Here is a 67,232-nt window from a genome sequence, read left to right as displayed (position 1 = left end):
ATGAACTTAGATTAATTTCGAAACTCGAAATTGACTAAAGACGAACATGTCAAAAATGACTAAGACGTCGTTCAAATCTTTAGACTTATGTCACAGTGATCTTTGTGACACAAAGATGGTTCAAACTTGAGTTGGCAAAAGGTACTTCATCACCTTTATCAATGACGCCACTTGGTTCTGTTATGTTACTTACTAAAGAGTAAGGGCGAAGCAATCGAAAAGTTTGAGCTTTATAAAACCAAAGTAGAAACTCGACTTTATAAAAAGATTGGGACTTTGAGAAACGATTCAGGAGGAGAGTGTGAATCTCCTTTCGCCGAGATATGCGCTACAAATGGTAGGCGACTCTCTTGGTAAAGCACAGCAAAATAACAGAACGTTAAATGGGATAAAAATCTATCAGTGGAGATTGAAAACGATGATTCATCTCATCTCGCGGGGTTTTGTGAAGTATTTCACTTAAGTCTCTTACTAGCCATGGCAGAAATAAGGTTCAACACATGGTGACCATGAATTTTGACTTAGTTGATGACTCTTAAAATATCTTCTCGATAATCGAGACATCGAAAAGCTAAGCGACACCTTGACCACCAAGTATCGACATAAACACTGGGTGTGAAACCGGCTATCGAGAATACAGTGAGGCATCAATGATGTTGGCACAAGTCTTGAAAATTTGATCCTAAAGGTTCAATTCAATGACGAGTCGAAGAAGACAACCGCATAAGTGAGCGGAGAAGTGTGTCAAGACAAATGTCAAAACCTAAATGGTTAGACAAGGTCGACGACAGAATGTTCTCGTTATACAAAGAGTTACAAGACGATGAACTGTTCAAAAGAACTCATCGGTCTGAGATAATGAAAATTCCGTGAAACAGTCTCGAATACAAAGTTGACGGAGAATGCAAAATTATGAAATTAAACTTGTCTTTGAGAAAGTAACTTATTTCGCATAACGTATTTAGACAGTAAATTAGTATAATTCTCTAGAAGGTCCCTAGACCTATCTAAGAGTTACAAAAGGATCCTCAGATATGTTAAAAGGAAGGACCTTTGGTGAAAGATCTCGAGATCAGGAGTTATTACACATAAACCCTTAAGTCTTTGTATGTAGGTCCTTAGTTCTGTATAATTACAGAATAGTCCCTCACAAATCCTCATGGGCAACCTAATCTTATTGGATAGATAAGGGAATTAAGGTTGATAAGACATAAAGTTGAATATTACATCATTCGGTCTAAACGTGACTCGAATAGTAAATTCAAGGGTCTTGGTAAGATTTTCGATTCAAGAGTGTGAACGAAATCTAGAGACGATGAAGAACAAACTAGGGAATGATAACTTTGATGATCATGCGATAGTTTTAAATCTATCAACGGAGTATATATGTTAAGACATATAACTTAAGAAAAAGTTAAGAGAGAAACTCACCTTATGTTGTATTTCAAGGTCCTAATGATCATGAACTATCATGTTATGGAACAAAATTAGAAACGCTACACTAAAGAAATTGTGTACGAACATAGTTTTGTCAAAGAGGAGAATGCAATGGTTACCGTACAACTGTGGGGGCTTATATTGTTACATATCTGAACAGTACCCTATATGGAATATTATAAAATTCCACACAAGTTGACGAATAAGAGAAAATACTCTTGAAATGTGGGGGGAACCGAGAAGGAACCAAAAAGCCAATTATAAAGAAACATATGGCATATAGAACTCTAAATTCTCCTGAAGATATAACGTCATAACGACGTGAGAAGAGGGAAATTATGGAGTATCTCGGAAACCAGATTTAACCAAAAAGAATGTTTGGTCGATAAGGTTTCATTGAGCTAAGAACTGTAGTTATATTCACTAAGTTGTGACAAGATTGAGAAATCAAGTGTGTGAATATAAGTGATGACGTGAATGTCTAATTCAATCAACAAATCTGGAAAAACACAAACGGAAAGAACCTCTCTTTCTAATCCTAAACTGAGTAACGAGATTCAACCGTGAATCATTTGTTCAAAATAACAAAAGATACTAGTTAGAAATAAGAAAGTGTTTGAGAAGAATTGATTCGATATTTTTTCGGATTGAATCGTTACTCATGATTGATAATCTATGTGCATGGTTAGACGGAGAATGGTAGAATAACCACTCAAGAACCACGATAAGCATAAATACATGAATTTGAACAAATTCAAGAAAGAGTTATCTGAGTAACAAGTAGTTCTTAGGTATCTGAGCAGACTCGTATTATTTGGTTGTACATATCATAGAGGAAAATGAAGATATGTGGACAACACTCGAATCTCAGATACAAAGTCTAACAGTGGATTTGAAAAACCACTAAGGGCTACGATATCACAAAATCCTTTGAGGCAGACGTGCATAGCTGGATCAACAATGTAATCCTAAAGGCCTTGATGGATACATTGCTCTGGAGAAAGCAAAGGAAGTAGGTGAACTTCCTGGACGATATTTGTTTGTGATTGAAGCTAGTGAACGCAATAAACCTAAGTAGTTGTTGCGTAGGCACTAATACGGTAAGTCTAGAGAATTCAAAGTAAATAGACTAGCACCGTAAAGCAATTGCTCTCAAGGAATGCATAAATTAAAATTATGCTCAATCCTAAGTTACCTGGCGGATCCGTAAAGAACAAAGGTGGACAAGAGAGTTGAAATTGCATCATCAAGGGGAATGTGGCAAAAACGCCTAAAGTAAATGAGTAAAGGCATGGTGAAACCCTACCTAGATGACTAGAGATCCCACGATCTAGGTTCAAAGGGCAACTGAAGCTATATCCTGACTCGACAGTAACACTGTTAGAGACTTTTATCTCTTACCCATTCCTAAGATGAAAGCAGTGTTGCCTGCAGTGAGAGGCTAAGCATTAAGCTTTTAATGAATCCGAAAACTTAGAACTTGATTCTAACGTGAGGTATAGTAGGATACCTTATTACGAATAACCTATATGTGTGTGAATTGATGCTGATTCCATGGGAAGGTCGTCTAGGCCGACTTCTTTAAAGCACACATGAAATCGGGATTGTTCAGGGCCGAAATGAATACAACCGAGAACCTAAGTAGGTAAGGGATTAGCTATGTGATAGCTATTCAGGTTTACAATTTCCAGGACTCAGTTCAAGGCGATAAGTTCACTACCGTCCTTGTAGACCTTGTAGTTATTCACTAGGAAAGGTTCAAAGTCGAAAGAAGTCTTTCGATGCAGCGAAGTTCCGCATATGAGCTTTTCTAGTGTCAGTATGTCAGAATAGTATGTTTGTATATAGTAAACCTCGAATTTTCATTCATGTGGGGGATTGTTGGAATCGGAGTCGATTTTGGTTCGACCCGACCCGTCAAACTCAGTAATGGAATGCGCCATTACGTTGTCTCGTCGAGCTCTTCAACTTAGAGCCAAGAATCACTCGAATCCGATTCCGGATGAATGAGAAATTCAAGTTTAAAGTTGGACGAAGATCGGTTGAAATAGGGACTAAAGCGTCAAGTTGGATAAGTCACTTTAGGGGGCGTTTGAGCGAAGCACGCGGATCCAAATCTGGACGGATGGCGTTCGTTCCGCGGGATTGCGAAAGATCTGATGGTCGCGCGTTTGGGATCTCGGGAATACTTCGGTATGTCTCTAGAAGCGTTGATCCACGAGATCCAACGACCCGCATAACTTCCGCGTCGGGCACCTGGTGGGATTTCGTCCGTTCCTTCATCTAACGGTCGGATGTGTCATCTGTTGGGTAGAATTCGGGACAACACCATCTTCATCCAACAGTGGGCGTTCGACCCAAGATTTTGAGAAAAATCTGATGGTCTAAATTATAACTGACTATAGTACTCAGTTATATTTCACCTTTGGCCCTAGTTCCGAGCAGATGTGTCCCTTTAACCCCAACAGACACTATATACCTATTCAATTCCTATATAAACCATCCAAATCCATTCCAAATCAATCAATTCATTCTCTTCTTCTCTTCTCTTCTAACAATTAGAGGTTCTGGTTTGCCTAGAATATCTGATTGAGAAGTAATTCTAGAGGTTCTGGTTTGCCTAGAATATCTAGAAAAAGGAAGAAAGAAGTTTTGAGTGAAGTGATAATCATAGGTCGTCTAGGACATCAAATTCATTTTCTTCTTCTCTTCTCTTCTAACAATTAGAGGTTCTGGTCTGCCTAGAATATCTGATTGAGAAGAAACTCTATAGGTTCTGGTTTGCCTTGAATATCTATAAGAAAAAGGAAGAAAGAAGTTTCGAGTGAATTTTAAAGCGTCTAGAAGATCATTCGCATAAATCCAAGAGCTCATAATACTTACGAAGGTTCTTCCGCTTTCAGAATATAGAAGTACCATCTTAAAATTCTGAAAGGAAAGTCGTTGTATCCCGAAGGCATACACCTCATGAGACATGAAAATATCCCATCTGAATCTCTTAACTCGGGTTAGTTAGTCCATTTCGAGCGGTTACTCTGATGATTTGCTTGTTTTTCTTTCTCAGGTGTCTACCGGATTCAGTGTGAAAAACGGTTAAAATCGGGAGATTGACACCTTAGGGGCAGTTCGATCATTTGGTGGTAATGGTTCTCTGGTTGTTTGGTCTATGTTGATACTGGGATGAGAAGTAGAGTCCAGGATGAACCCAACGGCGAAAACAGAAGTCGAATCGGAGTTCGGATGAGGAAACTAGAGCGATCAAAGTCCGAGTCAAATTAGTTTACTAAAAGTCAACATATATTATTAGTGACACGTGGCGCGCAAGACGGGACTGAATCGCACGGCAGAAAAGCTTCATGGGATATATTCGGGCACATAAGGAGGGCTCTCAGGCTTTTATTTGAGAATGATTCGGTACTTTGGAGTACAAGTTTCAACACACCTCTGCTCTTATCTATCGAACTCGGTAGTCTTCTTTCGGATCTGACGGCTCCTGGTTTCTACATGCATATTAATATAATAAGTCATGCTACACTGTATCTTCACTCCTTGCTGCCACCTACTATTCACGGGATTTAAAGGGTCCTCTAAGGTGCATGAAGACGTAAGTTCCTACGATGAAACAATGTGATCTACCCCTCCGTCTTCATGCTCTCTTTGATCTAACGGTTTGTATCATCCCCACGGAAGGTGGCAGTTTCTAAAGTGCGTCTCACCCTCTTAAGCTGCCTCGCGACTCACCAAATTTCTCCATTTCACACGCAACAACCAGCAAGCACGTTTCCAAATTTGTGGGATTCTCTCCTTCTATTTTCAAACAAAAATAGCTTATTCTATAGAGAGGGAAGTTTATTTCTCTAAACCGAAACATGAGATTGATTGACAGAGATCATTGGAGATTCGGTGGTAGAAAAAGATTAGCCGCAGATTTCATATGGTAGAGTATATTTTCAACCGAGAGAGGAAGCCGGAGATTGGGTGATCTTGTATGATCAATAGAGAGATGGAGATAAACAAATTAAGAGGATGAAGATAGAGAATTTTCTCAAAGATAGAAAGTTTTTGAAAAGGGAGAATGAGATGAGAAGAAAACAGAGAGGATGGTGTTGATGGATTTTGTAGAGAGAGAGAAAGAAAATATCAGCAAAGAGAAAGAAATCTGAGTTGGATAGAGAGGTGTTTGAACACCAATGAAAGAAGGAAGAGAAAAAAGAAGAGAAGAAATTTGTTTCTGTATATTATTTCTATTGAGACATTACACTTCTTATATAGGATAGTTATATCCTTATTGAGAAAAATATATCTAGTAACAAATAATGTGGTAATATATTGGTGATTTGTGAGCAAGGATATCAAGAATATATGGTAATCAAGAATATACGGTAATTAATCCATTACCATATATTCTTGATTTTAGTAACAAATGTCAACACTCCCCCTCAAGTTGGCGCATATATATCACCATGCCCAACTTGTCCACAAACTTTTTAAGCACTTGGTTAGATACGCTTTTGGTGAGTATATGATGAGTTTGTTAAAACTCAATTATATATTGTCAATTTACGTTTGTTAATTTCCAAAGTTGATAAAATTAATGGAGTTAATTGATTTTTCAGGAATAGCTCAAAGATGCAAAGAAGCCAATATTATGGGAAATTGATGTCTAATTTGATATGCAAATGAGTCGGTTCAAGTAAAGTTAATTTGGGGATGATTTTGTAAATGAGTTAGTTTATAGGGGTTATTACTAAAGGAACCTAAAATTAATTATCAAAGACCCTTTAAATGGACCCCACGTGAACCACAGGAATAGGTTTTTAGACTGGAATTGGGTGGTGATGTCATCCAATTGATTTGGTTCAAATGGGTCCCACGTGAGAATGATGAGATAAAAAAGGAAGACCCCGACTTTTGTTATGTAATGGGCAGCCAGGATGCTTTCCAAATTTGGTCCTTGGTAACCGAAAATTTGAGGGAAACATTCTCTTCCCTGCTGAATGGTTACAGTAGAGAATATAGAAAGAGAAAGTGTGATCAAGGAATCCTAAATCAATTTTTGGAATACATTTTCATAAAAACAGAAAGAGGAAGATTTGTATAGAAACACTAAGAAGATTGAAAGGAGGAGATTTGGTCTGAGATTTCTGAAGATTGGATTCAATGGATGTTCTTAGAGAGAGAAAGACTCCGGATATTTTATATGGAGAAAAAAAGAAATCAAAGAGATTTCCAGGGTGGCTAATTTGAAGGAGTTGATTGAAATCAATAAGGGAGATTGGAACAGAGAAGGATTTGTTGCTGGTTTTAGTGAGAGAAAGAGCTGGAACAGGATTTTCGAATTTTCTCTTTCTTTTCGGCTATATAACAGAGTTAAGAAAAGAGGGAGGGGGATCTCATTTTTGGGGGTCAAAAGCTCAACTAAAGATAGAAAAATCAGAGAAAGAGAGAGAAGGAAAAACAGATTTTTGGTTCATCATCATCTTAATCTTCTTCTTCTGTTATTTACTTTGTATTTTATTCCTTTTTGTGAGAGAAAGGAGTGATTGTATAGAGAGAAAGAAACAGAGAGAGTGAGGACAGATTCAAACAAAGAGAAACAGAAACAGAGAGAGATTGTTAGAGAGAGAGATTATTTCTAATTTAATGAAGTCTTCCTCTTTTAATGTGTTTATGTTAGTTGATTTCTGGATTGAAAAGTAAAGAAAAGAGATATTTTACAGAAACAGAAAGAGTAAGAAGAGAAAGAAAGAGTAAGAAGAGAAAGAGAGTTGGAGAAGACGAGAAAACCATTTTCCCACAGAGAATCCATTTCCGGGAAGACGAGAAAATCGTTTTCCCTTAGGGCCTGTTTGGCTGCGACAGGGAAAATCAGTAAGAAAGTTTCATTCTTCTTCCATTTTCTCTCTCATTTGTCATATTTGATTTAATCTTTTATTATGGGTAGCTAATTCTCCATCTAGGGCTAGGATGAAACCCATTTTTAAGCTTTTAGAGATCAATTTTTGTGCGATTAATTCTCTTGATTGTGTTTAAAAGTTCAAGTTGTTTTAGTTAGTTAAACTTGTTTTCTTTTCATTGTCTATATTTTTAGTTTGATACACCATGCTTAGATTAAATTCTTTGATGGTGTATGCTTATCGATTAATAGTCAATAGTTTAGAGATTTGTTTTTCTAAATACAACAATTACAAGTTTGTGATTATCAATCGGGTTTTAACGAAAACATCTCCCGGAATTAGGATAGTTCATTATCCGAAATTCTGAGTTATAAAAAAGAGAGTTGATTAGATAATTATTGGGTCTGAATGTGATTTTATGTGGTGGAATCCTAAACCCTAGACTCCTCTCCCCCATTTGAGTTCAACTTTTTAATCGTTTTAATATTTTATTTATTTTATTTTAAAATCAAAACCATTTTCAAAATCTTAATATTTCCTAATTTTAGAATAGATTTCACTTAGTCTCTGAGGAACGAACCGGTCTTACCGGAATTTATTACAACTTGACACCCGTGCACTTGCGGGTGTAGACCTATTTAGGGTAACCTTCTAGGCCCATCAAGTTTTTGGCGCCGCTGCCGGGGACTATGTTTTAAATTTGTTCTAATCTTGGAAAGTTGTTATTTTTGGCCACTTTGACTTGCTTCTCTATTTTTGGTGTGTAGGGCATTAAGGAGCGAAAGAGAAGACGCAAACAAGGAGGAGGAGTCGAAAAGAAGAAATTTACAGTTTTATTTTTTTTATTTATTTTTGGTGAGAGAGAGACTTTAGACTTTCTAGTTTTTATTTTTGGATTAAAGTTTTGACCCTAAATTAAAGGGCTAAATTGTAACCGAAAAACCAAAACGAAGCCTCGGGTTCGAACACTCGCGGGGAGAGTGGCCCGGGTCGTCTGCAAAGGTCGTCGCCCGTCTCGAACGGGAGGTAACTTTCTCTAATCACCCACGAATCCCCTGTTAGTGGGTACTTTTCATAAGATCTTCGTAGTGCTTCCTCGGTTTTCGTGTTAAAAAAAAAAAAAAAAAAAAATTGAAAGAGAGATGGATAGATCGTGGTCCCAACATGGAGAGGTTGTTGCTTTGAAGTCGCCTGACTCGCTTAAGGACGATGAATCATGGTTGACCAATTTGTTAAATGAGTGTAATGACCCGTCTGACTTAGACGATGATCTAGAATTTTTAGAGGACCCCGATTACATCGTGATAAAAGAGATTACAGAATGTCTATCCGACCCGACTTCTAGGGACTTTGAGTCTGATAGTAGGGTTTCTCCATTGAAGGAACCCGAAGTACCTGTTTTAGAGAACCCTAGTTTAAATCCGGGTATCATTGATAGTCCTCTATATAATTGTGCATTTTGTCTTTCAGATACATGTGTAGATTTTGAAACACTCTCTCCCGATGTCTATCATCAATATAATGACCCCTTCTATCCGGTTTTTGATCTCTCTAGTGCGGTGCCAAACTTAACGACCTTATTGTCGTCTAAGTTTGGGGATTGCCCTTCTTTCTTGATAGTCTCACTTACACTATCACCAAGTTACGAAAATGTGAGACTATCGTTCACTGAAAACTTTGTGTTTTGGGTGGACCCACAAATGTATCGACTATTGGTTTACAGTTGATCACATATTTGTAATCCAGTAGGTATAATTTTTTTCTATTTTTCGAACCATCTGTTTCGTCTGGCTGAAGACGTTAAACTTAGCGCTTTCTGGGAGGCAACCCATGCAGAGGACGCTGAACCGGGTAATATCTTTCCCTTCACCCTGTTATTTTTTTTTGCATAGTCTTCAGAACATTGAGGACAATGTTCGGTTTAAGTTTGGGGATAGGGGACTGAAATTTTTGCTAAGTCCTTATTTCAAAAATTCAAAAGGGTTTAAAATTTTTTCAAAATTTTTAAAGTTTTGGATTGAAAATGCGAGCCTAGTTGTTTTTACTTGTTAATAGTTATAGAGTCTAGTTGGTCTTACTATCCATTTGCTAAAGGTTTTTCCATGAATTTCGAGTCTTGAAGTTGTCTGTGCACTAGCCATGTGAGTGTTAGATAGGTGAAGAGTTGACTTTTCTGAGAGAACTTAATCGATCATTAGTGGAGACTTAACCTATGTGAGATTCTGAGCCTTTCTTGTTGTTTTGAGTGATCTCTTCTGAGCTAATTCTGAGTAGAATGAAGAGCTACTCAACCTCGCAATATTGAAAGAAGAACTCATTTGATCTCTTGAGTTCAAATTTTACAACCACTAGGGATGTCATCAGGAAGTAAACCTTTCTCTTGTAGTCCGAGAAACTTGAAAACAATGTCAACTAGAGGAAGATAGGAACCTCATCATTTAGAACCCTGAGAATAAGGCATGAAGCAAAATGGAGAGAATTTTACCCAAGGAAAGTGTTAAGAAAGTATGTTGTGAGTTTTATTACCAGAAGCGTATTGAAAGAAAAAAAAAAAAGGAAAAAAAAGAGGAAAAAAAAATGAAAGAAAAAAAAAAGAAAGAGAAAAAGTGTGTGTTTGTTTAGTTTAAGTATTTATCCCTTGAATTAGTTCTTGAAGATTTGAAGACGTCGAGTTCTCAGGAGTTTTAGTCATATCCTCATTAGTGTCTATCGACCTCTAGGAAGCATGGTTAGATAGTAGATCAGGTGAGAAGAGTTGGTTAGCTTCCCCATTCCGTATTAGTGGTTGTTTCCTTTCTATGAGATCGATCGTTTAAGAAAATTTTAGTCCGTCTTTTGTAATGTCGAGTTTTCTTTCATACTCATACTCGCACATTGAGTGAGCCATTTCTGAGTGACTTTAATTTTTGAGTGTATGACCGTAAGGCAGTAGTCGAGGCGAAATGTATTGAGAAGGTAATCAAGGTCTTGTCTTTTCAAAACTGAAATGATACTTATATTGGCTGGTCACGTGCACTTTGAGTTTAGATTACTAGTGAAGGAATTTTTAGCATTTGTATGGTTTGGTCGATTTGGATTTCATTTCTATTAACTTTCGAAAATCTACCGGATAAACATTTTTAGTCCTTATCATATTTAGACCCTTCTGCAATTTTTGAGATTTTAGAATTTTGTGGGTATATTCACTGCAAACCCTCACGAGACAAAACTCGTCCTCTTGGGTAACCTAGAGGTTTAACGGCTTGTTGCACGTGCTAAGTGCAATCGTGGTTCCCTACGAAAGTGGTGAGTTAGGTTTGGTTTTATTTTTCTGTTTTGCTCGAGGACTAGCAAAATGTAAGTTTGGGGATGTTTGATGAGTTTGTTAAAACTCAATTATATATTGTCAATTTACGTTTGTTAATTTCCAAAGTTGATAAAATTAATGGAGTTAATTGATTTTTCAGGAATAGCTCAAAGATGCAAAGAAGCCAATATTATGGGAAATTGATGTCTAATTTGATATGCAAATGAGTCGGTTCAAGTAAAGTTAATTTGGGGATGATTTTGTAAATGAGTTAGTTTATAGGGGTTATTACTAAAGGAACCTAAAATTAATTATCAAAGACCCTTTAAATGGACCCCACGTGAACCACAGGAATAGGTTTTTAGACTGGAATTGGGTGGTGATGTCATCCAATTGATTTGGTTCAAATGGGTCCCACGTGAGAATGATGAGATAAAAAAGGAAGACCCCGACTTTTGTTATGTAATGGGCAGCCAGGATGCTTTCCAAATTTGGTCCTTGGTAACCGAAAATTTGAGGGAAACATTCTCTTCCCTGCTGAATGGTTACAGTAGAGAATATAGAAAGAGAAAGTGTGATCAAGGAATCCTAAATCAATTTTTGGAATACATTTTCATAAAAACAGAAAGAGGAAGATTTGTATAGAAACACTAAGAAGATTGAAAGGAGGAGATTTGGTCTGAGATTTCTGAAGATTGGATTCAATGGATGTTCTTAGAGAGAGAAAGACTCCGGATATTTTATATGGAGAAAAAAAGAAATCAAAGAGATTTCCAGGGTGGCTAATTTGAAGGAGTTGATTGAAATCAATAAGGGAGATTGGAACAGAGAAGGATTTGTTGCTGGTTTTAGTGAGAGAAAGAGCTGGAACAGGATTTTCGAATTTTCTCTTTCTTTTCGGCTATATAACAGAGTTAAGAAAAGAGGGAGGGGGATCTCATTTTTGGGGGTCAAAAGCTCAACTAAAGATAGAAAAATCAGAGAAAGAGAGAGAAGGAAAAACAGATTTTTGGTTCATCATCATCTTAATCTTCTTCTTCTGTTATTTACTTTGTATTTTATTCCTTTTTGTGAGAGAAAGGAGTGATTGTATAGAGAGAAAGAAACAGAGAGAGTGAGGACAGATTCAAACAAAGAGAAACAGAAACAGAGAGAGATTGTTAGAGAGAGAGATTATTTCTAATTTAATGAAGTCTTCCTCTTTTAATGTGTTTATGTTAGTTGATTTCTGGATTGAAAAGTAAAGAAAAGAGATATTTTACAGAAACAGAAAGAGTAAGAAGAGAAAGAAAGAGTAAGAAGAGAAAGAGAGTTGGAGAAGACGAGAAAACCATTTTCCCACAGAGAATCCATTTCCGGGAAGACGAGAAAATCGTTTTCCCTTAGGGCCTGTTTGGCTGCGACAGGGAAAATCAGTAAGAAAGTTTCATTCTTCTTCCATTTTCTCTCTCATTTGTCATATTTGATTTAATCTTTTATTATGGGTAGCTAATTCTCCATCTAGGGCTAGGATGAAACCCATTTTTAAGCTTTTAGAGATCAATTTTTGTGCGATTAATTCTCTTGATTGTGTTTAAAAGTTCAAGTTGTTTTAGTTAGTTAAACTTGTTTTCTTTTCATTGTCTATATTTTTAGTTTGATACACCATGCTTAGATTAAATTCTTTGATGGTGTATGCTTATCGATTAATAGTCAATAGTTTAGAGATTTGTTTTTCTAAATACAACAATTACAAGTTTGTGATTATCAATCGGGTTTTAACGAAAACATCTCCCGGAATTAGGATAGTTCATTATCCGAAATTCTGAGTTATAAAAAAGAGAGTTGATTAGATAATTATTGGGTCTGAATGTGATTTTATGTGGTGGAATCCTAAACCCTAGACTCCTCTCCCCCATTTGAGTTCAACTTTTTAATCGTTTTAATATTTTATTTATTTTATTTTAAAATCAAAACCATTTTCAAAATCTTAATATTTCCTAATTTTAGAATAGATTTCACTTAGTCTCTGAGGAACGAACCGGTCTTACCGGAATTTATTACAACTTGACACCCGTGCACTTGCGGGTGTAGACCTATTTAGGGTAACCTTCTAGGCCCATCAGTATATCAGTTAGTTGGTCTTCAGATCGAATCTTTGGAAGTTCTACTGTCTTTTCGTCAAGTTTTTCTTTAATGAAGAACCTATCAACCTCGACATGTTTGGTCCTATCATGTTGAACCGGATTATGAGCTATATCACATGCTGCTTTGTTGTCACAATAAAGTTGGATAGGATCTTCTAGGGGGTACCCTAAATCCTGTAAGAGATTTTTCAGCCATAGTGCTTCGCAAATACCTAAAGCCATTCCTCTATATTCTGATTCCGCACTAGAACGTGCAACAACATTTTGTTTCTTGCTTCTCCATGTCACTAAGTTTCCCCCTACGAAAGAAAAATATCCTGAAGTTGATCTTCTATCATCAACTGCTCCTGCCCAGTCAGCATTAGTATAAATTTTGATATCTCTTTTATTTGTATTTTTGGAGAATAAAATTCCTTTTCCCGGAGCAGATTTAAGATACCTCAAAATTCGCATAACAGCATTCATATGATGTTCTCCTGGATTATGCATGAATTGACTGACGACACTTAGAGCATATGCAAGATCAGGTCTTGTGTGGCCGAGATACATTAATCTTCCAACAAGTCTTTGGTATCTCCCCCTGTCGACAGGCACTTGATTTGTCTCAATACACAATTTTTTATTTTCTTCTAATGGAGTGTCCACTGGCTGGCTGGCAGTCATACCTGTTTCTTGTAATAAATCTAATGCATACTTTCTTTGGGATAAAAATATTCCTTTATCACAACGAGAGACTTCAATTCCCTGAAAGTATTTCAAAGGACCTAAGTCTTTCATTTCGAATCCCTGGATAAGTATTCTTGCAAAGCCTTCATTTCTTTTGGATCGTTGCCAGTTATTATCATGTCATCTACATAAACAATAAGTGCAGTAATCTTTCTGTGTTGCCTTTTTAGAAATAGTGTGTGATCTGAGTTGCTCTGTCTGTATCCAAATGTTGTCATAGATTTAGTGAATCTTCCGAACCAAGCTCTAGGCGATTGTTTTAGTCCATATAACGATTTCTTTAGTCTGCACACCTTCTGTTTTTGCTTTTCAGTTATCATGCATCCAGGTGGAAGATCCATATATACTTCTTCAGATAGCTCACCGTGAAGAAATGCATTTTTTACATCGAATTGTTGTAATGGCCAATCAAAATTTGCAGCTAAGGATAATAAAACTCGGACAGTGTTGATTTTCGCTACAAGTGCAAATGTTTCAGTGTAGTCAATCCCATATGTTTGTGTATATCCTTTTGCAACTAATCTGGCTTTAAAACGTTCCACTGTACCATCTGCTTTATATTTTACGGTGAAGATCCACCGACATCCAACTGTCTTCTTCCCGGTAGGAAGATCTACTAATTCCCAGGTTTTATTCTTTTGTAAAGATGTCATTTCTTCATTCATTGCTGCTTTCCATTTAGGATCAGTTAATGCTTCCTGCACATTGTTAGGTATAGCTACAACAGATAACTGATTGACAAATGATTGATTATTTTTTGATAAATGATGAGTAGATACATAGTGACTCATGGGATATTTTACTTTACTAGACAATTGAGGTTCATATAAAGTTTTTGGCATACCTCTATTGACACGTTCTGGCAACTGTCTCCGGAATGGCTCAGGTGTCGAAGAATTTACCTCCTCTCGCAATGATTGACTTTGTGTATTGGTAGAAAAAATCTCGGACTCGCTTTCTGGAACTGTTTGTCTTTCTGGATGCCCATTATCATAATGATTCAAGACTTGATCATTTTGTTCTGGTTCATTTTCTTCTGTATTCACTGTGTCTAGCAAGTCGTCACCATTCACATCTGAATTTTGATTATGTTGATCCAAATGACCTACTAACTGGTCAGTAACTTCTACTTCATTGTTCTCAAGGTCACAAGTATCTTGACCACTTAATTCTAAATTGCCTACCATTTGGTCAGAAATTCCTACCTCATTATTCTCAAGATTATATTCTAAAGTCTGAATTTCCTCAAAACACTCCCCCTGAGATTCAGACTTAGCAAAATACATAGTTTCTTCATTAAAGACGACATCTAAAATAACAAACATGTGTTTGGTGAGAGGATGGTAACACCGGTAACCCTTTTGATGAAGGGCATATCCCACAAAGACACATTTTAGAGCGCGTGGCATTAACTTACTTTCTGCTCGGGTGTGAACATAAACAACACAACCGAAGACATGAGGAGGTAAATTAGATACCGTTGGAGCAATAACTGCATTAGAAAGTGTCTCAAATGGTGTGCTGAAATTAAGAGATCGTGATGGTACACGGTTGATGAGATATGCAGCAGAAAGAAGAGCTTCTCCCCAGTAACATAAAGGCATGTGAGCCTCAATCAAGGAAGCACGAACAACCTCTAATAAGTGGCGATTTTTGCGTTCAGCTACACCATTTTGTTGTGGTGTTCTGGACAGGTGGTTTGATGAATGACGCCATTAGAATCCAAAAAATTCTGAAGTTGGGCGTCACGATATTCACCACAGTTGTCACTACGTAACACCTGAACTCGAGCATTATATTGTGTTTCAATGGTTTTATAGAATTTTTGAAACAACATGTTAACCTCAGATTTAGACTTCATCAAACATAACCAAGTCATCCTAGTACAATCATATATGAAAGTAACAAACCAACGTGTCCCTCCTAGGCTGGGGAATTTTTGGGGTCCCCAAACATCAGAATGAATTACCATAAAAGGAAGAGGACTTTTATTCAAAACCAAAGGGTATGAAGTGCGATGACTTTTCGCAAGTTCACACACATCACATTTAAAAGAAGAATCATCTAAATTTGTAAATAAATTAGGAAATAACTTTCTTAAATAACCAAATGAGGCATGACCGAGTCGTCGATGCCATAGCTTTATTTCAGTTAGTCTCTTATGGGAATTAGTGGTCTCAATAGCCAATGCATGTTGTAGTCGATTAGAATGCTCTGACTCCAAATCCAAATAGTAGAGCTTCCCCTTCTTAACACCATAACCAATCGTCTGTCGAGTCTGAATATCCTTAAACACATAATGATTAGGCCAAAAAATAACAATACATGATAAAGTAGAAGTAATTTGAGAGACAGAAAATAAATTATAATCTAAAGAAGGAACAACTAAGATAGAATCAAGATGTAAAGTATTAGTCAGAAGGGATGATCCTTCCCCAAGTACTGAGGTGGTATGCCCATTGGCTGTGGAGACAGATTTTTGCGAGGAAGATCGAAAGTTTGTGACTTGTCCGACATCAAATGTCATATGATCAGTTGCTCCGGAATCAATTATCCATGCATTATTAGAAACATGTGAAGAGGTGTTTAAAACCGTACCTTCAGTTGTAGTAGTGGTGATTAATGCGGAAGACGTTGAAGGTGTGTGATCCTGTTTTGTTTGAGCAATAGCAGTAGTAGAAGGCCTTTTGGCGTTCCGGTGCTTTGTAGGATCCCACCAGTCAGGATAGCCTATAAGTTCAAAACAACGATTCTTCAAATGCCCTGTTTGATGACAATGAGTACATTTTAAGTTAGATTTTTCAGAATTATGAGAATTTTTGTAGTTGACGGATTTTGACCGATCTTGAGATGATTGTGGTGGTCGATGTTGTGAAAGCATAGCAGAAGCATCAGAAATGTCACTATCTATATTTAGAGTTGTAGCTCGAACCGATTCACGACGAACTAATGAATAACATGCCTCCAAGCTCAGAGGAGGATCATGTCGTAGAATTTCACGGCGAAGCTGATCTAAGCTTTTATCTAGTCCTGCAAGAAAAATATGAACCCGGATCCGTTCAATGGATTTGTGGTATATTGTCACATCATCTGGATCTTTCATGACCACTTTATCACGGTGATCCAGTTCTCTAAAGATTTCTGTGACTTCGCCATAATAGATAGAGAGAGATCTAGACCCTTGTTTAGCAGAGAATGCCTGTTGATGAAGTGAATAGACCCGTATTTCATCATTACCATCAAAAAATGCAGTAGAGAGGGCTTTCCAAATTTCTCGCGCAGTAGGTATACGAAGGTAACGTTTCATGATATCAGGAGACATAGACATCAAAAGCCAGCGTTTCACTTTTTGATTTTCAGCATACCACTTATCATAACCTTTATCAGATTCAGTAGGTTGTGTAGTGGTACCCATGATGTAAGCCAATTTTTCTCATTCAGCAATATGCATTTCCATTAGTTGTGACCAGATATCATAATTTGTTTCAGTAAGTAGAACACCAATATTAAAAGCACCTTCTGACTGAATAACAACTGGGATATGGGAGTCACTCATTTTTGTTTTTCTTTTACTTTTTTTTCTCCCTTTTTCTTTTTCCTTTTTTTTTCCTTATATATGGTGGATATACTTATTAAATCAAGGATAGAAAGAGAAAAAAAAAATTACTAAAGAAAATACAATCGAGAAAGAAAAAACCCTAACTCGTTGCGCCAAGCCGGCAGAAACCTCCTCTCGTCAGAGAAAATGGCCAAGTCGAAGAATCACACAGCTCATAACCAGTCACACAAAGCCCATAGAAATGGGATCAAGAAACCAAAGAGGCACAGACACACTTCCACCAAAGGGATGGACCAAAAGTTCTTGAGGAACCAGAGGTACGCAAAGAAGCACAACAAGAAGGAAGGTGGATCTGTAACTGAGGAAGAACAGTAAATCAGATAAGAATGAATTAGGTTTTTTTTTAATTTCTTACTTTTGTTGTTTTAGATTCTTCATGTTTTTAGACACCCATCCAAGATATCATATGTTTTGCTATTGAATATCAACTAGTAATGGTGATTATGTCTTCATATTCGACTAAAAAAAAAATTACTAAAGAAAATACAATCGAGAAAGAAAAAAAAAACAAACTATTGGTTGAACTCTGAAGATGCTAAGGGATAACTCTGCAACAAGTTGAACAATATCTTCTGAGGTCCTTTTGTATCTTCTTCTTTATGTCTCCTTTTTTTTTTAATCTCTAAGGGATTTGATTGATATTATGGTCTTCGAAAGAAAGAAAAGAATCTAGTTTTGGTTTTGATATAGAAAAGGGTTAGGATTTGAGTTTTTTTTTCTTTTCTTTGAATAATACTATGGATCTATGATTTGGAGGGTTTTTTTTTCTTCTTTTTTTCTCATAGTAAACTTGGCTCGGATACCATGTTTGAACACCAATGAAAGAAGGAAGAGAAAAAAGAAGAGAAGAAATTTGTTTCTGTATATTATTTCTATTGAGACATTACACTTCTTATATAGGATAGTTATATCCTTATTGAGAAAAATATATCTAGTAACAAATAATGTGGTAATATATTGGTGATTTGTGAGCAAGGATATCAAGAATATATGGTAATCAAGAATATACGGTAATTAATCCATTACCATATATTCTTGATTTTAGTAACAAATGTCAACAAGAGGTATTTCAAGAGATTATAGAGATTGATAGAGAAATGGAATGAAGGGAGATTGAAGGTACATGTTAGAGAGAGAGAGAGAGAGAATTGAGTCTTTATATAGAAGGCTGGAAATTGAATCTTTCTCTTTCTTTCTTCTCAATCTTTAGGAGAAAGTTTACTGAAGTGTGAGTTGGGAACCGAGAGATGGAGAAGGAAAGAAATCTCTTTCTCTTCTGGAAACCGAGAGATGGAGAAGGTCGGCTAGGGGTGATCAGCTCTCACATAAAACAGAGAGCAAAGGAGGAGTAAAGGGTATCTCGGTTATGGGAGACATCTTCTCTTTAGCTCAACCAGAAAAGAAAGATTAGAGAGAGAGAGAGAGAGAGAGAAATAGAGAGAGTTGTTGAAGAGAGAGAGAGAGAGAGAAACAGTGAGAAGTTTATGTTATAAAACTTGTTTTATTTTGATTGATTTCATTAATATAGTTTTATTCTTTTCATTTATATTGGATAAAAAGAGAGAAAGAAAGGGTTATAAGAGAAAGAGAGAGATTAAAGAAAGTTAGAGAAGGAATTCAAGTGGGGAAGACAAGAAAACGGTTGGGAAAATAATTTTCCCACAGAGAAAATATTTCCGAGAGGACGAGAAAACCGGTTTCCCTAAGGGTCTGTTTGTCTGCAAACAGTAAAAACAAAAGGAAATTTTCTCCCTTAGGGGTGCGTTTGGCTGCAGACAGGAAATCATTTCCAGCGAAAGTTTAGTTTTCTCCCTATTTCTCTTTTACTCTTTATATGTACTTTAATCTCGTATTATGATTAACTAATTCTCTATCTAGGGTTGATGATGAAACCAAATATTCGATCTTTTAGAACATATTTTGAATTGATTAATTCTCTGACTGTGCTTCAATATTTAAGTTCTTTTGTTAAATCAATTTTCTTTTCACTGTCTATGCTTTCAGATTTGATGAATCGTGCTTAGGTTAAATCATTTGACGGTGCATACTTATTAATTGATAGATTGTAGTTTAGAGATTTATTTTTCAAAATGAGACAATTACAATTTTATGAGTAAAGAAATCGATTTTATCGAAAACATCTCCCGGAATCAGGATAGTTCATTATCCGAAATTCTGAGTTATAAAACGAGAGTGTTAGTCAGTTGATTTCGTGTGTTTAAAAGTGAGTTGTTCGGTGGATTCCAGAAACCCTAGATCCTCTCCTCCATTGAGTTCATTGTATCATTTGTATTTATTTTTCTTTTGTTTTCGTATTTTATTCTTTAATCACCAAAAACCAATTTTGAAAAGAAAATCTTATTACTTCCTAGTTTTAGAATTAGTTTAACTAGTCTCTTAGAAACGAACCGGTCTTACCGGAACTATTACTTGACGCCTGTATACTTGCGGGTGGTGACCTATTTAGGAAACTTTTTAGGCCCATCAACACCCTAACGTTTGGTACTGTTACGGGGGTGTAAAATGTCTTAAGGAAAGAGAATTTATTCTCGCCTCGACTACATTCACGTTTGTCTAACTCGGTTAATCCGAAAGAAGGAATACTGATAAATCATTATTCTCTTACAGTCTATCTCTCTACAAATTAGAGAAAGGAAACTCTATCTTAACCAAGACAAAACAGAGACAAATCAACTTATCGATTGATAACCAGAGGAACAACAGACCTATCCTCATTTGAAGATGCACAAAACATTCTCTTTTATGCATTATACATTTGCGTTTATGTATTGTGTTTCCTCTTTTAGAAGTTGTGTATCAACTTTCATACAATGTGCATCCACTTTTATGCACAACTGAAGTGTTCTAACAAACAAAATCTGAAGTTAGACACAATGTAAAATGCATAATATGGATCCACAATGCATTTAACAATATGTTCAATAAGAAAAATATACTGCACACAACGGGTTATATGTTACATTCAATCAAATTTATGTACTAAAATGGACAACTCTTCGCTTACACAAAAGTGTGATTTTTGGCCACTCTGAAACTTTTAGGCACTCTCCAAACTTGAGTTTTAGACTCTCTTCTCCTCATTTTTGTTTGGCAGGGGATCCTTAGGCCTATGTACATAGTTTATATATGGACCCTTTGCTCTCATCCTTTTCAAAACTACTAGTTACTTTGTATTAAAAACATAATAGTAGCTCCTTTTTTAACCACTTTGCTCTGCATAACCGTTTCCTAGAGAGTGAAAGAGAGTTTGAGATCTAATTTTTCCTGCGAAGGGGTTTTCTTTCGCCGGATTTTCCTCTTTTATGCTTCTTTTTTTCTGTTTTTTACTACTTTCTTTCCCAATTCAAGTCGTGGGTTTTGGTCCTCGTGATTCTTACTCTTATAGCGGTTTCTCTCCTTCAGATTTCAACAAATTCAAGTTTTCTAATATGGGTTGTTTTCGATTCAAAATCAAGTTTTCCGCCCGACCCACAGAGTTGTTCTTTGTTTTTCAGGGAACAACCATGAAGAAAGATGGTGGTTATGTCGATTACTGATTTTGGAGGGATTTGAGATGGGTATAGTTCAAATACAGAAGTTTTTAGAAAAGCTATAGAGTATTTGAAAAGATAGGAAGATATAGGAGGATCACAACTTTTTGTTCCAAAAAAGGAAAATGGGTTACTGGTAGTAATTTTACCCTTTTTTTGGAATCTGGTGTTGTTATTCTAGGTTCCCAAATTCCAGAGGAGTGCCCTCCAATTGTTCCATTACCATCTTATGGTAGAGGTAGAGAGAGATTAGGAAGAAGACATAGAAGCCTCATTCATGGTGATTCTCTCTCTAATGTTGTCATTATAGAATAGGATCAAGGCCTTTGATTTAGAAAACTAGATCTAGGTGTTCACGGTAATTCTCTCTCTAATGTTTGGTGGTGGTGGCACCTGCCTTTTGGTGGTGACGTTGATTTTTTGGGGAGATAGTCGGATTCTAGTGGTGGCGCCGGTGATGCTCTCGGTGAAAGTTTTTCTTTATTACAGAGTGACAACTGGTTCATTCATATGGTGGTATTATGGAATCAAAGATTGATCCAGTGAGTAATGCGAAGCAAGGGAGAAGAGAGAGTTACTAGTTTTCTATTTACTTAGTACAATAAAGGTTATGTTTCTTTGTTGTTCTTTAGGGCCTGTTTTGTTGGTCTTTTGGACCTTTTGTTATTTTCGTTTTTATTCAGGACCGAGTGTTTTAATCATAGACCACTATTGGGAGTTTCTTCATCAACTTACAACTCTCTCTACCGATGTACCGGAATCAGAGGCGCTAACCGGAGATCTGCATGCCACGGTTGACGGCGAGAAGAGAAGAAGGTGAAAGAAGCATCGATTATAAAACTACCCTAAGATAGTTAGTGGTGGTGTACCAGAAGTAGCCCACCAGTTAGATGAGGCAGCTCTAGAGGCACCCCAAGTGGGCATAACTTGTCTTGTTTGTCAAATTTTGGTTGTGTCTTTGTTATTTTAAACTTCATGATGTAATTCTCATTAGCCTTTTGGCCTTTCAATGAAGTTTGATTTCCAAAAAAGAAAAACAGAATAGTAGAAGAGATGAAGATCTTCTGCTTCAGTCTTTTTCTTCACCCTAGCTTTTCTTCAAACTAAAACAACATCCACCAGCATCACATTAATCCCGCCGGAATCTGACCCACAACCACCACCTCCCTATACTCCTAATGTTTCACCATCAATGGTATGCTCAATTACTTTCCCTCTGCCTCTTCTTTCTCTATTTTATTGATCAAGAAAAAATTTCAGTTCTTAATTATCTTTATCTGATTTTCTTAAATGGTGGTTGATTTTAAGAAGAACGAAAGGGAAGTAATAGTAGTGATATCAAATATGAATGCCGAAGCTTAAAAATATCAGTGAAGAGAGATGAATGTTTGATGATGAGGAAATCTATTATATTGGATCATACTGATTATATCTATACTCAAGATGTCAAAAGATGGTCCATGAATGATTAATTATTCTTTTTTTGATGGAATATCTTATTTTCATCATTTTTCTTCTTTATATAATCTTAATATAAATTTGTTGCTTAATCCCCTTTTGGTGCCTAATCTGTATTTTGAAAATCTTTATCTGCTCAATTCACTAATTTGAGAGTTTATTTTGGTTAAACGAAGAAATGTTAAAAATTAAAACAAAATACAAAAGTCAAGGTTGGGAGTTTCTTGCCGAAGATAATCGCTAGGGAAAAGAGCACGAAAAAAAAATCTTATGTTGTTACAACCCAAAATAAATGGATACTTTCAGCCATAATTTTGTGGCAGCATCAGGCTCTTATTCAACAAAAATGCAATAATATTTAACAAATCTATTTGTGTTTCACTAAAGCCCACAACATTGCCAATAATAGCTAGGTTTTCAGCCTCATGTACATTTGTGCACTTACCCATGATATATCAATGGAGGTCATGTTGCTCGAGATTCTAGGTTTATGCCATTAAGCCCACAATATTGCCATTAACAACAAGCTCACGAGTTTATCACTGACGGTCCGCTTAAGGGCCAATAGTTCAAAGTGCTCATGAAGTCGGCGTGTACCAGGGATGTTGTCAACATCTAACATTGGGTCCCTTCAGTAATAACATGCTTAGAGCATCTCCAACTGACACTAAGAAAACTCTAAAAATCTTAGGTGCCAAGTATCAATTGAGACTCACTATCGAACGTGGCCATATATATAAGGACCTGAAAACCCATGGGTTGCCCTACCTCCAATAGACCCGTGCCCTAGCTCCAATAAACCCATCAATCACTCCAGTTCTGCCAGTTTCAATCGACGTATACTAGTTATTATACGGTTCGCAAATAACTATACTTTACTTTTATTTGTATTTCCATTTTCCAATAACAATATCTAAAAACTTTAAATACAGGTCACTTCTAAGTTTAATAGAAGAAAATAGTTACCAAATATGGTTTTCTAATGGTATAAATCTATATTTTGATTAGGACATTCTTAGAGCATATATGATGTTACACTCAATTTTAGAAACTTTGAGTCCCATGTACACGATTTTGATTTTTCTTACACAAATTGGTAATATTGGAAAAGTTAACTCAAATTATATCTATAAGATGATGTGGCAGTAGTTAGCCTATATATATATATATAGGCATATATATATATATATATATATATAGGAATATAGGATACTCTATTTTTCCACTAGTAATGCTCCCTGTTCTTTTTTTCTTTTGAAAGGAAATATTAGTTAATAGCGAAGAGTACGATTACAACATAACTGTGAAATGAAATTAGAAATGTATTTCGAAAATTTATTGTCTTGTTTCTTCCTGGCCCATTCTGCTAGCTTGTCTGTTGGGTTATTCTCTGATCTATTGATGTGAGAGAACTTGATGCTGCTGAACTGCGGAATGAGATTCTTGACTTGTTGAATATGATTTGTCGACTGTCATTGTATCTTATTTTCGATTTATGCAAGTGTTGGATCAAATTTTTATTATCACTTACTATAATTGTATGCTTGTAGTCATTAGCCGCCGCCCATCAGACTCTGAATAAAATAGTTTTTGCTTCACCAACTTCACTGGTTCAAGCTTTGAGTGTTGTTGCTTTGGCTTCTATGAATTAAGCCTGACGATTATGGATGATAAAGCTTATACCAATACAACTCTTAATGTCAGTAAATGATGCATCTGTATTAATTTTGAGATGCGGATCGTTAGGAGGGGCCCATTTGATCATCCGTAACTGCTTGGTTATGGTGTTGGGGTTACCTTGAATGTGTGGGAAAGCAAGTATCCGATTAATCAGCTGTGAAGGAAGATTAATAGTGTTTTGAAAGCAATGATCACATCGAGCTTTCCAGATGTACCTTAATATAGTAGCAAAATGTATATCATTAGCAGTGCATGAAATATTAACTAAATCTTTCCATTAAGTAATCCATTCTGGGATAGAAATAATATTGGTAGAAAAAACATTGAAACAAAACCATATATGTCTGGCAAATTGACAATGAAGCAGCGCATGTTCAGGAGTTTCAGTAGCCTCACATCTAGGGCAGTTAGTCTGATTACTAATTTTTGGGTTTATAGTCCAAAAATCTACACTTAAACCCACTTTTAGTCCACCCTAACCCTAATATGGGAGTTTAAGCCAAAATTTTAATTAAAATGAAAATCTAGTCCAAATAGGTCCATCTTTATAGAAAACGCACATATCTAGGTTTCATATTTAATCATAATACCCATTATGACCTTATATATAAGATATTATCCTCTTTTGAATATCAATTCCCAAAATTCTATTTTCTTTTTTATCTCCCATTTTCTCTCTCCAATCTCCTCACCATAACCGAAACTCTTTATTTTCTCTCTAAAACCGAAATCTATTTCATAATAACATAAACCGTTATCGTTTCTCCATTTCTGAAGTTCCGAATCTTCTTCCACTCTATTCCACCATCTTTTATCCATATTTGATTCTCCATCATCAAATCGTCAGTTTTGTATCCATGAGAAGAACTTAATTCAGCTGCTTAGAATAGTTGAATCCCAAATCAATGTAATGTTGTTCTTCATCATCATCTTCAAACATCTTCATTCTTTCATCTGAACCGGTATCATCTCCTTCCTTTTACGATTTTAATCAGTATCATCTTTAAACATCTTCATTCTTTCATTATTATAAGTTTTCTCTCTCTAAGATGCATCATATGTGTATTCGTCATTTACAAATCGATTTTTCCTTTCATCTCTTAGATTATGTTTTCATCATCTCCCTCTTTTTAGTTCATTTTTATTATCTATCAGTTTTAAGTTTTAGATAAAACCTATGTTTTCATCATTGTTATCTTCATCTTCCGATCCAAACTAGATTTCCTACCATTCTATTCTAACAGATTCTGGAATACAATATATTGACAAAACATTACTTGTTTTTTATTAAACAAAACACATATTTGTTGTCTGGTTATTATGTAGTTGTAGTACACTATTTTTTTACTAATTCTTGTTTTGTTTCCTAAATAATGCTTTATTTATTGTTCATGTTTAATATTTCATTACATAATAAAAAAAACGTCTTTTCAAAAATTAAATATTTTATTTACTGAAAACATAACAAATTTTACAAAATATTATACAAAATGTACCATACTTGTTTTGTTTTCCTTTATATATTATACATTTTGTTGACTATTTTTTTCATTTTTGTCTTTGTAGTTTAGGATTTAGTTATGAAATTTCTAATAGAATCATCCAAAGTAGTGAAAAGATCATACTAAAATCAGACGGTTGGGATAAAATTTTCACTCAATTTGGTCAGTTGTTTCCTGGTGGTGCTAAAGCATTTCGATTCGCCCTTCGTCAATAAAGTATAAGCACAGGTTACAATTTTGATTTGACAATTACCCAAATCATAGAGATGGGTGGGTCAAAAGTTGTCAATTTCTTTCAATCCCTAGACCCAACATCATGGGCAGACTCATTCTTTCCCGGTTAAAGATAATCAACTCTCAACAATTTTTATATTTCAGCATATAATTATCGTTCTTACGTTTACAAAACAAAACATGTTTTCCCATAGTGAATTGTTCATAAATTATACATTATTTATTAATAAGGAAACATTATTTCTAGTGTGCATATCATAATTTATCGACTTGTGCACATTTCAGATAAATCCTAAACAACTTCTTAATCTATTATTGTTACATAAGTACACTGTTATATCTTCATAACTATCAGAGTCATTCGACAACCAAATTCGACATGCTAGGATACTTCTAATTACAACGATGTTTGATGCAATTCGTATGAATATAATGGAGACAATGAACTTCAATCGCGAGTTAAATCAAGAACCACCTACTTCAACAAATTTATTTCTTGATCACTTTCTTCATCAACAACTCTCTCACTTACCTGTATCAAATGAATAACATTAATGAATATATTCAATGTAAGATGTAAAATATCTAATAAATAACATATTATTTATATACTGTTTTAAACAAAAACAGTACCAACATGTATTTTGTATTAAACAATATACATTATTTGCAATGGACAACATATATAGGTGAAAAAATTTCAATCAATATGCGTTGTTTCTAATAGAAACATGTATTGATTCCATCAATATGTACCTTTTCTGGTTTAAGACCAGCTAGATCTTTCTCCATCCCATCGATGAAATCAAAACAGAAATCATAGATCCAAAACCCCTAAAAGTAATTGTCATCATACATAACACGGTTTTGTTTACAAAAAAAAACAAAAAATCAGTGGACCAACATAAACCCTAAACCCAGAAAGAGAAAAAAATAAATAAAAAATCTTCTAAAAACTCACCAAAGTCTTGAAGAGAACCTGACCGTTTCAAAAAGAAACAAGGTTGAAGAGAACTGGTCGGTTTTTTCACCTGGATCTTTTTAGTTTGACGATTGATGAGAAGGGACAATTGAAGAGAGCGAGCTAGCTTTTCGATTTCTAGGGTTTCAGGGGTTTGACTCTTTCGTTTTTTTGAAGAGAGAGAAACAGAGATTTGTTTTCTAATATTGAAAGTAAGAGAGAAAGTAATAAAACTGTTTCCTTATTTAAAACCTAAATCACGGTAATTTTGGTGTTGCAAAATATATGGTCTGTAATCTAGGAAAAAATTGGCGGGAATTGATCTGGGATATTGACGGAAATTGTTTTATCTATAAGAAGGTATTAGGGTCCAAAATGAAAAAGGACTAAAATCCCTTATTCTGGGAAGATTGGATCCTATTCCCTTTTTGAATATCATTTTGGGTCTAAAATCCATGGACCATTTTCTTAAATTCAACTCATCAATAGTTGAATTAAAAAAAAAATTATGTTTTCACATTTCTTTAAAATAATTAATTATTTCTTTATGAATATAATCATGTCACATAAATAAACAAAACAACTTTAAAAATTGTAGTAGAGACAAAAAAATAATGAGAATCTCTATTTATGTCATCTAGAAGTGAGTATCACAATTAAGACTTGACAAAAGACTAACAAATATTTTTAGAGTTTTGCACTCGATATGCTCTAAATTTCAAATCCCTCATAAGAATATCTAAATAACTACTTTTATGTCATTATAGAGTTCCAAATATAGTGTTGTGTTGGAGATAGGTTTTTGACAGAAATTAAGTCTTACCATCTGACACAATCTTATAGCATAAATACACTTATTCGTAATTGCATGTGAGAAGCCCGTGTGTAAACATATAGTCAGTTCTAAATCTTGACTGATTTTTCGGTAAATTCAATTAGACGTATAATGAGATATTTGAAAGGCCACGACTTTGGGGCATCCTAAACAGTCTCTATGGAATAAAAACTAAGTTAACTAAAATTGACTTAGGGCATCCTGATTTTTAGTTCAAAACTTTATTTGATTGAAATTTGCCCTTAATCTTCATCTTCCCTCGCCTCCACCACAACACACTTCCGATCACCAACACCATTTCCGACCAATGACCACAACTTACCACCATACATTTTCTTATTCTCCTCCTCCTCCCCCTCTCTTTCTACCCATTTCTTAATCTCTTTTCTTCCCCTCTCTAGAGATCTAACTAGGGGTGTACACGAGCCGAGCTCTTAACGAGCTGCTCGAGCTCGGCTCGACTATTGCTCGTGCTCGACTCGAATATTAACGAGCCCGAGCTTAACACGAGCTCAAAATCAAGCTCGTTTGCATAAACGAGCCGAGCTTGAACATTCTTTAGTGTATCACGAGCTACTCGTGAACAACTCGTTTAACATACTCTTATCATAGTATAGTACATAATTACGTATTAGTATTGAAACTTGTACATGAAATATCAACCATTAAAAAATTATCGGAATATGAATCATTAATCATTATTATTGTATGTGACAAATGATCATTGAAGTATTTTGATGATTTAGAATGTTTTAATTTGAAGTATTTTGATAAACGAGCTTAAAAATAACGCGAGCTCGAGTTCGAGCTCTTTCAAACTTATACGAACCGCGCTTGAACAAATGGACAATTACTCGAACGAGCTCGAGCTCGAGCTCGAGCTCGACAATCAAATACACGAACCGAGCTTGAACATCTTACTACTCGGCTCGGCTCGACTCGAGTACACCCCTAGATCTAACGTACATAATGAAGGCGATGGTGGACACACCTTCATCTTTATTATTTCCACGAGTCAACACTGTTATTGCTGCTCTTAATTAAGATGAAGGGAAAACTCCTCTCACTTTTTACTTTAGACCCTAGATCGAGGGTTCGGGTATGGCCGTCCACGAAGCATATTCTCTATATATCGTGGTCGACCGATCAGGAAACCGTCATCAAAGATCCTTTCGTTTCAGATGAAAGAGTTTCGACGAAAGAAATCTTATTTTTCGCGGGAAGAATGATAGAAAGACAAAAAGAAAATAAAGAACACGAGAGGGAACAAGGACAAGAGACAGAGAGAAAGAGAAAGAGATACAAAAAGAGAAAAGGCAAGAGAGAAGAAAAAAAGAGAGAGAATAAGAGAGAAAAAAAAGAAAGAGAAATGACAATAGTGGTCAGAGTTGAGTGTGGTTGGAATTAGTGGTGCTAAGATGAGGAAGTGGTACTCAAATGTGAGAGATGAAAGATTAAGAGGTAAATGATAAACAATTAGACAATACTAAGGATGCCCAAATAGGTACCCATTTAAAATTGCATATTCAAGGACAAGTTGTAAAGTTAAATTTCCAAAACCTTGAAATTAGAAAAAAATCAGGTACACCTAAATTTCCTAAACTAAATACAAATATGTGGAGAGAGAGAGAAATGCATAATGAAAGCACCCACCCCACAAACTGATATGATTATAGTTTTGGGTTTTAAACCCAAATAGCGTAGTTGTCCAATTTAGGTCTATAATCACACCACTCCTCTTCTCTTGTTTTTTATAGATTTTCTGTCCTTGGAAATTGGGACCACTTATAAATTACTTCATCATCCGCTCGAGCTGACAATCATAAATTTTTTGTTACTTAACTTAGATCTCATTTCATTATTCCTATCTTTTATAAATAATAATCATGAACTACTTCCAAAAAAAAAAAAAACTTCCAAAAAAAAAAATCATGAACTAAATCTAACGGTCCATAATCAAATACAAAGTCAGCTATGTGTAGATAATTGCTGTTATAAATAAATCTAAACCGTCCGATGAATCCGGACTAAAAGTTTACAGATACGTTGAATTAGGAAGGACAATTCCGGAATAAAGAAAAATTCTCTCCTTCTCCGGCTCTCCCAGTCAGTAGCTCTCGAGATTTCTCTCTTTGAGGTAGAGAGAGAAAGTGAGTTAGAGAGAGAAAGATAAGAAGAGAGAGAGAGAGAGAGAGAGAGAGTGGGTTCTTGTTTATTGAAGTCAAATTTTACAGGACTGTTTGTTGATTAATTAACCAATGTGGATCTCAGTTGAATCTGTGAAGAATTTTTGACTTTGTGATTGATTTAGAAGTATGGGTATGATGGAATCCATTGATTTCATCTCTTGGGAGATGGAATCTTACCCACAGTATGAAGATTTTGTTGTTCTTCCTTTCTTTGCTCTTTTCTTCCCTTCTATTCGATTCTTCCTTGACAGATTCATATTTGAGGTATTCAATCTCTCTCTCTCTCTATAATTTTATTTACTTATACTTGATTCATTTGTCTTCATGATTTTGTGATCTTTCCCTCTCTAGAATACAAATAATGGATCATCAAAGTACATTCATGGTCTTATGATGAATAATAATAGTTGTTAGATTCCATTTTATGAAAACCCAAATATATTTTTGATAGTTGATTCCATGATTTATCTCTTAAATTAGACATAAAACTAGTTTAACTTTCATTTAAGGGGAAATTAAACAAATATTTTACATTTATTTTGAAGTTAAAAGATAATTTAATTGAGATTATATGCAGATTTCATTAGGAATTTATGATGTAGCCAACTTCTTTTTGATTTTTAGGTACATTTTGTTTTCTAATTGGGTGTATATACAATGGTAGAGCTCTTTTAGGTTTTAATGTTGGGGTCTACTATGTTCTGTTACATTGTTTTTGCCCTTCAACTTAAAACACGAAAAGTTATCGAATTTGAAGAAGATAAAGGAATTCAGTGGGAAAAGTAATCTTATAAGCTAAGTAGATGGGATCCGCTAATTCACCCGCAAAATGGTCGACCGAATAGGACTTTTGGGTAGACATACCGATTCCATGGCGACCCCATGAGTCACGGATTTCTAGCGTAAGAAACATATGGTTAAGTGTACGTAAAAGTTCAATTAGACAACAACTTTAAAGTAGCTCGGAAGCTAATTTTTTATCAATAATGTATGTATCACATACTCGGGAAGGGCGACCGATCTTGAGGCGATTCAAGACTCGGTGATTGCGGTCGTTGGATAGACGATCTTGAGTAGTATTTTCGTACTCTTGGTAGCTATTGATTGATCACTTGATCTATCTTTTTATAGTGCAATAACAAATATTTTGTATATGTCAAATTATTGGAAATGATTGTCCATTTGAAGATTGATTGTCTAGTGGATATGGTAGTTTTTCTGTGTTAGTTTAACCTACGACGAGATGTTTCAGAAAACATTGCTGTGATATGAAATTAGTATATCCTTCCCCTGAGTTTCCGAACTTCACCAGTCATATTATTAGTTAAATCATGTCTGGAAGTGAATACATATAGTTTAGCTCATTAACCGAATCTTGAGACAGTTCAACTACACTAAGGGAAACAAATACTAATTATTCTATCAAAAACATTTTTGACTCATATGGGAATCACGACCAGAGTCACTAACTAGAATTTTAATATGCTAATTCTCAACTCCGATATTTTCTCAAAATCTTGTTAAAATTAAAAATTTACGTGCTTGTTGCAGAAAGTGGCAAGAAGACTAATTCTTGGAGTGGGTCATCAGAAACTGGATATGGAGATAGATGACAGAAGAAAAAGGGTCAATAAGTTCAAGGAGTCTGCATGGAAATGCATATATTTTCTTTCAGCTGAGCTTCTCGCTCTCTCTGTTACTTACAACGAGCCATGGTTCACTAAAACCAAGTCTTTTTGGGTAGGACCTGGAGATCAGGTCTGGCCTGATCAAATGATGAAGTAAGATACTTTAACTAATGATAATTGAGAAGTCATTATCTAATAGGTAGTTAACATTTGAATATCGAAATTCTCTAACCATTCTCCTATTGGCAGATTGAAACTGAAAGGATTATATATGTATGCTGCTGGCTTCTACACATACTCGATATTTGCTCTAGTCTTTTGGGAAACAAGGCGTTCGGACTTCGGTGTGTCAATGGGCCATCATGTGGCAACTGTAATTCTCATTGTATTGTCTTACATATTGAGGTATTTACAGAAATAGTTTATATATCTTGTTATGTGTAAATGAAACGAAAGAGAAGAATAAAAAACCACCTCTAAACACTAATAAGTGAACTTTGCTTTTCTTAGTTCAACTTTATGGAGTTTTGAGAGATCATAATTTGTCAAGAAGCTCTTATAGCTTCTTCTGCATCCTAAAATATGGATGTCTTTTTGGCAGGTTTGCTCGTGTTGGTTCAGTTGTTTTAGCTCTTCATGATGCAAGTGACATTTTCCTGGAAATTGGGAAGATGTCCAAATACAGTGGTTGTGAAGGGCTTGCTAGCTTTTCCTTCATTCTGTTCGTTTTATCGTGGATCATACTTCGTCTTATATACTACCCATTTTGGGTCCTTTGGAGTACAAGGTGAGCATAACTAGCTGCATAACATACAAAGTAATACACCTTATAAGTATGTAAAATTGAGCAGCATAGTTCAAGATCCAAACATGTTAAAGTAATGGCATCTGAAACCCAACCAAGAAAAATCCGTATCCTGGTCATTTTCCACATAGGTGTACCTAATATAGGTGAGAGCGAAAATGTATAATTGAAATTATGATCGTTATATTAGCGCCAACTTTGGTTCTTATCTATTGCGATGCATGTGTCGTTGGTATGGGTACTGGTGTTGGGGATCTGACGCGTCCAGAGTTGCCTGACATTGTGACGAAAAAAGGTCAAAATGCGGACATGGTGGCACACTTATTTTCTTGTTTTGTTATTAGGTCATTTATTGTCATTTACAGTTTTGTTATTTTACTCTGGAACCAAATATTGTTACAATATACACCAAAGAGACGAACTCCGAGTGGCATTTAATGGTCTTAAGACTCTTTAACACACTCTTGTGAAGTACACAAGATGTGCATCAAAATCTCAAATTGGAATGTGGAAGGTGTCACACGGTAAAAGTACTTAAAATGAGTACCCATTTTACACATATTTCAACAGATTTAAATCTAATGCACGGTTTACGTGGCTCTAATTGGTGGTTCCAACTAGACATAATGGCATACTTGCAGGCGTCAGTTGTTTAAGGATCACAAATTTATATCGTTTCAGAGTGAATTTCAATAAATTTTATGAAGACAGTGAGCCATTAAAAGACTCTTTGTTTTGTTGACATATTTTGCTATGCTTCCCTTCCCATCCTAACTGTTTTTCTTTTCTTACGACAGCTATGAAGTAGTCTTGACGCTGGATCGAGAGAAACACCCAGTAGATGGTCCAATCTGCTATTATGTATTCAATACTCTTCTGTTCTGCTTGCTTGTTCTTCATATTTATTGGTGGGTGTTGATCTTTCGCATGCTTGTAAAACAAATCCAAGCGAGAGGCCAGCTTAGTGATGATGTTCGATCTGGTAAGGAATACTCCTTTCGGTTGTTCTTTTAGATACTTGCGTAATCATACACCTGAAACACCTATTTTAACCTTGATAGTTGCAATGGTAATCTACCCAACTGTCTAAATATCCGAAGAGAGTTAACGTTTTTTTACCATATATCTGTAGTAGTAGTACACTAGTACTAATATGCTTAAACTCTTATGCCATGTTTGGTGCGTAGGCAAAGAATGGGATCACTAGGAATAGTAATCCGTAATATGATTCCCAATAATCGCATAACTTACTGTACTGTTTGGCTTGGCCCGAAATATGGTTGACAAAGATTGATTGTTTTCCTTAGATTATATGATTGACGATTCCAAGGCAGACGGAATCGCGTACCTAGTCTCTCCTTGGGTTTAGGACTCCCTCTTTAGGTGAAAGGAAATTCCTCTTCGGATATCCTTCCTGACAATGTTTTAAAAAAGTTCCGAGGTGTACTGTCACGCTCACGCCCATAAAATTTTGGCTAAGCAATGTGCCGGGCCATGGGCATATGTGACATCCCCTTCCTTGGTGAGAGCCTTTAAAATTGGCTAAAGAACTCAAGAAAACATCATATTGAGCCTCTTGGGCAATGTTTTACACACTAATGGGCTGCCAAGGGAGGAATTCTCTAGAGAATTATGGAGCAACTAGGAGCACTCTAAAAGGTTTCTGGAGACACTTCCTAGCCATTAGATTGGGGACATGTGTTTTAATCTTAACCATACATTGTATGGGTCTTGTAGTATAAATAGGGGTGGACCACCTCATTTGTAACCATCCAAGAAGTGATCCAAGATTCCAAGTGAGAGCTATAAGAGTTAGAGTGACTTGAGAATTGTGCCAAACATACTTGTAACCTTTGAGTTCACTCCAAGAGAGTTTGAGTGTCCAAAGAGTTAGAGTGTTCTTTGCATACTTTAAGCCTATCTCTCTGGGAGCATACTCGGTGTAGGGAATAGCCAAGCTAGTCAAGGTTACACTAGGCATATAAGGGAAAGGCTGACTTGTGCTTAGGAGGGAAGCTAAGACAAGTGCCGCACAGTGTTAAAGTACTAGGCCAAACTTTGACTCCGTGACAGTACGCCTTAAGGCACGCCTCAAGGCGAGGCAGTCAGTTGGTGCCTTGAAGCCTACGCAATTGAACCCGAGAGAAAAATGTGCGCATTTGAAGTGTTTGATTTGTTGGACAACATAAAAAACATTAGTATTTTTTTGCCTATTAAACACTTGAGAATTTCTATTATGGTAGTAAAGTAGAAAAACTGTGTTATGTTATATCTTTATATATTTATGTCATTTTCCTTGCAAAGAAATAGTTTACGCCTTTTACCCATTAGTATTTTTTGTCTATTAAACACTTGTGACAGCAGAAGGCCTTGAGGCATAAAAACGTATTTTAAAACATTGCTCCAGGACTCATTCCCATGCACTAAACATCATTTCAGAATACAATTGCTGGTACTTGCGTTCCGTTCCTGCGCGCCAAACATAGCTTTAGTCTTTGGTGATGCTTCTTGAAATGCTTTTCTCTATTTGGATTTGCAGATTCAGAAGGCGAAGATGAACACGAGGATTGACCTTTGTACAATATTCGTATAAACAATATGTTGCGCAACAGATTGTGATTGCATCATTCGTTGACATTTTTCCTTAAACAATTCTTATGCTTGGACCGAAAGCTCGTTAGACTGAAGAAAATAGATCAAGTCATTCTTCTTACAAGTTCAACTTTGCATCCAAAACTACTTCATTTCAATGTGTAAGTTGGAATGCAACAAATATGAGAAAATTCCTTCGAGTAGCGGAGGAAAAATGGATAGCAACTGTAGGGAACTTGAAAATGGATATTGCAACTGTAGGGAAATCGCCCGTGGTTACAAATTGAAGTTTTAGTCTCAAACCCTGTTCTGAAAATTGTACGAAAATTCCGCAACCACGTTGGTTTTGTTCTCTATTGATTAATTGGCTTTCTGCACTTCCTTTTCGTACGAGTAGAACTTGTAATTGAATTTTTTAGCACAAAAGTTGTCTTTATGGTGGTTGGGCTTTGACTTTTGTAGTTTCTTTAGCTAATTATTATTAGTTTGGAGATCTGAGTAGTTTTTAGCTGCACTTTGTCTCATGAATGTTGGTCTTGTTTATGAAGTGGCTTCTTAAACTATTTAGGTGGTTTCAGTTTTAAACCAAATACAGATTAAAAGAGTCACCCTCCCCCATATTCAAAGCTTAGTCTTGCTTCAACAAGAATATTGAATTTCTAAGGTGATAAAATCTGTTCATTTCCAAAAAAAATGTATTAGAGCTACTTAGATTTTTTTTTTAGCATGACTACTACCTCTACTTAAACCTTCGAAAGGGCTATTTCACTAACCACTCCAGCATTTGATATCCGCCATTCGGATACCACAGTGTTGATCACTCACTCTTCTTTTCGGATATTACTTCCTAGTCTCCGGGAACGAAAATGGCTCTCCGAGCTAAAGACAAACTTGGTTTGTCAATGGATCTATTCCAAAGCCAACTACTCCTGTTGAGTTACACCCATAAGAATGGTGTAATGATCCTGAATAGCTCAACTTGATTTTATAGAACTAATCACAACCATACAGATTGATCGGTTGGGACAAGATTTCAATTGTTTAGGGTTTCCATCTTCATCAATTTATAATGGACGGGAACTTGAGGTGGGCGAGACAGAGAGGGTTGCCATCTTCATCATGTCACACTTTTAGCCATACCAAACAACAGAAAAAACGACTTTCTTGCGAAAACAACTTTCCCACGTAACAAACGGACCCTAAGTCTCTTCAGGATGAATTACAGTCCTTAATGGTCATTGAACCCTAGATCTGTGGTCACGGTAATTCCGTTATTGATCGCTCCAATCAAGAAAAGGTGATGGAATTCGTGTAATGTCTTTAATGACCGTTTCTCTGCAATTTGAAACTTGGAAGTGGCAGCCTTAGCGGTAAACATAGGGGTGGGAAAGAGATATGACAGGCAGTCCACGATCACTTACTTTTTCGGTCTGGACAGACCGAGCAAATTTTCGATTTGTCAACTCGGACATCCATACAAATCGAGCGGGCACTTGAGGAAATTTGGTTGTTCGGTGCCCATTCGAATCTGCTTAAATTACCACGCAATCTGGGTATCGAACCATTCGGACTCGGGCACCATGTATATCCAATCCTAGTGTTGACTCATACCAAATAAGGTCAAAAGCCTTTTGCAAGCAATCATGGAACATTCTCTTTGGAAGAAATATAGATGCTAGCATGACCGGCCATTAAGACAAACTGAGAAGAAGTTCCTGTACAAGTCATTAATGTAAGGCAATCTGAAGGTTATCTTGAGTAAGAACTGAAAGGTTTTCATATTTCCGATATGACTTGTTTGTTCGAAGACTTTGAAACGACTCAGACTTCCCTCAATAAGAGATGACAACAGAGTTCATCTATCACCCAGTTCAATACCAATTGAACCAAGATAGACAAGACCTTAGATGAGTCACTCAGATTGTTGTGAACAATTGAACAGAACACACGGGAACATCGAATCTAAGAAAAGTTATTGAGATTCTAAAGACAAAGGGTCAGTCAAGAGAGACAAACAATTGATCAAAAAAGGCAAATCGATTGTCGAGCTCATGATCAAGATTGTTCCTCACTGCTGTAAATGTTTCTAAAAATAATGCCTATGTCATTTAAAAGAAAACTATCCTTAGTACCAGGAGGACAAAAGGAATGGAATTGCGAATTCTGATTCCAGTATAGTTGTTATCGAAGTTAATCTATCAAGTATCGTAGATTCCCTTCATCAAGTGTTTAAAACCGGATATGCTGCTCAGTGGGAGCACAATGGAATTACATACTTGACTAAAAGGAAAAAAGATCCAAGAGGGAGCAGGAAAAATATTGCTACGGATGCTGAAAGGGATCAAAGTATTCTTTTAGACATTGATCTAGTTTAAAACTTAATAGTGGAGATCACTTTCTTCTAGAAACATCAAATGTTCTAAACCAGTGATGAATTAACTGAAGGTTCATGGAGAATCGAAATTGTTAACATTGATAATGGTTAAAATCAAAAGATTCAAACTCGTTAAAACCAGCATTGTCACTTAAGTTGACAAAGTCCCCATTTTTCAGAAAGGCATAAGAGTAGTAATCTATTAGGACTCATACTTAGATTATGCAGACCTATAAGTTTACTTGCAGAAACTAACGAAAGCTTCTTCAATACATACTCTGACAACTTCATGAAGTACGGAAACGTACAAGTCATAAAGTAAGTCGGAATATTTGAAAAATTGAAACAAAGTACAAACCGAAGTAAAGAATCACCTTAACAAGAAAATATACGTCATCCAATTCGAATGGTGAAAATTTGAGTCAAGAATTTGATAACCATCAAAGAGTTGAGAAATGACTTCTCAACTCAATCCATGGAACACATCTGATGGATGACGGGTCCACTTGGAGTAATCAAACACTCCTATACATGATTCGATCGATTATGGGTTTAAGTCAGTCTTCCGAATATTTTGGATATGTTCTAGAAACGATCGGTTTCTCACTTAACCAAATCCATCTAAAAGCTAAGCCTACGTAAAAAGTTTACAAGGGACAAAATTATCAAGTCTGACGCAATTTCTTTAGAAGAATTTTGGGACTTTTCCACGACTGATCATAGAACAAAGTTGTTGTTGCTCGTGATGGTTTCCTTCCAATAATTAGTCTGACCAAACACTAATTGTTAGAAGGATAACTGGGAGAAAGTACAAGTCGAATAAGTTCGACCATTAGAAAAGTCATGAGAAAAGTATATGTCGAATAAGTTCAACCAAGAGCAACAAAACTGCTGATAATAGTTAATCGCGGTTCCTAAAGGAAGAGGAATAAAAGGTAAAGTTAGATTAACTTTAAATACCTAAGGCACAAAACAAATTAGATTCGTAAGAGAACTCTCAAAAGTTGAAAGTATCTGAAACGAAAATATCTCAAGGAGTTGAGAATATTCCACTTGTTGTTCACAACCCCTTAAGGTCAATAGCTTATCTATCTAGTTCAGAAGATTGAAATCTTACTGTTAAAAGATAAAAGCCATAGACCTATGCGGAGACGGAAACTAACTCTGAAAATTGACTTAGAGTCAAAAGATCAAAATGGAATCCATATCTCATCAAGTTTTGGAACTTGATAATTTGGTCAATGGAGTAAAACCCATTGGACGCATAATTAGTTTTCAAAAGGAGAAAACTCGACAAGGAGATAAAGATTACAAATTCATATCATGAACAAGATCTTTACCTCAGACCAAGTTTAAGTCCATACTAGCATAATAAAAGTCAGAAACCGTCTCCCCTAATAAATTTATGGAAGTAAAAGGTTACCGACTTTAGAAGTTAGTTAAACACGCATGCTTCGGAAATCTATTAGTAGATTGAAGCATGCAAGAGTTGGAATCTTCGATTCAACGAGGTTATCAAAATATTTGATCTTGAACCTCGGGATTTCAAGAAGGTAAGTGGGAGTAACGCGTTTTCCAGGTTTGGTATGCAGTGTACATACTAAGATTGAAAACAACATTAAGATATTGGAAACAGTTAAGTACTGACTCAATAAGGAACCATAAAGGATGATATGCTTTTTGGGCATCAAAGATATATGAGAGTAGATCGAAAGGATGATAGAACCAAGTTAAGAAGCTTGCTATGCTAAAACTCTTAAAATCCGAACTCGAAAGACTCTATGAGAGAAATTCGATCCAAGTCTCATGACATAGAGCTCAGCAAGATTCAGAGTCTGGGATGCCCCGATGAGCAACCACGCAAAGAAAGATATTTATGCCTCGAACATAAAATCGGTCATGTGGGACATGATTAGCAATTAGACATCTCGAATATTGGAGTATAAAGATACGTCGACATCCAAATTCAGATAAGATTATCTGAACCACAACTAAAGAACGTCCTAAAGAGCTTGAGAAGTAATTAGGGTGAGTTCTTAGTACAAAAGTGAAAAAGTTGGACATGTCACACAATGACTTACGAGGACTAGCACATGAGGTCGACAAAGTAGTGCGGTTTCATGGACAATCTGAATAGGGTATTCAGGTCGACTACGTGGGTGTATTATTGGGAATATACATTTGATAACCCACAAATGAGAGAACATCAAGAATGATGAACGTCAAAACCTCTCATTGACAAAGTTGGAGAAAATCCTCAAAACACGAGTACTTCACTCATCTTATGTAAAGAATGTCTGACTTTAGTTCCGCTAAATGCCGCGCCGTAAAAGGAGGTTATAAAGACGGACACTAGGTCATCCATGATAGACATGAAGCTGAGTGGGAGTACAAGAATGGATTGTGTCATCCTAATTAAATTAGGAAAAGTATCTTAAGGCCACTTGATGAGTAGCAATTGAAAAATGCGTGGTCACGCTCAAATAGATTAAGTGATTAATCATTTGGATTGACAGCTGTGTTTGGGATTAAGAAAGTCTGAAATATGTGGCGTATCAGATCGTATACCAATTGACACCGGAATCGAGCATTGCACTTGTTCTAAGTAAAAGTGAGAGACTGAAGGAGATGCCCTTCGACCAAAGATGCAACGCGAGCAATTTATCAGATAGAACAATTGATGAAGAAGATCATCAAGTCCGGACGATTTAGGGGTCGTAGTGTTTAGTTAGAAATCAACTACGATCGTCGAATCACGGGGTGATTCGCGGCTAACTTCGACCAGTTCCTACATCGGGTTACACCAAAGAATGTCGATTTGATCGGATGATATGATTAGGGGGATGAGACATATATTCATGGGTGGGACCCATAAATATGTCCAAAAGGCCTAAAAGAAGTTTGGACAAAGATAGTGTAAAAGGCCCAAATAAGGGTTATTTGGGTCGGGCACTGATGTGACACGAAAATGTCACATTTGGAGCGCCTAACTTAGACTAATTAGTCATTTTCTAGTGTTATCAATAATATTTTATGTGTTTTTCATGTTAGGTACCTATTTTGGAGTTAAACATGTAATTTGAAATAAAGAGAGCGAATTATCACTATCATTTCATGTGCCGAAAATGAGAGAAAAAAACTTCAAGCAAATCAAATGACAAGTATAGTCAATGACGAGTCCGACGGTGAAAACGGTATTCAATTCGGAGTTCGGACGGTGAAGATATGAAAGAAAGAAGTCCGAGGATATTCTAGTCCTCTGTGAGAATTTGAAGATGTAGAGACAAGGATGGAGGCACTCTCTTGGTCTCTAATTCAAAGCCCAACATCTAAGCCCAAGTTCAAGAATACCCAAAAAAGAAGGGAGGTGTAGAGATTTTATGAGCACCCACTTTTGGACCCAAGTCTAAGTAATCTAAAGACTTAGGGGGGGTAGTGGTTCAGGACATTGGAGGACACTCAGAGACAAAATGTTCCAGAGACATTTCAAGACATTTCGGGACATTTGTCCGTAGACAAAATGTCTTTATGGACATTTCAGGACATTTGATTCATAGATAAAATGTCTCAGAGACATTTCAAGACATTTGGTTCATGGACAAAATGTCTTGGGGACATTTCAACATATTGAATCCATGGACAAAATGTGTAGTGGATATTATTATTATTATTATTATTATTATTATTATTATTATTATTATTATTATTATTATTATTATTATTATTATTATCTCATCATTGAAGGATAATTAGTAGACATTTATTATTTTAATATTATCATTAGTGTCAAACCATATGAAATAATAATTGTACTCATGTTTCAATAATATATTTTTCGACTTTTGTGGACATCTGTGGATATCTGAGGACATTGATGGCAGTTGGTACACATTTATTATTTTAATGTAATCATTATTGTCTAATCATACGAAATAAATTTGCCCTACTACTTTGAAAATATATTTTTCGACTTTCGTAGACATCCGTGAATATCTGTGGACATTGATAGATATTTAGTTGATATTTATTATTTTTAATATTATTACTGTCTTACCATATGAAACAAAAAAAATTAATTAATATTTTCAAATATATATTTTTCGACTTTCGTAGACATCTGTAGATATCTGTGGACATTGATGGACAATTGGTAAATATTTATTATTTAATATAGTTAGATATTAATATAATAATAATAATATAATATAATATAATATAATATAATATAATATTATATTATATTATATAATATTATATTATATAATATAATATAATATAATATTATATTATATAATATAATGTAATATATATAATATAATGTAATATAATATAATAAAATATAATATAATATAATAATAATACAATAATATAGTAATATAATAATAAGATAATATTATAATAATATGATTTGATAATAATAATTATTTTTATTACCTTCCTTACTCAAATGTATAATAATAATAATAATAATAATAATAATAATAATAATAATAATAATAATAATAATAATAATAATAATAATAATAATAATAATAAGAAGAAGAATAATAATAGTAATAATAATAATACAATAATGTAGTAATATAATAATAAGATAATATTATTATAATATGATTTGATAACAATAATTATTTTTATTATCTTCCTTACTCAAATGTCCCCAAGTGTCTTCCATATTTTGAGAGACATTTTCTCTCCAAAAGCTCTCCAAATTTACACTAAAATGTCTCCAAATGTCCCCAAAAACAATTTGTCTTGAAATGTCCCTAATTTCGTGTCCCGAACGAATAACACAGACATTTGGGGACATTTGAAATGTCTCCAACCAATAACACGGACATTTGGGGACATTTGGAGACATTTGAAATGTCCCCAACCAATAACACGGACATTTGGGGACATTTCAAATGTCCCCAACCAATAACACGGACATTGGGGGACATGAAAATGTCCCCCAATGTCCCCAACCACTACCCCCCCTTTAGTCAAGTTGACTAAGTCTAGGGTTTTAATCAAGTTATCTACTATTCATCATCTTCTAGGTTGAAAAGGAGGCAAAGAGGAGAGAGAGAGAAAAGGAGGCTACAACTTAGGGTTTTTGGGTGTTCTTGAGTTAGGATTTGAAAGAGAGCAAGAGATAAGAAGAAGGAGCCGGCCAAGCTAGGCCGGCCTAAGCTTGGCCAGAACAAGAGCTTCTCGGGACGGACGGAAGCTTCTCAAGCTCGGGCTGCTTTCAAGGGGCGTGCACAGGAGCACGGTTGCTGGTACGGGACGCCTTCACGGGAGCAGCAGACCGGCAGCAACAACACACAAAAGCAACCAGCAACAGCTTCCCGGAAGCGACTCGACAGCAGCTTCCTCTCGGCCGGACGCGCACACGGGAGGCACCTGCAGCTCGGACCTGCAGCTCGGCCAGCAACCCTTGGCTCGGGACAGCAGCTCTCTTGGCCGAATTTATTGCTTCTTTGGCCGGACTTTCATGGTGTTCCGGCTACTTTCTTGGCCGGAAACCTTAGGGCTTTTGTTCCCCTCATCCTTGGCTAGCTTTCCATGTGGTTTGATTTGATTTTGAGTTAAAATTTCTAGAGAGAGAAAGCTAGGGTTTAGCTTTAATGGAGGTTGTGTTCTAAATGGAGAAGATGATGGTGGTCGCTATGGGGAACCCAGAAAATTGCTAAGGGGAGATCGGCTGCAACTAAAAACTCGTATTTTCCGACGATCTTAGCCTCGAACCACATCGAAAAAGGGGGATTCTCTTATCATTTTCTTTCCATTTCTTATTCAATCACCATATTTAGCTAACTTTAATGTGTCGATTATATGAGATGAAATGTGATGAATTCGTGATTATGTTTAATATGATTTGATGTTTTGATTATAAATTTATGTTTATAAATTGATGTTTATTAATTTCGATTATCGTTTCGATCGTATTTTCATGTGTCTTGTCAAGCACTTCGCATAGTTAATAGACGAAACGAAGTATTCGATATCGATCGTAGTCTAAGTCATAATTTCATGTGTCTTGTCATGCACTTCACATAGTTAGGCGACTAGACAACACTTTCGTTGACTCAGGATAAACTGATTTAGACGTTTGTTTGACTAAGTATGATCTCCGGATATACGTAGTACTTAGAGACATCTACTTTAGGAGTCGAACATCGATTATACTTTGAAATATTAGATCGGACTACATATATGCGTAAGTTTATCATTATGGAATTCCGGACTTCGACACCTCGCTCACTTATTTGTCTCCCGACTCTTGTTACTTCCCGACTCATGTTCCTTCGACTCTTCTCTCGAATCTCTCTCGCCCGTTTACATTGATAATTTAGTTTGTTTTACTTGCTTTCTTCTTTGTTGCTTATTTCATTATAAAGCCCCCCATTTGTCTTTGTTTCCTTTTTAGTCTAAGTTAGCATTTGATATCTAGACCCGGAGATAAGACCCTTCGACATCCAAACTACCTTCCTATCCTTGGATCGATCCGGCTTTGCCGGATTACTACTTGATACCTCCGCTTGGGTAAGCAACCTTTTCGGGTGCATCAGGCACCTAAAGGGACTTTTGGGCCCATTATAGGGGCCGGCCATGCTTGGCTGACCAACCTATAGGGGTCGGTCAGATCCGCCCTATTAGGGCTTACTCTGGTCGGCCATAATAAGAGAAGATGGAAATTTTTTATTTTTGCCTATTTCCTAAGTCCTTATTCAAAAGGAACTTTTAGGAAACCTAATTAGGGCTACACTCTTAGAGTTCTATATAACGTCTCTTAAGACTTGAATAAGGTGTGAAAAATTCTCAAAAAGCTTTCTATCTCTACAACATCAAGTAGAGAAAGAAAAAGATATAATTTCCAAATATCTATCTAGTCAAAGAAGAAGTGTTCTTCAATCAAACCACCATTGGAGTTCTAACTAACGACAAAAGTGGGAGATCCAGTTGATCATTCGGGTGTCTCTAGTAGAGGAGCTACAATTGGAGTTATTGGTTTTCTCATTCGATTGGAAAGGTTCGAGGAAAATTTAGCGATTAAGGTAATATCTAAACTAACTTATTTACATTTTTAGTTTATGCATGAGCTCTTGGGGATACTTGTGTTAGGCCTATTAGATGTCTAAGATTCCGCTAACCACAGTAGGAGACACCATAACCCAACACGAGCCACATGTAGGCTCCACGGACGGTCGATTGGGCTTCACTCGACTCTTCTTGCAGGCTTTGTATAGCCCGACATCTCTAAGGCCCCTCAAACACCAACACCTTCTTTACCCTGGACCATTACTCTTATCTTGTCACCCTCCTGGACCATCAACATCAGTCTGGGTACCCATATTTCACCGTAGTATGCTACCACTACCTCCACTAACAACGCCTCTACTAGAGGCTTTTCTGAGCCTTCCGTCAACCTTAAGGGTATGTGTTTCTCATCTATCCCTTAAGTTATTGACTCCGAGGCTGCAATGCAGATATGTTCGAATCTTTGAGGTACCCGTGTCCGAGGTTTACATATTGGCTCCATCTCTTTCATTAAAGAGTTCTCTCATCTTGATGCCCTTCACATTCGTCCTTTTAAGTTAGCCTTACCAAGGTCTCTCAAATAATCAACTCTATGTTATAATTACCGGTTTCCTGCCTAGCCCCCAACTTTGTGACCGGTTTCCCTAATAGCCCCCAACTTTGTGACCGGTTTCCTGCCTGCCCAGCCCCCTACTTTATCAAAAATACCCAGATGGCCCCCTTTTTTAGATTCTGTTATAACACCGTTACCTAGTCATCATTTCTTTCTCCTCCATCTCATTACCTCTCTCTACCACCTCACCTTATCGCCACCTCATCGTCTTCACCAGCGAAGGTCGCCGACCGGCTAATTTTCCGGCCGACGACCTTAGTTAAAAAAAATTCATCTCTCCTCTCTCTCTCTAAAATTTTTTTTTTCTCTCTCTAGATCTGGTTCATAGATCTGTGCAAAGACCTTGAAGGTCCGATCTTTTAAGAGAAGTAATCGAGTTTTTTTTAGTCTTGAGAGAAACAAGAATCGTTTCAATTGGCTCTTTACTCTGCTTTTTGCTTTAGTGGAGTTGTTTCAAACCCTAGAATTTCAAAGAATCAATGTTTCAGTTTGAGAAGAAAAGCTATGAATATGCAGAGTTTTAGTTCTTCGTCATCAAAGCCTAGTTTATATCGTCGGTGTAGATTTCAAGGTATTTGATTTTGTCTCTTCATTTTACTTCTCTACTAAAAATGGTGAAATACAGCTTCTCTCTTTAACATACGATCTCCCGCTGCAATCTACTAATTAAGTTTGGTTGACGTATTTTCCGATCAATTGATGATCACGGAATGGTTCGAAGCAACTTGAGTTTGTTTGTTTATTTGAATGGAAATTTGTGATAAGTTCTTGAACTTAGTTTTTGATTTTAATCATCAATTTGCTATTCATAATCTTTGTGTAGAAATTCATTAATTATTCTTACTTATATGTAAGGTTCAAGTGTGATGATCCACACTTAAAATGTCTCAGGTAGATTTATCTAGTTTATACCATTTTGATCTGCCAAAACAAATTTATGGTGAATACCTCATAAGCATTTCTGATACCAGTTTTGTAGATTTATTCGGAGTGAAGGTCTTTGCACAAATCTGGTTCCCAGATCTAGAGATAGAATTTTTTTTTTTTTTTTTTTTTTAAGAGAGGGGAAAAAATAAACGTTTTTATTTTAATGAAGGTCACCGGTGAAGACGACGAGGTGGCGATAAGGTGAGGTAGCAGAGAGAGGTAATGAGATGGAGGAGAAAGAAATGATGACTAGGTAACGGTGTTATAACGGAATCTAAAAAAGAGGGCCATCTGGATATTTCTGATAAAGTAGGGGGCTAGGCAGGAAACCAGTCACAAAATTGGGGGCCATAGGGGAAATAACCCTAATTTAAGTTAATAATATTTTGACCTTTAAGTTAGCCTTATCTAGGTCTCTCAAATTATCAACTCTTGTTTTTTTTTTTTTGTTGAACTCTTGTTGTAATGTAACTTTTAGACTTGCTGATCCTCAGAATACACTCACCTGTCTTCCTACAGATTTTTGGGAATGTTACAATCTTTTTTTTTTAGGTGGTAGTTCTAGTTTTGATGCATGGCTCTAGAAATGTTACAAATTTTTGTTTTGATGTATGGCAGTATCATTTAGACCATCCATCTTTTGTTCGTTTTAACCTTTTAACGGATGAAAATCCGTTCATTTACTCTTCTTTTACTTATGGGGGAGTCTTCCAACTCCAGAAATGCTAAAAGTTGAAACCAAGAGTGAACAGTGAACTTAAAGGAAACGGGTCTAACAAAAACAATACTTTAAGAACAGTAACATAACTGCATGGCAGAGTCATCAGCTTTGTACACATAAGACAGAGCCGAATTACTAAACGAAACAAAAGCAACACTTGCTATAAGACTCAGAAAACAACCAAACACAACTAAGTAAAACATAAGTGAAAAAGCACACGACAACTTACGACTTAATGACCCCAACCGAATATTGATTACCTACTCCTCTCCAGAATCTTCTTCCTTCCATCCACCTTTCAGAATTGATCTCGGAGAGAAACAGCTACTATCTTCCGTCTTCAAGAAGCTCTGATAAACAACAGACCCACCACCATTTTCCATCACTTGTTGGCTCCTCTTTCCACAGCTATAGCCTTTTAGATCAAGCTTACAGTCAAAGTTACTACCAATATCAGCATGTATAGCAATTGAAAACTCGGAGGGCTCAAAACAGACCAACACCCTCTTAACAAGCTGTTTCAGGTCAACAGCTTTCAAATCGTAACCTGCAGCTTCGAAGCTGGCATAGCTGAAACCATCTTCTGGTGTTACATGAATTGTAGAAATTGCAGCTTCTTCAATACCATTCATTGAGTAACCACATGGATCAAACTCGAAATCACATATTTCGGAATCAGGTAATATCTTCCTTATCCCAGAGTCTATAGTCATTTCAGCAGCTGAGTTTGAATTAGTCTTGAAGAAAACAGAAGCTCGTTCTTTGTCTAAGCCAGTCATGCACATTTCCAGAGTGTAGGTTGTGTCAATCTGGTCAGATGACTCTGCAAATGCAGAGTAGACATGCCAATTCTGTGACTCGACCAGGCTTCCCATTACGTAAGCTTTGCTGTTCAATCCAAGGTCAAGGAAATGGCTGTCCAAAAGAGTTACTTCCTCCGAGAAACTTCGATGAGGGAAAGTCTGAGCTCCTGGAAATATGAAGCTGCCACGAGTGTAATTCACAGCTCTAACAGAGAGAGATAAAGAGTTGGCTAGCTCAAGAATGGCTGGGATTGAAAGCAAAAGCTTTGTGGTTCCACAAGTTTTGATAATGACTTTGTAAGGATAGACAAAGAAGCTTGATTCAGAGAGAACATAAGAGTCAAGGTGGTCATTTGACAAGGATGAGACGATGGTGCATTCAGCAGGTTTTAGAATCTCATCCAACTGTGCCTTAGATAAAGATCTAAGGCCTTTTCCGCCAGGGTCAGCAAATACCCCAGGCTCAAAGAAAGAGATTTCGAGTCTCTTCTCGAAACCTTCAAATCCAATTGCAGATGTTGGGAAGGCCATTTGTTTAGACAGAAGTGTAGAACAAGGTTATAAAGACAGGAATGAAGATGATCGCAGGTATTGGGAAAACTAGAAAGAAACTAAAAACGAAAGCAAATAAATGAACCACAGGAAGTGGCTAAAACTCGATCACGGGAATATCAGGATGGCTTCCTTGCGCACTGCACATAAAGAAGAAACAAAAGAATGAACTCAGAATTAGCTTCCATTTTTCAGGAAAAAAATTATGTCAATTAATATCATTCATGGAACTTACGTTGGAGTAAGCAGCAGATCTGAATTTCTTGATTCCCCCGCTTGGTCGAACGTCTTCAATGCTGTATCCTAGAGGTGCTTCGTAACATAAAGATTTACTACTACTACTACTAGACTTTTTCCCACCTTTGCTCTCCATTAGAACATTCAGTATTGCCTGGAAGAAGTACATGTTATAACAACAATCAGAATCCCAACAATATAATCAAACCAAGATAAATAACAACAACTAAGACTTGAATCGCAAGATATTCATGTCAAAAGACTTGAATCGATCTTTCATAATTCAAAAAACAAAGTAATCTTTGTTAGCAAACCTCCCTAAGTACAACAATATTTGCAAAAGAACACAAAAGGTTCATGAAACTGATCTACAACAAAATTCATAACACTGGTATCTTAGATCAAATCTCTGAAGTCAGATCAAATAGACTTCATAACAGATCATGAAGATCTTTAATACATGCACCTATAAACACAAATCGAATCTCAGACACACAAAAAAGAACTTTAGATCAAAACTACAACCAAAATAACCTAAAGATCAAAAACCCTAATACAATATCACAATAAAAATCACTGTCGGAACCAAAATCAAGACCCAATTAAAACTCTATACATATAGACAATGAAATCAAAAGCTATCATGTTCATAAAATGAAATCATAAACATCATGACGATGTAATGAAATAAAAAGCAACATGATGATGATAATAACGATATGGTAAAAGGCGAAACAAACAATAAAGTAGGAAGAGAGGGGAATAAGAAAAGGTATACTTACAATGATGATGATTTAGATTCTTGATGAGAAAAGAAGATCTTCACAAATCCTATGAATTGTAGAAGGAACCCTAGAAATTTTTGAGGAACAGATTATGATCGAAACCAAAAGAGACAACTTCGCAAACCCTAGAAAATATGGGAATAGTAAAAGGAGGCTTTTTTTCTTTTGCTTAGAAGAGTGGGGTTAGATGATGAGTTTATATAGGCCACGGAAGAGAAACGCGGAGAATAACTACAATCCTTTATGCCAAATTTATATGATGGCCAATCATATCCTTATGGACTATTCTACCCTTATACTAGAAAAGTCAAAGATAAATTCTTGACTGTTTAAGCACACATTCCAAGAAGGTTGAAGGAAGGAACCGTGGATGGGAGATTTTATAGGCTACACGTTTAACCAATAAAAATGACATTGATACCTTTCAAAGGAATGCATCCAGCCTAAACGCAAAGACGGGCCTATAGGCAGAAGCGGTTAACTTATCCGACTTGTAGAAAGGGTGAGGAGGAAGACTTCGATTGGGCCCACTCAATTTGACTTCTTCTCTTTCTTTTCTGAGCTCGAACCAAGTCGTAGAACTGGATTTCTCTGATGAAGTTGATCTAATAAGACATCTTGGTGGTTGCAAATCAAATTCCAAACGAAATCTTAAATTGTAAGTACACATCATGATTATAATATGAAATACATTATGAAGTTGGATGAGCACTATAACTGTCAAATAACACATCTTGGACCCTAAAGACCACAAAAAGACCCTTAGGGTCATCTTAGGAGCCTGAAAACCTATCTGAACCGAAAGAAAACATCTTGGCTAAACAAAATCTGAACCAATGAAGCAACTAAAAGGATGAAGATCAGACATTAATCAACAACTTTCTTTCCCTCTTTAGAACGGATTATCATGTCTCATTTCAATTTTGAAGAGGGGAATATGAAAGATAAGGTAGAAGACTAACACGATGGTCGATATCTAAAGAAAAAGATCGAAATCTAAATAAGAAGATTGACATCTGAAGAAGAAGATCGATATCCGAAGAAGAAGATCGTTATCTATACCTTACTGTGAGAGGTTTGTCAAGCAAGTTATCTTGGAACCGGAGCCGATTTCGGATCGGTTCAAATCGTCAAAACTTAGAAATGGAGCATTCCATTGTGTTCTCTCGTCGAGCTCTTAAGTTTAGAGCCAAGAATCACAAAAAATCCGATTCCAGATAAATGAAGAGATAATTTATATGTGGACATATGTATATGTATATGTGATGAGACATGAAAATGTCTCATTTGAATCTCTTAACTCGGGTTAGTTAGTCCAGTTCGAGCGGTTACTCTGATGATTTGTTTGATTTTCTTTCTCAGGTCTCATTTACGGAGTTCGATTTGAAAGCATCGTGATAAAGACATACTTGAGGGGAATTTTGGTCATTTTAATGACAAGGGTATTCTGGTCAATATTAGTACTCATGTGAAAGTAGAGTCCAATACGAATCCATCGGCGAAAGCGGAAGTGGAATCGGAGTCCGGATGCGAAAATTATAGCTAGTCAAGTGCGGGTCTTAATCTGTTGACCAAAGGTCAACCAGGATCCCTCTAGAGACACGTGGCGCAAGAGATGGAATCAGATCCAATGGTGCCGATAAGTCTCGAGATACTTTCGGGCGTAACGGGTGTGTTTCGGGCTCTTTTCAGACGCACTAGACAGATCGACGGGTGTGTTTCTGTGGTGATGGTGGTTCTATGGTGGTGGTGGTTCTATGGTGATAATTTTTCTTTATCACAGGGGTATTAATGTCATTTCATACTTTTCATAAATGGGGCCTTGGTTTCAGACTTGTTTTAAAGTCTGAAAAAAGTAGGTTCTTTTTCAGCCCATTCAGACAAAGACCAAATTCATTAAAGTTTTCAGATTTTTTTAAAATAAAAACAAACATCTAGAATCTGAATTGACATCCAATTCAGATTTCAGATATGAAAAAAAAAAACAGCACCGAAGATTGATAATGGAAGACAAATAAGATAGATTTGGGGCAGTCCGGCTAAGAGATAGAGAAAAGATGAGAAGGGATTACGACCTCAAGTCTCAGGAGCGAATCAGTTACAATTTGAGAAAGGCCCCCACTCTTTAACAAATAAAGAAATGGGGCCACCATTGCGTTCTCTTTCTAATTAGTGGTTGCCTTTTATTATTTTTTCATGTGTTACTCAACTACGGGGTCTCTAATTTGAGCTAAAACTAAACGAACTCTACAGACGCCTCACCAAAATTGAGGCCCTTGAATTTGGTGGTCCAACGCAACGCTTTGCTTGCTCTGGGACAAGGCCGGTCCTGGATTTGCTAAGTCAGCGTATAATCCATTGGTATAGATTGACTAACTCTAAAGTTTATGAAAAAAATGTGAGGTTTTATCCTTTTCATAATATCGTGTTGAAAATTAAGAATTTGGATTAAGTTACAAAGTTATTTTTGGGCTAAAACAAAGGATTGTGCCATGCAGTCCATTAAGCAATTATGGGTTAGTTAGAGTGCTAGTCTAAACATTCCAACTATACAGAAGTTGTAGATAAGGATGTTAGATTTATGAAAAGAAACCATATAAGTAACTTGGATTTCGGAGGTGGAAGTTGTGAGCATTATAGCATGCAACACACGGTGAGAAAATTTGAAGCACGGTTGGACACTTTTGATTTTAGGAGAATATTTTTAAAACAAAATACGATAAATATAAATAGGAAAATTGGGCCAAACCCCCCTATAAACTTTTGTTTTGGTGAAAAATGATCATTTCATTTTTTTTTTTTTAGCTTTCAGCTGCCTAGGTATTTTCGTAATTTGTAATATTTTACAAAATATCTACAACAATATTGCAATAGGTTTGCAACAGCTTGCAAAGATGCTGCAAACGACACTTGGTTTTTAACTAAACAAAAAACAAATTATGGGTTTTAACAAAAAAAATACTGATTTTGGAGTTTGAAACAAACAAAATTTAACTTGTCTTTTTAACTTAAAAAAACTTAATTTGATCTTTATTCAATTTCTTAATATAAATATCCTTCCAACAGTGTTAGAAGGGACATAAACAAATTAAAGACGGGAGAGTTTTGCCAAGTTTTCTAAAAGGCATTCGAAGAGTATGTGAGCAATGTGGAGAAGTTCAGTCTTATGTCGTGGCCAAGGGGCTTGTTGAAGCTACCAATAATTTGATGATAAGAATGAGCTTGCAATAGTTTCTGATCACCATCACTAGTCTTCCGATCTCCAAATATTTCATCAAAAACCAACTCATCTGTCTGCTTCTTGTTCTCCATTTGACCAAGATAATATCCTTTAAAAGTCTTGAACTCTCTACCAACAACAACTTCAATCTCCAAATATTCTATAAGAAAACTTTCAATCATCACGGTTGGGAAATCAGTCACACCAACCTTTTTACCACCTCTCATAAAACTTTAAAAGCTTCAACCCAACATCTTAGAAGAAAAACTTAGGCAGTACTACTCTTCCAACTCTAGAACTTTCCCTTCTAATCCCAAAGAAGCAATTCATAACCATAATTTCAAGAGAGGAAATAGAAAATTACCTTTAAACTTAGAGGGCAACTCGGTTGATTCTTGGATTTCAGTTTTTTTTTAGAGAGAGAGGGAGAGAGCGATCAGTCGAGATAGAGAGAGAGGGCGAGATTCAAGTTTTTGGGTGTGCATGGGTTTGTTTCGGTTATGATCTCGACCTTTGAAAGGATCAACGATCCATATTACTTTTTGTCGGAAGGACTAAGACCTAAACACGCGAGAATTTAGGACTGAAGTGTGCACTTTCAAAAGGCTGAGAGAAACCCACGTGATTTCTAAATTCCGGACAGGTGTAAGCAGGTTATTGGATCACTACAGGGTAGGTTAGGGGCTTTCACCCCAAACATCATTTGTGTATTTCTGATTGTCCAACTCATCATTTTTAATATCTAAACTGCGAGAATAGTCCTGCATGGGAGAAAGGTAACTAGCAACCAAGAATATAATGTATAGGTCCTCTCCACTCATTGCCAATTGGTTTTGAGTTGGATGACCACAAACTTAACATGATATCAGAGCTAGGCCCACACGTCACCTGAAACAAAAAAAATACGTGTTAGGTTAACCACGCCATAGGTGAGGGGGTGTGTGAGAATAGTCTCTCATGGGAAAAGGGGTAACTAGCAACCAAGAATATAATGTATAGGTCTTCTCCACTCATTGCCAATTCGTTTTGAGTTGGATGACCATAAACTTAACATAAACCAATAAAATCAAATCTTCATATATATTCGAAATAACTAATTATTTACTTACAAAAATAATCATGCTAAGAGCATCAATGCAAAACTCAAAAAATCTCTATTCATCCTATGTGTCAAGTTTTAATTGAGATTCTCACTCTTAGTTGGCGAATATAGAGATCCTCAATTTTTGTGTGTCTCTGATGCAAAACTCTAAACTTATCTTATTTACTTATGCGACGTAGTTATTTTTTTAATAAATAATTTAGTTATTTAGAAAATATAGAAGGCTCTATTTCTATTGATTGAAAATCAAATATTGATGAGTTGGACGATTAGAGATATCTCAAGATAACACTTTAGAAATCAAATGTCCTCTTGAGATATCTGTATTCCACCCTTAACACGTCATCTTAGAGATCCAAAGAAAGTGTTGCATTGGAGAGACTTTTTAAGAGAAAACTTTAAAAATCATACGTGGCACTCAGAGTTTCTAAGATTGAGTGTTGCATTGGAGATACTCTAAACAAAAGAAATTTAGAGTTTTATATTGGAGAGACAAAAGAATTAAAGATCTCTACTTCCGTCACTTTTGAATGAGAATCTCAATTGAAATTTGACACGCAAGACTCTTACAGATTTTTTTGAGTTTTACACTGGAGATGCTATAAGTTTATCAACGATTGACTAAAGATAGGCCAGGCCGGCCCACGTTGGGCCGGAGTCCGGCCCATTCCGTACCATCCCGACCCGTATGGAAAACAGGCAAGGTCAACTTGGGTCTTATCCCGATCCCGGGTCGAGCCTATGTTTTGGACCCGACCTGTCAAAAGCCTGTTTTGTTTCCTTCCTTATTTTTTAAAATTTCATAGAGAGAAATTGAATGAAAACTTCTTTCGTAAAGATCTTTCCAACAAAATCATTCCAAAAAGATTCATTTCCTTAAAATCTTTTTAAAAAATCTTTCCTAAACTTATTAAGTAATTTATGTAAATCATCCTCTATTGTTTATTTCCAAAATCACTCCCACAAAATCTTTCCAACAAATCTTTCTAAAGTTATTAACTTATTTGTGTAAGTCATCCTCTATTAATTATTTACTGAAAGTAATTTATAAAACCACAACAAAAAAAATCTTTTCTAGACTTATTTATGTAAATCATATCCTATTAACCAATAACCATTCCCAAAATTTTTCCAATGTCATTTCTAAATCATGTCATATTTTTTATTCTTTTAAAATCATCCTAAATTCCTTCCAAAAAAATTTGAAGAAAATCATATCTAAACTATGGATTTATATATTTCAAAATAAACTATAGATTTATTTTTTATTTTAAAATTTTGTTTTTTTTTAATATTATATAACACCGGGCTGACACAGCTCGACCCGGCCTGGGCAGGGGTGGCAAATTGGTCCGAACCGGCGGTTTTTTTTTTTCAAATCCGCCCCTAATGGAACGGGTTTTACCGACCCGTTTATTAAACGGTTCAGGTTTGGTATGAAATTTAAAAAAATAATCGGGTTCGGGGCGGGTTTGGTGTTAGATAGCAAACTCCGCCCCGAACCGATTAGTACGATATATATTAAATATATGTTTTATCTTCTGATGTCAAAACATAGTTTTCCGTTAGATGAGCATGAGATAGAGAGTTGATGCATGACAGCCTCCGTTATGTGTGATTGTTTTGTTAAGTTGAGTGTTGTTCTGCTCAGTGCCTCTACTTCCTGCTCTGCTTCCTCCTCCGCTTCCTACTGCGCCTCCTGCACTCCTTGCTCCCTGCCCCTACACCTTGCTCCTTGCTGATGCTCCTCGTTCCTAGCACCTATTCTTGTTCGTTTGCTCCCTAGGGGAAAAACCTGCAAAGGGTTCGGAAACCGCTCCGACGCTCAAGCTAGTCAGGGTGCTCTTTGCAGTAAAAGAATGAATATTGATTGATCCTTTTGGAGGGCGAATTATGGGAACTCTGAGTTTTGGGTGATCTTTTTAGGGTAAAGAGATCGTGTCCTTTGAAGGACGATGTGGGGGGCCTTCTATGGCGATGTTAGGCCGACTTTGATTAGTGGCGGTGGTGAGGCGGCAAAGTTTCCTCTCTTGAGTATCTTGGGTTTCTCTTAGAGCCTATCTCGGATCTTTGATAAGTGGAAGTTCCTAAGTTCAAGGATTCTTCCTAGATATCTTGCCGACGTGATAGATCCTAGAGGAGAAGTTTCCTCCTTCAGTTACGTGGAGTTCAAGCGGGCTTAAACACTTCGAGATGTGTGGTCGACTGAGATCCTTCTGGAAGATTCGGGATTAAGTCGATAGATCGCCGAGCGCTACTGCCTTCCCAGTTTTGGGCGTTAGACATTGACCGGATCTATTTGGACCCCCCTTACTCCTCTGAAGACCCCAGGGCTGATCTGTTCATGCCGAGGGCGTTTGCAGGGCTGGTTTCTTCTGGCCGACCTCCCAGTTAGGGTAATGTTTGGTGGACCATCAGGGGCTCAGCGATTCTGATACCTTAAGCCAGGTTGACCTAGTAGACTTCAGGTCTGATCTTGACTCTTCAGACGTTAGTCAACGTCTGGACATTTTTATGCATCATCATTATCTAAGGTTATGTTTCTAAAACTATGATCTTATATTATATGGTTTATATTATTTAAGTAGTTGTAGTGTTTATGATTGATAAACTCAAAGTCTTATAAAATTTTGTTGACGATTGTTATGTTACTCCGAATTAAATTAACTTTTTTGAAACAAAACACAAAATATTTTGTTTGAACCCGACCCGACCCGACTCATGTTATATTAAACGGGGCGGGGCGGTAATGGTTTAACAATTTTTAATTGGGGCGGGTATGGTAATTGAATATACATCCCGATTAATTCTTGGGACGGTAATGGTAAAACCCGTTTGCTAACGGGACGGAGTTGGGAAGGGGATGAACCGTCCCAAACCCGCCCCGTTGACATCCCTAAGCCTGGGTCTATACTGGTCCCGGGCTGGGCCCTTGTATAGCCAATCCGGGTTGGCTAGGCCCAGCCCGGCCTCTTAAACAACACTATTTGTAACTGACTACTAGAGTTTATAAATTGAACTTTAATGAATAGTTGTAAGGGAAGTGTTAAAGGCGCCTATAAAATTTTGGTTCTTCTTTCTTTCCTTAAATTTCCTTCCACTAATATTAATTTTGAAAAAGACAGAAGTTCATTTTGTTTTCAGGCCGTTCTTGTCAAGAAAAGAGACCATCCAACAGATTTCCTGACATATCCTATGATTAATCTAAATTATGGGACAACTTTTAGTAATGGGACAAACACCTAAAGTCAATTAAGCAGTGGGGCTCCATGAATTGTTAATCTCTCAATGTCTTACCTTCGACTTGTGGATCTCTCACAGTCTCACTGACACATCTCTCAAAAATGAATGGTACAAACCGAGAGCTTCTGATAAAAAGAAACTCGCATGAAATCCAATAAGTTTCCTCGGATACAATAAGTGGTGTTTGTTTTCTTTAAATTATCAGAATTCGACTCGTAGTAATCTAAATTATTTGATTGAGATAAGTGTCAAAATCAGCTAGTCACCTGCAAATGTGAAACAAATATTATAGAAGAATTTGGAATCAGTTTAGCACCAAATCAAATTCCAAACCAGCTTTGGAAAGAAACTTCTCAATTGCTTTTTAGTTTGAATACTCAATAATGGTATCTTAATTCCTCACTCTCCTGCTAGCTTGAAAGCAAGCTACCCAAAGCTTCTAGCGACTCGCTTAACCCGCTTGCAGCTTATCTTATCGGCTTGGGAGTAAGCTACTTATGGCCTCAAACGAGGAAGACCAAAACCAAATTTCAGCTTGCCGCTCCTTTAGTGTTAATTTTGAAATGAAAACATACCACTACCATTTGCCGTCTCTCAGAATCTTATGACTCTAAAAACCACTTTGTTGGAAATATTTGAAGACACACACAACAATACTTCTTGATGCATGAATATGACTATCTAAATTACTTGATGCATGAATACTGCAAACCTAAATACATCTACTAGATAATACATGAATTCCAGAATACATGAATATAATTAAAGCCATGAACCACACATATTCATGTACCAATGATCAAGTTTGTTATTTCTAACAAATTTAACAAAAAAATATAGATTTTTGGGTTTGAAACAAACAAAATATAACTTGTCTTTTTAACTTAAAAAAATTTAATTCGGTCTTCAGCCAATTTCTTGATAAAATATACTTCTAGGCTTTCAGCAGTGTAAGAAAGGACATAAATGAATTAAAGACGAGAGAGTTTTGCCAAGTTTTCTAAGAGCGATTCGAAGAGTATGTCAGCAATGTGTAGAAGCTTAGTCTTACGTCGTGACCAAGAGGCTTGTTTCAGCTACCGATAATTTGATGATAAGAATCAGCTTGCAGTAGTTTCTGATCACCATCATTAATCTTCTGATCTCCAAATATTTCATAAAAAACTGACTCCTTTGTCTGCTTCTTGTTCTACATTCGACCCGGATAATATCTTTTTTTTTTGGAGAAGATAAAATAGTATCATTAATGAAAAACAAAACAATGCAATGGTATCAGCCTAGGTGGCTGACCATCCATTACACAGACAAAAGACAAGAAAATTTAGATACATGAGGTTTATAGCCTAGATAAAGCATCACAATTCCTGATGTATTGGCTAAAAGGGGTCGACTTTTCTTTTATTTGCAGTTGTTCCCCATAAAAAGTTCCTGATAATACAATCAACCTTCTTACTGATAGAAACTGGCATCAAGAATAACGAGAGATAGTATATCGGAATGGTTGTTAATGTACTTTTAATAAGAACCATTCGCCCTCCTTTAGATAAATATTTGCATTTTCAAGTAGCCAATCTCTTTTGAATTTTATCAATGACCGGATCCCAGAAAGACTTGCATTTGAGAGATTTCCCAAGAGGAAGACCCAGGTAAGAGAAAGGAAGGGTTTCTTGACGACAATGAATGATGTCTTTGATTTCTTCTAGCAATTCAGGTTCCATATTAACACCTATAACTGAAGTCTTGTCTCTGTTGATGCGGAGACCAAGATAATATCCTTTAAAATCTCCAACTCTACCAACAACAACTTCAATCTCCAAATAGTCTTCAAGAAAACTTTCAATCATCACGGTTGGGAAATCAGTCATACCCACCTTTTTACCACCTCCCATCAAAACTTGGAAAAGCTTCAACTCAACATCTTGCAAGAAAAACTTAGGCAGTACTACCATTCCAACTCTGGAACTGTCCTTTCTAATCCCAAAGAAGCAAATCATAACCATGATTTGAAGAAAGGAAATAGAAAATCACCTTGAATTTGGAGGGCAACTCAGCTGATTGTTGGATTTCAGATTTTTTTAGAAAGAGGGGGTAAGAGAGATTCAAGTTTTTGGGTGTGCATGAGTTTGTTTCGGTTATGATCTCGACCTTTGAAAGGATCAACGGTCCATATTAATTTTTGGTCGGAAGGACTAAGACCTAAACACGCAAGAATTTGGGATTGAAGTGTGAACTTTTAAACGGCTGAGAGAAACCCACGTGATTTCTAAATTCCGGACAGGTGTAAACAGGTTATTGGGTCACTACAGGGTAGGCTTGGGGCTTTCACCCCAAACATCATTTGTGTATTTCCGATGATCCAACTCATCATTTTTCATATCGAAACTGCGAGAGTAGTCCCACATGAGAGAAGGAGGTAACTAGAAACCAAGAGTATAATGTATAGGTCCTCTCCGCTCATTGTCAATTGGTTTTGAGTTGGATGACTACAAACTTAACAAGGTATTAAAGCTGGGCCTACACGTGATAAGACGTGTTCCGCGTCACCGAAAAAAAAACACGTGTTACGCTAACCAAGCCATACGTGAGGGGGCGTGTGAGAATAGTCCCACATGGGAGAAGAAGGGGTAACTAGCAACAAAGAATACAATGTATAAGTCCACTCATTGCCAATTAGTTTTGAGTTGGATGCGCACAAACTTAACATAAACCAACAAAAATCAAATCTTCATATATATTCAAAATAACTAATTATTTACTTACAAAAATAATCATGCGACCTAAGTAAACAAAAAAAATTTAGAGTTTTACATTGGAGAGTCAAAAGAATTGAAGATCTCTACTTCCGTCACTTTTGAATGAGAGCATCTCCAATGCAAAACTCAATCTTAGAAACTCGGAGTGCCACATAGGATTTTCTGAGTTTTTCTTAAAAAATCATCTCCAATGCAAAACTCAACTAAGATCTCAAAGATGATGTGTCGAGAGTGGAATAGAGATATCTCAAGAGGACACTCTGTTTTCAGAGTGTCCTCTTGATATATCTCAAATTGTCCAACTCATCAATATTTAAATTTCAACCAATAGAAATCAAGTCTTCGTATATTTCCAAAATAACTAATTATTTTTTTACAAAAATAACCATGACACGTAAGTAAAATAAAAGAGTTTAGAGTGTTGCATTGGAGACATACAAGAATTAAGGATCTCTATTTTCGACACTTAGGAGTGAGAATCTCAATTAGAACTTGACAAATAGGACGAATAGAGATTTTTTTGAGTTTTGCATTGGAGATGCTCTGAGAATCTCAATTGAAACTTGACACAAGACTAACACAGATTTTTTTTGAGTTTTACATTGGAGATGCTATAAGTTTATCAACAATTGACTAAAGATTTTCTCTCTATGACAACCTCAATCACTCTCTTGGAACTGACTACTCCGAGTTTATAATTAAGCTTTTAATGAATTGTTGTAAGAGAAGTGTTAAGGGGCCTATAAAATTTGGTTCTTCTTTCTTGCTTAATTTCCTTCCACTTATATTAATTTTGAGAAAGACAGAAGTTCATTTTGTTTTCAGGCCGTTCTTGTCAAGAAAAGGGACCATCCGACAGATTTCCTGACATATCCTATGATTAATCTAAATTATGGGACAACTTTTACTAATGGGACAAACACCTAAAAGTTAATTAAGCACTGGGGCTCCATGAATTGTTAATCTCTCAATGTCTTACCTTCGACTTGTGGATCTCTCGGTGACACATCTCTCAAAAACGAATGTTAAAAGAAAAAAAGGACGTACAAACAAAGAGCTTCTGATAAAAAGAAACTCGCATGAATTCCAATTAGTTTCCTCGGATACAATAAGTGGTGTTTGTTTTCTTTAAATTATCAGAATTCGACTCGTACGAATCTAAATTATTTGATATGATAAGAGTCAAAATCAACTAGTCACTCGTAACGTTGAGACACAAATTAATATTATAGAAAAAATTCGAATAAATTTAGCATCAAATGTAATTTCAAACCAGCTTTGGAAAGAAACTATTGAACTGCTTTTTTGTTTGGATACTCAATAATGATCTCTTGATTCCTCACTATACTGCTAGGTTGGAAGCAAGCTACCCAAAGCTTGCAGCCTATCTTATCGGCTTGGGAGTAAGCTACTTATGAAGACCAAAATTTAGCTTACCGTTCCTTTAGTGTTAATTTTGTTGCAATGTTTATGGAATTAGATGAGTGAATGGAAAGAACTTCTGAATGAGTCCTTTTTTTATAAGAGTCCAAAAGTTTGATACTCATAGACCTGTGGTCTTAATTAAGTTATAAAATAAAGTTATAGGCAGGTTTAAAAGTTAAGTTCCGAAGACCACAAAATAACAGTGTCATTTTACTTTTTTTTTTTTTTTTTTTTTGTTGAAAGAGTGTCATTTTACTTTTGCATCCGAGTTTTCTGCTTCACACAAAATCAATTCGATCAAATATAAAAAGATCTATTTGTAAAGAACAATTATACTACACAAAGTATAGTAGTAAGTACATTGCTCATTTTTTTTTGTTGAAAAGTACATTGCTCATTTGACATTGCATGCATATTGTACAATTGACACAAATATAGGCAGATCCACACGTGATAGGTCTAAAAGTCACATGTCTTCCACATCATCCAAATAGAAATATATATATATGTGTGTGTGTGCGCGCGTGTGTGCTAGGCTCAAAAAAACTTCGCGCGAAGGGGCGTGTGAGAATAGTCTCACATGGCAATCATGATTATAATGTTGGAAATTATTTATTTTATAAATAAGTTTTTGTTTGAGTGAAATTATATTCCATAGATACTTGTGAAAAGACATAAATTTTATGGATAGTCACAACCTAATGGAGAGGTATCTTGTAGAGTCACGACTAACTCTATAAATACTTCAATTTAATTTTTTTTAATAAATTCTTGGGCAGCTTTTAATCAAGCCTTTCAGACAAACTTGAGTCGTGTATGAGAGCATAGTAACTCGATAGTTCGATGGAGCATATAGAATTGTAGTGCTTCTTTCTATATGGCGCGATCGTTGTATCTTGAGAGACAAGTGTCCATAAACTGTTAGCACCATTGAGAGGACATGATTGTCACAAGGAAAGAGTGACCACTCGTCTCGATCAAACAAGATAAGTTTTTTATTTTTATATTATATAATCTAATAGTGTCATATTATACGAGTGTCAAGAATGGAACCCGTAAACCTGATCACAACATATAATGTCTAGGTCCTCTTTGGTCATTGCTACTTAAAATATTTTTGGTGGAAACGGTAAGATGAATTATGGTCACTAAGAGCATCCCCAACGACCCTCCATAACGCCATTATCTAGCGTTATGGTGGGGTTGGGGAACCCAACATCCCTAGAGATCACCATTAATCTCCAGGGCTGTGAATAGTAGCCTGCCATATCTGGCCGGCTACTGTTCCCCCTCACCAAAATGGTGAGGGGTGGGCCCCTCACTTTTTAATTCATTTTGCATCCTCTTTTTAGTTGTTTATTCTTTTTTTATCCCCTGAATTATTTTAGTGTTTGTGTTTGGTCCTCATAAAATATTTTTATTTGGTCCCCATAAAATAATAAAATGTTGTAATGATCTTAAATTGTAACTTAAGTCTTATATTTCCAATTATTATTTTAATAAATTAACTGTTATCTCATTTTATTTAAAAAGTGAGTATTAAAAACAATAAAAATAAAATTTAGTGTGATGAATAGTGATCTGGTGGGAGTTTTGGTGTTTTATCTTTGGGTTCAAAAATTTGATAACACCAAATAATTTGGTGAAGATTCCTTTTTGATGAGTAAATTGGTGCTAACCATTGGGGATGCTCTAAGTATAGAAACATGCATATTATCATCTAACTAAAAGTGCCTATCACTAAAAGCACTCTTTACTTTGTCATACAAGATTCAATTTGTTGGATTAGAGGTGATAGAATGTCCACCAAATTTGGCCAAAGTCACACGCGGACGGCAAATTTTTGCCCAACAGTGTTGGAGAGGGGAACATAGCCCCAAATCTACTAGCCCTCCACGCCAGATTGTAGCAGATTTCAGCCTCTTTTCTTGGGCATTCAATCACTTTAGTTTCAACCTATGCTTAAGAGGATGTAACCTTAGAAAATAAGGGAAAATGCATTTTCTATTTTCAAATAGGGTTTTTTCCCAAGTGTTGGGAGCAAGCCTATAAATTTTTTATCCTTTTATACGTTTATGCATCTTTTTGTATCGGTTTCTAAGTGGCGTTAGCCAAGTCAGCAACTCGTAAATATTGTTTCATCTGTAGTTAGACAATCAATCAGCTCAATTAATGTAATGCGATGCATTATTACGCACACTGCCACCAATTATTAACTAGAAGGAAATAAGTAAACTTTCGAGTGCAGGTATGCTCATCAAGACACTCATACGAAATATAACAACCATATCAGTTCATTTTGCGTCAACGAAAACTGTATTAACATGGTGTTCTTGGTTCATAAGGTGCTCATGAATGTATATAGATTTGTTAAAGAGAAAAGTCAAAACAATAAAATGAGAAAATGTGGGTGTCATCCACATGACATGAAGGTAATTTTATAGGCTTTGAGGAAGCAACTGATGCGAGAAGAAGCTACCAGTAAAACCATACACTAGACCTACACGAAATCAATAGTTTCTATTCTCAAGTCAACTTTCTTCTTCTTTCTTGGTAGATCTCTTACTCTCATTGAACGGTTGATTTTTATCTAGGTCTGTGATAGGTCTACTTTTGTAGCTTCTTCTATCATTTTTTGAGAAGAATAAGCAGTAAGCTGGTTAAGATTAACTAACATGAGTTTTGAAGTTTTTAGAAAAAAAGACTGCAATCTGCTTTTGTATTAGGCTCTTCTTGTCAAGGAAATTAAGAGACATGTCCCCTGGTATATAACCTATGATCAGTAGAAAATATGGAACTACTTTCAAATAGAGATTACAGCCTTACCATGTCAGCAACAAACCCACACATAAATAAATATATATACGTCCATATTTTTTATGAGTTTTTGTACGGTAGTGGTGGCCAACGGGCCGTGCCGACACGGAAACGGACCGGCACGGCCCGCTTATTTGAGGACACGGAACGGACCGTTCCGTGCTGTGCCGACCCGTCACGGGTCTGGCGTGCCGTGTCGGGGCTGGGATTTTAGAGCCCCAGACCCGTTAAACACGGCCCATCAGACACGCAGGAACGACACGGAACGGATCATACACGGCACGACCCGTAGGCACGGAACGACACGGAACGGAAACGGCAACAACGACACGCTAGCAACGGCCCAATTTAGTTATTTGAATTTTTAAGAATTACTTAGAGTGTACTAATATTCTAATGTGTTTACAAATTGTTAGATTTTCATAACAACTACTTTATATTACAAAAAGAAAAAAACATTAAAAAAAAGTAATACTTGAATTAAAAAAAGAAGTAATACTTAAAAAAAAAAGTAATACTTAAATTTAACAAAAGAGTTTTTACTTTATGTTTTTTTTACTTAGATTTTTTTTTTGTTGAAACAAACTAAAACTTTTTTTCAAAAAAATTAACAAATAAAGTGGTAAAGATAGTCCCACACCCAAACCACAAAATATAAAGTAAATGTGGAGAATCTTTATACAACTCTTTTCCAATAAAATAAACAAAGATATGACATAAACTCTAAAGTTTTTGTACATCACAATTTTTTACTTGAAAAAAATGTAATGTTTCTTTTATTACTTTTTTTTGACAAGTAAAAAAAATATTTATGAATGAGTCGGAGCCACGGGAACGCCACGGAACGGCCACGAGAACGACTACGGGAACGCCACGGAACGACCACGGAACGACCACGGAAACGGCCAGAAACGCAACGGAAACGCCACGGGAACGGCCCAGCCGTTCCCATGGGCCGTTTCTGTTCCCAGACCTTTGTAGTCTGGGCACGGAACGGAACGACACGGCTCAAGCCGTGCCTGGCGTGGCCGTGGCGTGTCTAACACGCCACGGCTGCCAAACGGGCCGTGCCGGCACGACACGGCCCGTTGGCCACCACTATTGTACGGTGGATTTAGCCAAGCTTTTCGTTCGTAAATAATGTTAGGTCTCTACCTAGACTGCTAGTCGTATAACATAATGTCGTAAATATTACATTACTACCGGCTACTAAAATCATATAAATAAATAAGTTAAATTAAAGTTTGAAAATAATTAAACTAAAAACTAAAGTCAAAATTAAATTTGAATGAAAATAGAAATAGAAGTTAACAAAAGAAATTATAATTTAGTGTAAAAATAAAGTTTAAAAAGTATCTTAAATATAACAAAAATAGATCTATTAAATAAATATAAGAAATAAAAATAACAACTGAAGAGTAATTGTTAGATATCATTACTCTCTGGTTACTTCATGAGTAACAATTAATCCTATTAAGGGCTAGTTAATGCCTATAATTCAAGAAAGCTATTATATCATTTTACTAAATACTGAGTATCCATTTTAGAAGAAGACAAGTTCTTTTAGGTTTGGGCCTTTCTTGTCAAGAGAATGACACCCAATAAATTTCTGATATAACCTATGATTAATAGAAAATGTGGGACAACTTTAATAAATTGGACAAAAGCATAAAAGTTATGCAGTGGGGCTCTATGAATTTGATCACTCAACGACATATATATATTTGTAATGGACATGTGATCTGCAATTTACCAACATTTCCTTTCAATATTTGTTTAGTTTGTGGCAAGTAGGTAGTGTTTTCTTATAATTGTAGTTCTATTAACAGATGGTCTCAATTTCAAATATGCCTTTTCATAATTATTGAAGGAGCTTTAATATGTAAGTGTACTGGTGTGTCACTCTCTTAAACCACATTTTTTTTTTTATAAAAGTAGGATTCAAAATTTTTTTTTTTTTTTTTAGAAATCAAGCGAAACTATATTTTATTTATAAGTGATACAATCACAAAATTACATGGATGATAATTGTTATTCTTCTGCAAGCTACATGAGAGTTACATAAGTAAATTCTCAGAACTTCGAATGTAAAGTGCCTCATGAAGGGAGAGGAATTGACTAGACACTGACTCAAAGAAAAGACCCTGAAGGTCGACAAAAGAGATCCTGAAGATCAAAGATGAAAATACCTTAAAGGTCACCAAAATAAATAATTATACTAATAATAGAGAAAATTACTAATTTACATCCATCTCGACTTCCATCGATGTAGTAGATGGATCATCCTTGGTAAAGCCGCAAACATAATACCACCACCATTTCTTCACACTACCACCACCATTTCTTCACACTACCACCACCACCACCACCACCACCTTCACTGAATCACAAATCCACCACCATCACCAATAATCCATTCATCTTCTTCAATGCTCCATACCGCCCCACCACTACTGATTCACCCAACCCGCCACCATCTCGACCGCCTCTAAAACCACTTAGCCCACCACCGATCCGAGTACCAACACCACCACTAGTCACATCACCACAACCACATCTTGCCATTAAAATCAAACCTCTCCACCACCATATCGAACCCCACCACCACTACCACTAAATACCACTGAAACTCAACCAGATCCGACCACCACTAAACCACCCCCACAACCAGAATCTAATCACCAAAATCAAATCCACCACCATATCCAAATCCCACCACCACCACCACCATATCCAAATCCCACCACCACTACCACTCAACACCACTGAAACTCCACCAAAAATCCAATCACATCACCACAAACTATTTAACGGTTAAAGAGAAAGAGGGAGAGAGACGAAACCCTTGCCAGATCTGGCGAGGTTTTACTAGACGAAGAAGAAAACTTTTTTTTGTTGAAACAAGTACTATGCGAAACTTGGCAATTCCAACATAAAAACACATATGTTCCCCGCCTACAACTGATCTAACTAAGTCATAATTTCAAAATATTGTACAACTGATCTAAGTATTCAGTGAACATGTTATACATAAGTTTGACGTTAGAATCAACAAAATGCTAAAAAGATATTCAAAATTTTGTTCACCTACTCTAGGTGACTCAGAAAACATGTTATGCGAGAATGAATAAAATGCTAGATAGATATTTAAATTATGTTAATCTAACCTAAGTAACTCAAAAAACATGTTATACCTAAGTATGCTATTAGAATTAATAAAATGCTAGAAAAATAATGTCAGAAGAATATATATCAGTCTAAATGTATTTTTTTAATGATAACAAGATTTTAGAGATAGAAAGTCCGTTCCTTTTTTTTGGAACAGAAACGTATTACACCCTAAGACAAGATTTTAGAGATATATCAGTCTAAATTATGTTGTTAGAAATGAAAAAATGTTATAAAAAGTTTCCAAATTTCAGCAACATATGTATATATATATTTCATGTTGATTTTCAAGAGAAAATAGGTGTAGAGAGGGAAACCCTAAGACAGTATTTTTGTAAGCTTTCTTTCTAATACACGAATTAACCGATTAGTAAACTAGAAGAATATGAAACCATTAAAAATCCCAACAATCCATCTACAAACCATAAAAACTTCAAAGATCTTATGATAGACAATCTTAACGATGAATATGTCGGTTTGAATTTTGGAAATAGATAAAAAGACAAACCGTAAAAATCTTATTTTCATGAGGTTGTAAGAAGATGGACAAAGCAGTTTCGTTTTTGCCTATCAGGACACTTCAAATGTTTACGCAACAAAAGATTTTTATAAAAATGATATATTTAGTTATATTTTGAAGCAAATAAGCATAATTTACTCGTGAGAATAGTTACATGGGAGAACGGGTATCTAGTAACCAAATATATAATGTCCAGGCTCTTCTCCACTCATTACCAATTAGTTTTGAGTTGGATAACCACAAACTTAACATTAGTAAATATGAATTGTATTTGGAAAAGTCCATTTATAAACGGAGTGTTTTTGAAAATCCCACCCCAATTTATTACTAGAGTGTGAGCCGCCTCAATTATTGATGAGGCGGCATAAAAAGGGCTACCCGTCCCAGCCTAGTCACATTTACATGTGTTTTTGGACTGGG

At 36.0% G+C, this 67,232-nt stretch overlaps 2 protein-coding genes and 1 pseudogene across 2 annotated transcripts; 2 read left to right on the top strand and 1 right to left on the bottom strand.

Moving 5' to 3' along the window:
* Window positions 1-17,171: 17,171 nt before the first annotated feature.
* On the top strand, window positions 17,172-17,452 carry LOC147543303 (large ribosomal subunit protein eL29z pseudogene; annotated as a pseudogene).
* An 11,726-nt stretch (window positions 17,453-29,178) lies between these two features.
* LOC147543302 (ASC1-like protein) lies at window positions 29,179-35,018 on the top strand. Its single transcript, XM_086634420.1, has 6 exons — window positions 29,179-29,765; window positions 31,053-31,282; window positions 31,379-31,534; window positions 31,731-31,916; window positions 32,732-32,916; window positions 34,474-35,018. Exons 1-6 carry the CDS (start codon window positions 29,628-29,630, stop codon window positions 34,503-34,505), a joined length of 927 nt encoding a protein of 308 aa, XP_086490546.1. The 5' UTR covers window positions 29,179-29,627; the 3' UTR covers window positions 34,506-35,018.
* An 11,205-nt stretch (window positions 35,019-46,223) lies between these two features.
* Window positions 46,224-48,786, bottom strand: LOC147543301 (S-adenosylmethionine decarboxylase proenzyme-like). The gene is made up of 4 exons (XM_086636448.1): window positions 48,562-48,786; window positions 47,778-47,933; window positions 47,666-47,682; window positions 46,224-47,522 (listed from the first exon to the last, which is right to left on the bottom strand). The coding sequence occupies exons 2-4, from the start codon at window positions 47,913-47,915 to the stop codon at window positions 46,448-46,450; spliced, it is 1,230 nt and encodes a 409-aa protein (XP_086492574.1). The 5' UTR covers window positions 47,916-47,933; window positions 48,562-48,786; the 3' UTR covers window positions 46,224-46,447.
* Window positions 48,787-67,232: the final 18,446 nt, after the last annotated feature.

This window comes from Eschscholzia californica, unplaced genomic scaffold (genome assembly GCF_041429995.1).
Source record: "Eschscholzia californica isolate CP2 unplaced genomic scaffold, dmEscCali1.0.p SCAF_4, whole genome shotgun sequence".
In the NCBI taxonomy this organism is placed as follows: Eukaryota; Viridiplantae; Streptophyta; class Magnoliopsida; order Ranunculales; family Papaveraceae; genus Eschscholzia; species Eschscholzia californica.
This window is presented reverse-complemented; position numbering and strand designations above follow the sequence as displayed.

Bases quoted from the DNA above. Each gene is read 5' to 3' on its own strand.
- LOC147543301 (XM_086636448.1), bottom strand. From the start codon at position 47,915: ATGGAGAGCAAAGGTGGGAAAAAGTCTAGTAGTAGTAGTAGTAAATCT.
- LOC147543302 (XM_086634420.1), top strand. From the start codon at position 29,628: ATGGGTATGATGGAATCCATTGATTTCATCTCTTGGGAGATGGAATCT. The intron at 29,766-31,052 runs GTATTCAATCTC...TGCTTGTTGCAG, and splicing joins TTGACAGATTCATATTTGAG to AAAGTGGCAAGAAGACTAAT. The intron at 31,283-31,378 runs GTAAGATACTTT...TCCTATTGGCAG, and splicing joins TGGCCTGATCAAATGATGAA to ATTGAAACTGAAAGGATTAT.